The 62,606-nt window shown below is 37.8% G+C and overlaps 2 protein-coding genes and 1 long non-coding RNA gene across 5 annotated transcripts in view; 2 read left to right on the top strand and 1 right to left on the bottom strand.

The window, feature by feature from the left end:
* The window catches only part of LOC106873772 (lambda-crystallin), a 25,422-nt gene extending 13,574 nt beyond the window's left edge, over window positions 1–11,848 (top strand). The window contains exons 4-6 of one of the 2 annotated variants that reach the window (XM_089347103.1): window positions 1,072–1,266; window positions 9,309–9,414; window positions 11,245–11,848. In XM_089347103.1, the coding sequence (XP_089203229.1) occupies window positions 1,072–1,266; window positions 9,309–9,414; window positions 11,245–11,471 (528 nt within the window). In that variant the 3' untranslated portion in view covers window positions 11,472–11,848. The remainder of the gene's footprint in view (window positions 1–1,071; window positions 1,267–9,308; window positions 9,415–11,244) is intronic. The other variant, XM_089347104.1, reaches the window with a different exon arrangement.
* A 16,174-nt stretch (window positions 11,849–28,022) lies between these two features.
* Window positions 28,023–59,805, top strand: LOC106873768 (uncharacterized). 2 transcript variants are annotated; one of them, XM_014921268.3, is made up of 8 exons: window positions 28,023–28,149; window positions 29,763–29,820; window positions 43,107–43,151; window positions 47,799–47,849; window positions 51,013–51,081; window positions 53,690–53,764; window positions 57,184–57,267; window positions 59,742–59,805. In XM_014921268.3, exons 2-8 carry the CDS (start codon window positions 29,788–29,790, stop codon window positions 59,763–59,765), a joined length of 381 nt encoding a protein of 126 aa, XP_014776754.1. In that variant the 5' UTR covers window positions 28,023–28,149; window positions 29,763–29,787; the 3' UTR covers window positions 59,766–59,805. The 2 variants fall into 2 exon arrangements, with proteins under 2 accessions (XP_014776754.1, XP_014776755.1); XM_014921269.2 differs by having other exon boundaries at window positions 28,033–28,165.
* On the bottom strand, window positions 39,715–49,080 carry LOC149137140 (uncharacterized). The gene is made up of 3 exons (XR_016240654.1): window positions 47,980–49,080; window positions 40,841–40,911; window positions 39,715–40,732 (listed from the first exon to the last, which is right to left on the bottom strand). It is a non-coding gene; the product is annotated as an uncharacterized LOC149137140 (long non-coding RNA).
* Window positions 59,806–62,606: the final 2,801 nt, after the last annotated feature.

The following is a 62,606-nucleotide window of genomic DNA, read 5'->3' on the forward strand; positions in this document are numbered from 1 at the left end:
CTTTGCTATGACCTACCAATCACTTTAGCCTTACAACAAACATCAAGAAAACCAAGGTCCTTGCACAACCAGCCCCAAATACCACCTTACTAGTCATTTATCAAACAAGTGCATCTCAGAAAAGGATATGGAAACAGAATTGGAGCTGCACATGGGGCATTTGGAAAGCTAATCAAGCTCATCTTCAACAACAAAGATCTTAACTTAGCAACAAAAATTATAGTCTATGATGCTGTTGTCATTTCAACCTTACTCTACGGCTGCAAAATCTGGATATCATTGTGACATCCAAAAATAAGAACACTTTCGCCAACAAAAGTTTCATTCAATCTTGAGCATCAAATGGGAACACTATGTTACCAACAACAAAGTCATGGAAAGTGCCAATAGTCAAAGTATCGAATCACTGATAGTGAAACACTGTTTTCAATGGTCAGGACATGTAGTAAGAATGGAAAAGTCAAGGTTCCCATGCCAAGTCTTATTTGTCTTATTTGTCCTTGTATCTTCGAAGATACAAGGACAAATTCAAAGCAACACTGAAAGCCACTGGAATTGAGCCTAAATCATTTGAAACACAAGATCAAGACCATACCAAGTGGTAGTGTTCCATCACCATTGAAGCCAAAAACTTTGAAGTCACCAGAAGAGAAAAGGAAGAAATCAAATGACAGGTGAGAAAGGCTTAACAAAATCAACCTTGTCCTCCACCAACATAATTGACTTTTCTATGCAAGAATTGGTCTACAGTCATCAATGCCATCACCATAGGGGAAGCATTCAGCAAAGAAGAAACTAAATTCTCAAATATGAGATAAAGCCAATGATGAAGAGAGAAATAGATCTTTTGTGATCCTGTTAGTAAAATAATGTAATAATAATTACAACTTGTAAGTACAAGTTTGGAATAATATAAAATTCAAACTAAAATTACAACTGATTTATTGTGAAAATGTCTGAAAAGGATGGTGTAGTCTGATACAGTTTTTTGATGTTTGTGAAATTATGTTTATCCTAAATTTTTCATCTGTTAATCTTGGACTAATTTTTAAACTAAATTTCCTTTATCAGGTAAATCCACCTTTCTTTGCTCCTGCAGTTGAACTTGTTCCTGCTCCATGGACTGACAGTAAAATCATGAATAAGGCAGAGAAAATTATGAATGAAATTGGCCAGGTACCAATACAACTGAAAAAAGAGTGTGATGGCTTTCTTATCAACAGAATCCAGTATGCTATTTTGCAGGCATCATGGCAACTTATAAAAGTAAGAGATTTTACATTAAATATATGACATTAATTTGTCACCTTTTACTGGCAGAAATTTTACACACTAATCTTACTGAAATCACTATATATTTATTTGAGGGAATTTTTGTGATATTGATACAAAAACTGATTCCAGTTGAGGAGAGAATGCTTTCTGGTGCAACAGTTGAATTATGTTTTTTTTAGTCTCAGAACTGTAAAAATAAAAATACTGAGCTGGTTATTGGACCAGAAGAAACAGCTTTAAGCTTACAGCTGACCCAAAAAAAATTGATGTAGTCTTACTGTTGTGATTGATATTTGTAATAAATTACAACTATCACAACACAGACTGAAAAGTTCCTTAGTTGTTTGTGTAACAAAGCCAGAACACTATAAGAAATTGCTTATGGCTTGTAAATAATGTTTTACCCACTCATATAAAAATATGTAAACATGTGCAGCTACTATTCCAGTCAAAAAAAATGTCTGTTCAATTTGATAAATGTATTTAATCAGAAAGAAACAGCTCACCAATTGTAGGCCAATTCATTGTTCAGGGTCACCGACTGTAGAAAATTTTTAAAAATTGAATACAGGGAGGGTTATCAAGTGTAGGAAGAACAAGGAATTATTTTAAAGATTAATAACAACAACAATTTTTACTTTATTTTTCTACACATTGGTGCAGGTATGGCTGTGCAGTTAAAAAGTTATCTCATAACCTTATAATTTTAGCTTCAATTCCACTTTGTAGCACTTTGGACTTCTACTGTAGGCCTGAGATGACTCATGACTTGGGAGTGAATTTGGTTGATGGAAACTGGAAGTCTGTGTGTATGTGAACACATCTTTGTGTTGCACTACTACTTGACAACCGGTGTCAGTACCTCAACTTAGCTGTAAGTCAATGACTAAAACAAGTAAATGAATAAAAGTAAGGAATAAAAGTTAGAATAATGCAATAAAAATAGTTTCAAATTTTAGCACAAGGCTAGAAATTTTGAGAGAGGGGTTAAGTCAATTGTAGCAGTAGTGGTTAAAAATCATATCACTGTAAATACCACAGTGAACAATAATAAATTTGGTTACACTATTTCAATAAGATGTGTTGTGGAATGTATATTCTCATATTTTACAAAACTAATAAGATTTATCTAGAAAGTGATTATGTTTTCTTGTTTGAAGATTTAAATGTGTAGAAGCAAATAAATAACCATCATTGAAGAGAGAAAGCTAATGTACATTTATTTAAACTGAAAGAATTTAACAGCTGGCAAATGATTTCTCATTCAGTTTAATATAATTTTGTTTTTTTTAGGGCAAAACAATACTGTTGGTCATTTCTATACTGTCTAGGCAAAATGAAATCTTACCTCAGAGCTAAAGAGAGCAAAATAATATAGCTTGTTTATGCTGCCTAGTGGAAATCTCAAGTAGAAACTGGTAAAGGAGCTAAGAGAATGAATAAAAGGCTTTTTTCTCCCCCCATTTAAGGAGATAAAATAGCTAAAACAAATGCACATAACAAAATGGTAAAAATTAACATGCCAGAAGTGAAATGAGTCTCACTATCATCTCATCATTTAATGCCCACTCTCCATGCTGGCATGGGTTAGATGATTTGACTTGAGCTGATGAGCTGGAGAGCTGCACTAGGTTCCAGTCTGATTTGGGAAGGTTTTTATGGCTGGATGTCCTTCCTAATGCTAACCACTCCAGGAGTGTAATGGGTGCTTTTATGTGCCACTGGCATGGATGCCATTTACATTGTACCAGCAGTGACCATGACTACAATTTATAGCGCCATTTACATGACGCCAGCAACAATCACGATTCATGGGTACCCTTTACATGGTACCAGTAATGACCATGACTATGATTCATGGGTGCCATTTACATGGCACTGTCAACGACTACAACTATGATTCACGGGTGACATTTACAAGGCACTGACAATGGCCCGACTGATTTCATGGGCGTCATTTACATGGCACTGGCAATGGCCATGGATATGATTTCACAGATGCCATTTACATGACATTGGCACAGCCACAACTCTAATTTCACTTGGCCTGACAAGTCTTCCCATGCACAGTATCATCATCATCATCATTTAACATCCACTTTCCATGCTAGCATAGTTTGGCTGGCTTGACTGAGGATTGACAAGGCAGGAGGTTGTACCAGGTTCCAATCTGATCTGGCAAGGTTTCTACAGCTTCCTAATGTAAATCACTCCGAGAGTGTAGTGGGTGCTTTTTACATGCCCTTGGCATGGGGGCCAGTCAGGCAGCACTGGCATTGACCACACCTGAATGGTGCTTTTTATGTGCCACTGGCACAGGAGCCAGTCAGGTGACACTAGCATTGGCCATGCTCAAATGGTGCTTTTTATGTGCCACGGGCACAGGTGCCAGTCAGGTTTCTCAAGTACAGCATATTGCCCAATAATTGAAGGGTACTTTTAAACGGGCTGGTTATGGAACACTCGCACTGGCAGCTTGCTGGGTTTTCTCAAGCACAACATATCTCCAAAGGTCTTGGTCACTTGTCATTATCTCTGTGAGGCCCAATGTTTAAAGGTCATGCTTCACCACCTCATCCCATGTCTTCTTGGGTCTACCTCTTCCACAAGTTCCCTCCACTGTTAGGGTGTGACACTTCTTCACACATCTATCTTCATCCATATGCAACACATCACATCTGATGCTTACACTCTGTCATGTATGCACACTAACATTACACATCCAGCGGATCATACTAGCTTCATTTCTTTCAAGCCTAAACATGTCCTCAGCAGTCACAGCCCATGTTTCACTGCCATGTAGCTTGGTTGTTCACACACATGCATCATACAGTCTATCTTTCACTCTGAGTGAGAGGCCCTTGGTAGGAGCTCTCTGAACTTTGTCTAGACTATTCTTATTGTAGCAGCATCCACCCCTACTACTGACTTGGTCATCTAGGTAACGGAAGCCATCAACTACTTCTAGTTTTTCTGCCTGGTATGTGATGGAATCTGTTTTCTGTACATCTTCAGTGTTTATTGCCCCTGTGCATCTGCCACACACAAAAACTATCTTACCAGTTAACCTTCCTTTGATATTGCTGCACCTCTTTGTGTTCATTACTGGGTATATCTTATGAAGATTCTCCCTACACCTTTTCTACAGCTCGAGCAGGGTCATCTACCTGAAGAGATTTGTGATTTGTATGCCTTCCTACTTACTAAGACTTTGATTTTTGCTAGATTGACTCTAAGGCCCTTCGATCCTAGACCTTGCTTCCACACCTGAAATTTCTTCTCTAGTTCTGGTAGTGACTCAGCTATTTGAGCAAGGTCATCAGCATAGAAGAGCTCTTAGGGACATCCTGTCTTAAATTCCTCTGTTATTGCCTGGAAGACTATGATGAATAAGAGGGGACTGAGGACATTCCAGGTGAACGCTTACTTCTACCCAGAATTCACTATACTCATTCCCAACCCTTACCTTACCGACAGCATCCCTGTACATGACTTGTACAGCTCTCACCAACCTCTCATCTATCCGTAGATTCTGCATTGACCACCAGATAAAGGATGGGGGGACCCTGTCAAAGGGTCTCTCCATGTCAACGAAAGTTGTCTTACCAGAAATATAGCATCAGTGGTGCTTCTCCTTGGCTCAAACCAAAACAGCATCTCATGTAAGCTCTCTCCCTAATTAGTTGGGCTATGACCCTTTCTGTAACTTTCTTCACCTGATCCAACAATTTGATACCTCTGTAATTATTCCTATCTAATGTGTCACCTTTACCTTTGTAGCAGTTGACTATGGTGCTGCTACACCAGTCATTGAGTATGACTCCTTCATGTATCACCTGGCTGACTATACGGGTGACTAGACTATAGCCTACACTGTCAGATATCTTAAGCATCTCAGCAGTGATTCCTGATGGGCCAGGGGCTTTCCCTGTCTTCTTACCCTTAATTGCTTTATCTACCAAGGTACTGTCAATTCGAATAGCTGGTCCCTCTGTTGGATTGACATTTGGCAGACTCTCTTTCTCCCATTCAGCAACCTTTCATAGTGGCATCTCTAAGTCTCTCTCTTTGCAGCATCATTAAATGCAAGTGAGCCATCATCCATGTGAATTCATTTCTCTCCTACGACATCATGATTCTCTCTCACACACTATCTTGCACTTCAAGTCTCTGGTCCTCATGATGCAGAACACTGTCAAAGTTTTTCTACTTTCCCTCTGGCTAAGTAAACCTGTCTTCTAGCTTCCCTTCTGGCAATCTGATACAGTTCCCTGCTAACACCACACTTCCAGTCCTTCCATGCCTGTTTCTTTCCCTAATGGCCCTGTCAACTACATTGTTCCACCACCATGTTACCTTAGATCAAGAGGGGACTTTGCACCAGTCACAGATCTGGCCAATAACCCTCAACAGGTTGTCTTGTAGGAACCTCCAGTTTTCCTCCACATTATGTGATGCTATATCCTCCTCTTTTTTGTCAAAAACTTCAAGTAATATGTCTCTAAATCTCTGTCCATTTGGAAGATCTTTAAGCTTCCAGACCCTTCTTTTCGATGCTGGTATTCTTCTGGGCAGCCATTTAACCCTGATCCTGAAGTCGCTAACTACTAACCTATGTTGTGAGGTGCATTCTTCACCTGGGAAAGTTTTGGCATTTATAGGTAGCCATCTTTCCCATTTCCTGGTGAGAATGCAGTCAATCTGATTAGTTTGCCCACTAGACTGGTAGGTGAACAGGTGACTGGCAGATTTCCTGAAGTTAGTGTTACAGATCATAAGATGATTTGCATCACAGAACTCTAGCAGCCTGGTTCCCTCCTCATTGCAGGAACCAAATCCGTTGCCATCATGTACACCATGGAAGCTCCCTGGATGTTGTCCAACATGTCTGTTGAAGTCACCAGCCACAAAGAAAAGGTCCCTATCATTCATTGACAAGGTAGTCTGCAAGAGGGTGTCATAAAATTGGTCTTTCTGCCCATCCAGTAGCCCTGGCTGAGGAGCATAGCTGGGATAATGGTTGCTAATCCATGTTGCAGCACTAGTCTAAGCTTAAGTATTCTATCACAGACTCTGACTACCTCGATTACCTTATCAACACATTTCTCTGCAAGGAGCATACCCATGCCCCCAACCCCATCAGTGTTCTCCACCCAGAAAATCTTATACCTATGTTCTTTGCCTGTGAGGAACCTAGCAGAACTTCCTCTCCACCTTATTTCTTGACTTCTTGGATGCAGCACCAATTGACACATCTCCATTCAAGCATCTCAGCAATCTCACCAAACTTACCTTTCAATGTGCCGTTAAGTGTGCCAACTCTGAGGGTGTGGAAGGTGTGGGATGGGGGACAGCAACATTATGCATCTGAAAAGGAAGCTCGCATTTGGCAGATCTTGTAAATATATAAATAGCCTTCTACCCGCATTCACTACACCATCATTTTATTCACTACATTATCACTATGTTCAACAGGAAGTAAACACTAGGTAGGGATGGAGGGGGAAGGGAGGGGAAAGTGTTCCGTATACTAAGCCATTAGAAGTGTTCAAGAGAAAGACATCTGGTAGAGGTCAGAGGATAAAGACTTCTGGTAAAGGTGGCGGGGTGGAATGGGAGAGCGCATTGTGAACGGCAAAGCACTGTGGTTACCTGGTGGGATGGAAGGGCGTACTGCAAACAGTAAAGCACTGTGGCTGCTCTATTCCTTAGCTGAAGCTGATGTGGCAGAGCCAGAGATAAAGTGAGATACTAATTAACAATTAACATGGGAAAAGCAAGTGGTTAATGAAACAGAGAGAGAGAGAGAGGGAGAGTGGTGAAATTTTCCAGAATTAAGGCTAGTCGAAAACAAAATATGAAGAGATGGAATTTTCAAGTGATGTTTCTCTGTCCGTTATGTTTTTATGTTCGCTAACTCCTCCTAGACTGTTGGAGCGAGGACAACGAAACTCAAACCAGCAACTCCCTTAATCCCAGGAGGTGTCCTAAGAGAGTCTATTTTTTTAAGGGCCACCTGATTGGGGCCTCACTGAACCCCCTATTCTTACTGCCTTTTAAACTAAATACATAGCATTGGTGACTGAATCGGAGCAATGACAATGAATTTCGTACCATGACTGGGGGGGGGGGGGGCAATTTCTGAAGGGCTGCTTAAATGGGGTCTCACTGACCCCCACTATTTTTACTGCATTTACCTTGCTCCTATGCTTATTGATTAAACTATGGTCAGCATCAGTACTTAGCAGGAGCTAGCCAGAGTGTCATCCAAAGGGCAGCTTGAGCACTATAAAGTGAAACAGAAGTGAACATTTAAAACTATGAATGTTATAAGTGGTCTAATTTCTTCTAATAGAAATACTACCTATGCCCATGTAAGCAGCAGTACATTTTTCTCTTTTACTCTTTTACTTGTTTCAGTCATTTGACTGCAGCCATGCTGGAGCACTACCTTAAAGGGTTTTTAGTCAAAGAAATCGACCCCAGGACTTATTCTTTGTAAGCCTAGTGCTTATTCTATCAGTTTCTTTTGCCGAACTGCTAGGTTATAGGGATGTAAACACTAACATTGCTTGTCAAGCGAGAAGGTGGGGCAAACACAGACTCACACACACACACACACATATATATATATATATATATAACAGGCTTCTTTCAGTTTCCCTATACCAAATCCACTCACAAGGCTTTGGTTGGCCTGAGGCTATAGTAAAAGACACTTGCCCAAGGTGTCACACAGTGGGACTGAACCCATATGGTTGGGAAGCAAGCTTCTTAACACACAGACATACCTGCGCCTCTGTTTACTTTATTAAGAAGACGAAATTTTTACCAAAACATATAAAACTATTTTAATTCAAGCCCCAAAACACTCCTTGAATGCAAATTGTTTCAGTTTATGAGATCAAGATATCAGAGTTGTGGATAAACCAAGTTTGATGGCCTACTGACTAATCATTTATTAATTTTAGTTAATCATTTTCCTGTTGTTTGTGGGACATACTCCAATATTTTCTGTACTTGACATGTTGAGTCTCACACCAAATGTTCTCTTTCTGCTAAATCAGTTTATGTACTATACTAAGTTGTCTTTGGACATCTAAGTTTCCACTTTTAAGTGGTTTTCGTGCATTGTATTGTGGATCATTGCAAAATGGGTTAAGATTTCTTTTCTGTAATTGTTATACTGTCTCTCAAAAAGCCATTTACCTTGGACAGAACAAATTGCAATTTGTTCCATATCTTTTTATATGTATATACAGCTACTAGAGCATTGACAAGTGTCTATTATTTCATATTTTTAAAACTTATTTATCGTTGCATAAATAGTGTGAGAAATGCAGAAAAAGCATGCTATAGAAATAAATATAAACAAAATTTAAAGATAAGAAAAATTATTACTGTTACTACATACAGAAAAAAAACAAAGAATGTGACTTTCTATAGTTGCAATGCTAAGCTCAGACCCTCTTCATCATCATCATCATCATCGTTTAACGTCCGCTTTCCATGCTAGCATGGGTTGGACGATTTGACTGAGGACTGGTGAAACCGGATGGCAACACCAGGCTCCAATCTAATTTGGCAGAGTTTCTACAGCTGGATGCCCTTCCTAACGCCAACCACTCAGAGAGTGTAGTGGGTGCTTTTACGTGTCACCCGCACGAAAACGGCCACGAAAACGGCCTCTTACAGGTATATATAACCTTAGAGAGACATGAGCTCTGTTAGAATGACAAAATCATGTTGGTGTTGTAATGAGCCTTTGTGTACAGGTTGTCTACTTCATCAGTCCTTATTAACTATGTGAACTTTTTTTTTTCTTTAATTATCAATTGCAGTTTTCATAGTAAATCAAATTTTCTGAGAAAATAGCATCTTACTGGTAATTTATCATTATCTTTACTTTTTCCTACTTTATTCAATAAGTCTTACTTTATTTCAATAACTTTGAATAAACCTACCCTCTATTATTTATCTATATATAAACTATTTAACTTGTGAACTTCTGCTTTAATTTCTCTTAATTGCAGGAAGATATTGTTTCTGTTGAGAGTCTTGACAAAGTTATGTCTGAAGGTCTAGGTTTTCGCTATGCTTTCATTGGTCCATGGGAAACTGCTTACTTAAATGCTAATGGTAAGAACACATTAATCAAAATGTATCAATTTCTATGGTTTCTTTCACATTTGGATTTTCATCACTTCTTTTAGTTTCAATCTTCATTTCTTCAAAATCTAAAATAACTGATTAATTTAAAACTTCATTAGTTTATTCTAAGTGAATACAATTAATGTTTTCCTGCATAGATTTAGGCTGTTAAATTCCAGTAAACAAGATTTTATGGATTATGTATAAAGATATTACGTTCATGTTCTCTCATTTGATAATGTAATTCTAGAAAATGTTAAAATAGTGCCTGTGTGGTAAGAAGTTTGCTTCCCAACCACATTGTTCCAGGTTCAGTCTACTTCATGACACCTTGGGCAAATGTCTTCTTTTATAGCTTTGGGCCGACCAAAACCTTGTGAGTGGATTTGGTAGATGGAAACTGAAAGAAGCCTATTGTGTGTGCTTTTGTGCCTGTGTTTGTCTCCCATCACCACTTGACAAGCAGTATTGGTGTGGTTACATCCCTGTAACTTAGTAGTTTGGCAAAAGAGAATGATAGAATAAGTACCAGGCACAAAAAAAGTATGGGGTTTGATTCATTCTTCAAAGCATGGCCACAGTCTAATGACTAAAACATGTAAAATGATAATAATAATAATAATTGTAAAGAATAAAAAGTTTTGAATGGTACAACAATGCACTATAATATTTAAAAAATGGACTGTATACCTGTTGTAATTTAGTTATCTATAGTCTGATGATATTTTGGAATACAATTCCTTCTTCAGATCTTAAACTCCCTAGCAATTGTGAACTCGGCCTGGCCCAGGCTTAGAGATAAGAGAGTATTGTAGTTCACTTGAAACATTGTGTAATGTTTGTAAAGAATAAAAAGTTTTGTTTATATTATAGTGCATTGTTGTACCATTCAAAACATTTTATTCTTTACAAACATTACACAATGTTTCAAGCGAACTACAATACTCTCTTATCTCTATGCTGGGCCAGGCCGAGTTCACAATTGCTAGGGAGTTGAAGATCTGAAGAAGGAATTGTATTCCGAAATATCATTGGACTATAGATAACTAAATTACAACAAATATATAGTCCATTTTTTTAATATTATAGTGCATTGTTGTACCATTCAAAACTTTTTATTCTTTACAATAATAATAATGTATAATCATCATTTTAAAAATCTCTAAAAATCTTTTTACTGTGATTATGCTGGGGCACCACCTTGAATTTTTTGTTGAATGAAGTGACCCCCAGTTCTTTTTTTTAATTTTTTAAAGTCTGGTACTTATTTTATCTTTCTCTTTTGATGAACAGCTAAATTACAGGGGACATAAACACACCAACACTGATTGTCAAGCGGTAGTGGGGGACAAACAGACACAGACACACACATAGATATATATATGTATACAACAGGCTTCTTTCAGTTTCTGTCTACCAAATTCACTCATGAGGCTTTGGTCATCCTGAGGCTATAGTAGAAGACACTTGCCCAAGGTACCATGCAGTGAGATCTGGAACCATGTGGTTGGGAAGCAAATTTCTTACCCACAGCTATGCCTATCTAATAATAATATTAATTCATGTGCATTGGCTTGATCACTTGTTGCATCTTCAGCTTACCTCTCTTACTACAATGTCAATACTACTTATTACAAAGAAATGTGCCTAGTTGAACTGGCTCATTGAAAGTTAACATTCTTGTCGGGTAAACATCACAGCATCATTTCACTCATATCTGTAAAAATGCTAGTGTTTTTTACAGTTTTTATGTTAGTTGCATTATGAATCAAATTATTTTTCTAAAATTCATGTAATGTATTGGATTTTATTTTTCAGGGATGCTGGATTATGCTGAACGATATGCTGATACAATTTACTGTGTGCAAAAAACCTTTTCTCCACCAGAAAAAATTGAAGGGCCTATTCTGGAACGTATTCAGAGGGAGCTCTCAGCCAAAGTGCCAATGTCAGATTTGGATAAACGCCGTAAATGGAGAGACAGTCATATGGCAGGCTTAGCCAAACTGAAGAAAAATATGAGTTCTGAATTTTCAACTATATAGTTCTTGTTTAAACTATCAACACCTCTTTAACAGAGTTTTCTACACTACACAGTACAAAGAAACATTCTCTTTTTTCTTTTTTCTATTTTTTCTATTTTTAATTGATAAATTATCTTTTTAATCACTTAACTTGCCATAATGGAAACATTTAGCAAAGAATTTCTTCTTTATTTTCCTTTGAAACAAATATTTTTCTATTATCCCTTACTTGGATGTCACACTTTCATGGAAGTAGGAAGTCAATCAAACATCCCAACGTATTACCATTACTTATTTTATCAATTCTCTAAGGTTATAAGACAAAGTTAACTTTGATAGTATCTGAAACTAGTACATAAAAGGATGTTACTGAATATAATAAAGCAGTTTGCCTAGTATTCTACTTGTGTCAGTCCACTACCTTCAGAATATTGATAATTTTGGAAAAAGAAACAATACTTTTATAAACTTACATTAATATTATGTATTATTATGATGCACAAATTTTCTGTAAACTACAATTCTTTACACAATGCTTTTTTCTTTTTATCATGAAATGCTATTAGCCTTTATAATTTACCACAGAATTAATCATGCCATATATTTCAAACTGTCTTACTTGTTTAATGCTCTCAAACTGACAGTTTTCAAATTAAAACTATTTTTTGATATGTGATTTCTGACAGAAGAAATAGATGGTGCTTAAAGGTCATATTGTACAAACTGGCTGAGCCAAAAGTTGGGGGAACACCTAACCACCTTTGCACAAGTTACTGCACAATCTCTTGTTTGCCACCACTTGAGCCATGGCCAAATCATATAGCAAGAATGGTCATTGCAGTCTGGATATGATAACCATAACAGAAGTACCGTACTTTAAACATCCAAAGTAGCTGACTTTCATCAACTGCCTGAGCTAGTTGTTTAGTTGAGTCTTGGTGTTGTCCTTAAAGATAGTCATAATTCTTCCCAAGGCATCAGGTTCCTTTTGCTTTGATTGCTGGAATCTTAGACATCTGAATGCTGAAGATGTTATTTATCAGCCTTCGTTTATGGATACTCAGGTTCTGAGATTTTGCTGGATTGGATTTCATATGTGACCATGTGGCTATCTTTTGTAGTGAGCTCAAGTTCTGCTATAGCCCTTGGAGTGATAGTGTCATGATTATTATGTCATTCATGAAGGCCTTGCTGCTTGTTAGTTTTACCTTCATTCATGCCAGAGGCATCTTGGCATACCTGGTCTATTGCTTGTACCAAGATTTTTATCTTTCTGGTTGCATCACCTATAAGAATATCATCCAGAATGATGTCCATCTTCTTGAATCCCTTTGGATTTTCAGATTCACCAACTCTTCTTATTCTCTGAGCAGGTTGAGCAGAGAGATCCTGGGTACTATAGTTTGCCACCTGTCAGTCAAAAGACTGACAAACAGTTCTAATGCTCCTAAAAATAGGCCTCTGGGTAGTATCAGATGCTTTTCATTACTGTCGTTGCTCTCCACATTTCTATCTACCTTGGTGAATCTTCATACCATGTCTACTTTTAAATACTTCACTACAAATGCTGGATGTTAACTTAGATGAGTATGGCTGTCTCTAATAAATCTTATTTCTGTTTTGTTTAGGGCATCCAGCTGTAGAAACTGCCAAATCAGATTGGAGCCTGGTGTAGCCATCTGGTTTCACCAGTCCTCAGTCAAATCGTCCAACCCATGCTAGCATGGAAAGCGGACGTTAAACGACGACGATGATGATGATGATGATAATGCTATTATTATGACATCTTTTCAGTCCTTTGGTACTTCACTGTCCCCCTGGATTTCCAAAATTAGGTTATGCATAATTTTCGCTAATCTTTCACCACCAAATTGAGAGATCTCTGCAAAAAAATCTGTCTTTTTCAGCAGCTTTTCTATGATTAAGTTTCTTGATGTCATTTTGTACTACTTCCTCTATGGTTGGTGGATCATTAAGAATGGATGGTCTTCACTGAATATTTTCAATGTCAGTAGGCCCTATTTGAGATTTAACACTGCCAACTCATTAAAATGTTCATTCCATTTATATCTTCCAAGATATGCTTTCTTTGTCAGAAAGATCTCTCCCATCTTTAGAATTTGTAGAATTTGGTCCAAAGGTTTGCTTTATCTAACTATAAATCACCTTTGTGATTTTTGCATTAGCTGCTGTTTGCATGTTGGTCACCAGTCTCAACCACCAGTTTTACTGCATAATTTGCAGAGTGTGTTGAGCTATGGCAATTACATGCTTGGAATTTTCTTCCAACTGAAGTCTCTTTTTCTTTAATATTCCTTGCAGCATTTTATTCTGTATCCCTTTTTTTTTTTTTTTTTTTTTTTTTTTTTTTTTTTGAAAGCATTGTTTTATAGCTTGGTGATTTTCATCAAACCAGTCTCTACTCTTTGCTGGAGGTTTCCCAAGAATTTCATTAGCTGCATCATGAAGTTCATCTCTGACAACATCCTATGATGATGTGTTGTTTATTGATGCAATATATTCTTGTTGAGCATCTTGTACAGTGCTATTCTTGAAAAGGGCCGCTCAGATACCAGTTGAACATCAAAGTCTCACCATTGCCTAATTTGATGACAAATGACTTTATATCTACCAAATTCCACTTTATGTACAAGTCAGCAACTACATGCTTCCAGTTTGTCAGGCCTGTACATGTCACTGCTTTCCATTGCCAAAGGACTTCAAAATCCACCCAGTTATCAAAGGTAATGTCAGTCAGCAATACTGTGCTGAAATTTAAAGTCAGTAACCGCTTAACACCATTGAGACTCTCCTATAAAGCTATGTAGTCTAGAAGCAAGCAAGAGTAAAGTTTCTGGCTTTGCAATGAGATAGGTGTTTTAGAATTTTCTCCTCCTTGACATTTGCTCCAACAGAAACTTGGGGAATGACACTCTCACTGGCTAATCATGCTCATTTGATATTTCTATGTCTTCACAGAGGAGTGGACATAGAGATGTAAACATATATGTTGGGTAAAAATAAGAAGTAAAATAAGAATTATCTGTTAATAAACTATTTACAAGATATGAGCATATAAAAAAAGAATAGTAATTAAGAATATATTCTACAGAGTTAACACATGGTACAAAGCTGATAAATATCAAGGAGTGATGTTTGTAGAGGCCACACCTCATTGGGAGTTAGCCTGTAGGTTTAAGAAGGCTCTAAAGGACACCAGACTCAACATTACGGTTGTTGAGAAACCTGGGAGCTCCATCAGATCATAATTATGTTGGATGTACCCCTTTGAAAATACCACATGCACAAATGAAAACTGTGTGGCATGTAACTTTAATCCCAGTATTAACTGTAAGATTGGGAATGTAGTCTACAGCATAAGGTACATGTAAGGAATTCATAAGGATAGAAACATGGCATACATTGGGGAAACTTCTAGGTGTTTAGCAGAGAGGCTAAATGACACACAGGAGAGTGTATAACAACAAAAACAGTTGTCCATAAACTATCAACATGCCAAAGACCAACTTGGCAATACACTGGATCAAACTGACATCCACATTTTTTCCAATCACCCAAAGGACTCACTTAGACAAATACAAGAGTATGTCCTCAGAAATGAAACATTATACCCATACTAAATAGGAAGTACGCATAGGAGGTAGAGATAGCTCAATGCCACAGATACCACCCATGCAATATACATACATAGGTACACTCATAAGTAAGCAGTCAAGTAGGTAGATAAATTAGTAGGTTTTTAGGTGGTTAGGTTAGTTATATAGATTGTTAGTTACTTAATTATGTAGGTAGGTAGGTAAATAGGCAATACGAACAGACATGCACATACACTCAAGGAGACAGAAACACATGGCCACATACACACACACTCAGGCATACATGCATACCATGTATACACACATATACAAACATATGTGAGCATACATGCATACATACACAAACTCACACAAAATCAGAAGTACACACACACACACAGAAGAATATATACATACATATATAAATACATAAGCACATGTGCACACTGGCATGCACATACACGTATGCAACAAGGTCTCAGACAGACAAACATGAAAAAAAAGTCATTGAAAACCTTGCAAAGAGCAACAAAAGAACTTTGACAAAAAACAAACAAAAATGAAACAAACAACCTACTGTTTAACCAAGTTAAACAAACATTCGATTAGTTGAATATTTTACCAATTAAAGGAATGGAATTGAACCAGTGCATGTGTTAATAATACTGGCATAATGACTCTCACTAGACACAACAAAATTAAGAACATAGATTCAATTAAAATATTGACAAACACACACACACATACAGTGCCAATCCCACTATCTAAACAACACATGCATTTGCCCAAAAAGAAGAGCCAATCTAAATCATTAGATGTGGATGAAGTTGCAGGTGTTATATCAGAGTTTTCCTTCCTCATGAAAGATGTCTAAACAATGACCAAAGTTCTTTTGCTCTTAGCTGTTAGATGGCTGTTGACCTTACATAGCTCTATCCTTTGAAAGGTTTTGGTTTTTGTCCTATAGGCTATCCAATGTATACTGCCCTCCTTACCAAGCATGTTTGGCAGGGTTGCTGGTTTAGTTGCTGCTAGCCCAATCATACAGTTGTACTAGGTTACATGTTACCAGTAGTACAAGGAGTAACCTGATACACACAAACACACATGCTTTGGTCTTCATATTTAAGTTGGTATCTGTTTTGGTGCAATAAAAAAGACTGATGATCCTTCTATCAGCTAAATCATCATCATCATCATCATCATCGTCATTTAACGTCCACTTTCCATGCTAGCATGGGTTGGACGATTTGACTGAGGACTGGTGAAACCAGATGGCTACACTAGGCTCCAATCTGGCTACACCAGGTGCCATCACGATTTCGCTTGCCCCAATAAGTCTTCGCAAGCTGAGCTTCGTGTCCAATGAAGGAGATGACGTTGGCATGGGTGCCAGTCGTCGAATTTAACTCGATTTCGATTTCACTTGCCTCAACAGGTCTTCGCAAGTGGAGTTTAGTGTCCAATGAAGGAAGGTACGCATAAGTGGACTGGCTGAGGCCTTAGATTTAGGTCTCACTTGGCTTGTCGGGTCTTCTCACGCACAGTATATTTCCAATTGGCAAAGTTGCTACAGATGGATGCCCTTCCAAAACACCAACCACTCAGAGAGTGTAGTGGGTGCTTTTACGTGCCACCGGCACGAAGGCCAGTCAGGCGGTGTATATATATATGAATATGTATATACATACATATATATATATGTACTAGCAGTATAACCCGACCTTGTCCGGGTGTGACTTATTATGCCATCTACGATAAGTCTTGCTAGCTGAAAATGAACTAAAAAAGAAAGCCTTACAACGAAAAAACCCTTATGATGTAAATATGTTCATAATTCAAAAGACGATGAAATTAATAGGGAAAGTCTGAAGGCTGTTTTGCGTAAAATTATTAAGCATACGTAAATTTCATCCGTGTAATTAGCTATAGAAATGCTTGTGCAAAACAACTTTTTGCACTGCCCTGATTATACATAGCAGAGTAATCCCTTTTCACAGGAGCTAGGATGGCAATTTGTGATGAAGCAATTGCTGGTGATCTGTTGCTAAACAGTTTTGCCAGAATTCTATCAGATTGGGCAGAAGGTGTTGATGCACCATTTTGCATTATGTTCAAAGTAGCTACTGGAATGTAGTGAATTGCTGCAGTCTGTGGTTGTGATTTTAAACCGGTTGCTGTCTTTCCCCAGCAAACTCTCTTCTTTAGAGGCATAATCTATGTATATATTAAACAGAACAACAAAAGTTATAATAGATGGCAGGGTCGGTACTTTTCACATATCTAATTTTTCAGATTAACACCCGCACGATTACCCAACCCTAATCCTAAACCTAATCCTAACACTAACCCTAAACCCTAACCCTAAACCCTAACCCTGACCTTAAAAAACGTAACCGTAACATTAATCCTAAACCCTAACCCTGACCCTAAAACCCTAACCCTAACCCTAACACCCTAGTGAAAATCGTGGTAAATTTACAAAACATTGACGAACATGAGTTATATTTTACTGAATGATTGTGTACTTGCACGTGTATGCTTTTGAGAGAGCGAGAGAGGAAGCGGTAGAGAGGGGGAGAGAAAGGAATAGGGGTAGTTAAAAGTTTTCTTATGACTGCTTCTCTTCACTGCCTATTACTTCATTAGAAATCTAAGGATGCACATAAGCACATAATAGAGAAAAATGAAACAAATATGGATGACTTGCTCCGAAACACCACCGAGTGGGGAACACTTCTCAAAAATAACTTGCAGTTGTTTCCTTCAAAATTCTTACATGCTTGAAATGTACATACATCAAGGTACATTTGTACAAAATTTCATGAAAAAATATTCATTTTCCTGGAAGTTAAGAGGAATTTAAGTGGAATTTCCGAATATTGTACCCCACCCCCTTCCAAAACACTTTCACCGAAAATTTTTGTATATTTGGAATCTACATAATAAATAATATATGCATAGAAAATTTCATAAAAATATATTCATTTTTATGAAAGTTATGACCTTGCAAAGTTGGGGGATACAACTCTGAAGTTATGCCATCAATGTTTTGTAAATATACCACGATGTGAATGATTGTGTTTACTTGCACGTGTATACGTTTGAGAGAGCGAGAGAGGAAGAGGGGGAGAAATGACTAGAGATTGAGAGCAATGTGTATGTTGTTGTCACAGGTCGTGTATGTGTGGTTGTGTGTGTTTTTACGTATCTATGTTATGAAAAATAGGTAAAGAATACTGAGATGAAAGTTTAATCTATGACGTTGTATGTATCACTTTCTCTCTCTCTCCCTCTCTCTCTATATTTTTATGTTGAGCGCGTGTGTAAGAATGGCGTTCCAGGTAGCAGGGATGAAATATAAAAGTTGCTAGAAACAACAGCCAAATCTCCCTTAAATCACACAAAGTAAACGGAATTTTAAAAATCTAATTACTGCACTGGAAAGTTCAGATCGAGAAAATTCCATTGATGTAAAAATTTTTACGAAAAAGTGGAAAATGTGGATTTCTATAAACATTCAAAAAGGCTTCACACAAACACACAATTTCAGATTTATATATTAAGATATACATATATATATACATACATATATATATACATATACATGCATATATATACATATATATATGTATGTATATATATATATATATATATATATATATATATCATCATCATCATCATCGTTTAACGTCCGCTTTCCATGCTAACATGGGTTGGACGATTTGACTGAGGACTGGTGAAACCAGATGGCTACACCAGGCTCCAATCTGATTTGACAGAGTTTCTACAGCTGGATGGCCTTCCTAACGCCAACCACTCAGAGAGTGTAGAGGGTGCTTTTACATGCCACCGGCACGAAGGCCAGCCAGGCGGTACTGGCAATGGCCACGCTCAAAATGGTGTATTTTATGTGCCAGTCCAGGGGCATTGGCAACGATCTCGCTCAAAGTCCTTACACATGCCGCGGGCACAAGTGCCAGAAAGGCGTCGCTGGGCACAGATGCCATCACAATTTCGCTTTCGCTTGCCCCAATAAGTCTTCGCAAGCTGAGTTTCGTGTCCAGTCAAGGAGACGACGTTGGCATAGGTGCCAGTCGTCAAATTTAGCTCGATTTCGATTTCACCTGCCTCAACAGGTCTTTGCAAGTGGAAGTTTAGTGTCCAATTTAACTTGATTTCGATTTTACTTGCCTCAACAGGTCTTTGCAAGTGGAGTTTAGTGTCCAATGAAGGAAGGAAGTTACGTATAAGTGGACTGGCTGAGGCCTTAGATTTAGGTCTCACTTGGCTTGCCGGGTCTTCTCACGCACAGCATATTTCCAATTGGCAGAGTTTCTACAGCTGGATACCCTTCCTAACTCCAACCGCTCAGAGAGTGTAGTGGGTGCTTTTACGTGCCACCGGCATGAAGGCCAGTCAGGTGGTACTGGCAACGGCCACGCTCAAAATGGTGTATTTTATGTGTCACCCACACAAGAGCCAGTCCAGGGGCACTGGAAACGATCTCTCTCGAATGTCCTTACACATGCTGCCGGCACAAGTGCCAGAAAGGCGATGCTGGGCACAGGTGCCATCACGATTTCGCTTTCCTCAATAAGTCTTCGCAAGCTGAGTTTCGTGTCCAATGAAGGAGACGACGTTGGCATGGTTGCCAGTCGTCGAATTTAACTCTATTTCACTTGCCTCAACAGGTCTTCGCAAGTGGAGTTTAGTGTCCAATTTACCCGATTTCAATTTCATTTGAGACGACGTTGGCATGGGTGCCAGTCGTCGAATTTAACTCAATTTTGATTTCACTTGCCTCAACAGGTCTTTGCAAGTGGAGTTTAGTGTCCAATGAAGGAAGGGACGCATAAGTGGACTGGCTGAGGCATTAGATTTAGGTCTCACTTGGCTTGCTTGGTCTTCTCACGCACAGCATTTGGCAGAATTTCTACAGCTGGATGCCCTTCCTAACGCCAACCACTCAGAGAGTGTGGTGGGTGCTTTTACGTGCCATCGGCACGAAGGCCAGTCAGGCGGTACTGGCAACAGCCATGCTCAAAATGGTGTATTTTATGTGCCACCCACACAAGAGCCAGTCCAGGGGCACTGGCAATGATCTCGCTCAAAAGTCCTTACACATGTCGCGGGCACAAGTGTCAGAAAGGCGATGCTGGGCACAGGTGCCATCAGAATTTCGATTTCGCTTGCCCCAATAAGTCTTCGCAAGCTGAGTTTCTTGTCCAATGAAGGAGACAACGTTGGCATGGGTGCCAGTCGTCGAATTTAACTCGATTTCGATATCACTTGCCTCAACAGGTCTTCGCAAGTGGAGTTTAGTGTCCAATGAAGGAAGGTACGCATAAGTGGACTGGCTGAGGCCTTCGATTTAGGTCTCACTTGGCTTGCCGGGTCTTCTCATGCACAGCATATTTCCAAAGGTCTCGGTCAGAAGTCATAGCCTTGGTGAGGCCCAATGTTCGAAGGTCGTGCCTCACCACCTCATCCCAGGTCTTCCTGGGCCTATCTCTTCCACAGGTTCCCTCAACTGCTAAGGTGTGGCACTTTTTCACACACCTATCCTCATCCATTCTCGCTACATGACCATACCGGCGCAATCGTTTCTCTTGCACACCACAACTGATGCTTCGTAAGTTCAACTTTTCTCTCAAGGTACTGATTCTCTGTCTAGTATGCACACTGATATTGCACATCCATCGGAGCATACTGGCTTCATTCCTTGCGAACCTACGCATGTCCTCAGCAGTCACGGCCCATGTTTCACTGCCATGAAGCATGGTTGTTCATACACTTGCGTCATAGTCTGCCTTTTACTCTGAGAGAGAGACCCTTTGTCGCCAGCAGAGATAAGAGCTCTCTGAACTTTGCCCAGGCTATTCTTATTCTAGCAGCTACGCTTTCAGCGCATCTACCCCAACTACTAGAAGACAGAGAAAGACTTATCTTATCATCTTTTTATGGTCGTATTAATTCAGCAAAGATTTTAGGAGCGAGTGAAGGAATCGATCGCGCATGCAAGTTTTATAGCCAAAACCATCCAAACCCGTGCGAAGCAAGGAGTTAATCGAGGGGGGAGGAGAAGAGATATAGAGAGGGAGTGGGATCGAGATAGACATAGTGAAATAGATATCGAGAGAGACAGATTATAAGAGAGAGGGTTATGCCAAAGCACAAGGTATTTTAGGGATTTCTATTGCCTGGACACAATTAATATTGAATAAGTGTTGATTGAATCATTCCTGTTCTCATGTTAGCCAATATCATCCCCACTAAAGACTTATTCTGTTAAGTGTCCTTTTCATCTAATTAGTTCTTCTTAAGTTTTAAATCTCTCAGGCTCTCTCAACTTCTGTTTCTCAGACAACATAGGGTTAAAATATTTTTTAAAATATTTTGAGTGATTAAATCATCCATTGCTGGCTTGAAAGTTATATTTATATCCCCTTCCCATCCATTCCTACTAAGTCTTGAAAATATTTTGCATCTTACTTTGAATTGTTAATTGGCTTAAGGGTACATATTTTTGTATCTGCTGTTTGATTCAGAACATTAACAATTTCTCCATTTCATGGACAAAACTATGTCATTTCTTTGTTATTGATGATGCTAAAATACAGTATAGCATCTTAGTGCATTTTAAGCACTTTGTCCCTAGCAATAGTGGAGCATGTTGAATGAGATAACTATTTTCTTCATTCTACCATGTCAATTAATTATGTGTGTATTAGTCTCTGAATTAAGTAATTTCCTCTGTTTCTTGCCTGAAGTATTATTAGATAGAAAAATCTTCCTTTTGTGCAATATCTTTGGTGTAGTAAATCTTTAGGAGATGATTTCTGGGAGTAAAATAAATGTGAAAATGGAGATATGTGAGACTGGATGTAGGAATATTTGAATGAGTTTTGAACTCTAACAACTGCTAAGAGAAATTATGCATATGCACACGGGAATATAAATAACCATAAATGTAGGTAATTGTAATATGATTATTAAATGCCAAGAGCTATTGCACTTGCTTGCACAGGAATATATATGATTGTAAATGCAAGAGCCAAATAGGTCATATGTTGGGTGTCTTTAACTTTATCTCTGATAACCTACTTATAAGTATTTATTTATTCACTTTAGTCATTCAGAATCGTCAAGTTATTTCACTATACAGTTCTATATTTAAGAGATGAGGAATTATATACATTATTTATGTTTGACTGACATTTGTCCTCATCTTGTTTGTTGTTAACACAACGTTTCAGCTGATATACCCTCCAGCCTTCATCAGGTGTCTTGGGGAAATTTTGAACTTGGGTTCTCATTCCTAAAGTATTTTTTTAATGTTATTATTATTAAGGTCACTGCCTGGAATCGAGCTCGGAATCTTGGGGTTAGTAGCCCACGCTCTTAACCACTACGCCATATGCCCACAGGCATATGGCTTAGTAGTTAAGAGCGCGGGCTACTAACCCCAAGATTCCGAGTTCGATTCCAGGCAGTGACCTTAATAATAATAATAATAATAATGATAACAGCATCAAAAAAATACCTTAGGAATAAGAACCCAGGTTCAAAATTTCCCCAAGACACCTGATGAAGGCCGGAGGGTATATCAGCTAAAACATTGTGTTAACAACAAACAAGATGAGGACAAATATTTGTCAAATATAAATAATGTAAATAATGTTATTTCACTATATTCCTTTAATATTTTGGGTTTAATTTTCAATCTTTCATTCTACTGTTCATCTTCTGACTACTATCACAAACTGCATCTCCTGGTTTATACATTAATCAGGAGAGGGTCGTGCTATAGCTCTTGATATATTCAAAGCCTTTTATAGAATTTGGCATGCTGGTTTGTTCCTTATGCTTTCTGCCTTTGGTGTATGTGAAGAGGTCTTTGACATTATCAAATCATTCTTTTCTGATTGTTTTGTGCATGTGACTCGGGATCAGTGGTGGCTCGTGTATAGGCACTGCGAAACTGCAGCACCCCCTATTTCCTCTCGATATTATTGATAACATTCAATATAATGAGTTCTTTTTTCTTTAATTCTTTCTTTATACTTATACATTATATAATCCTTAAGCTTAATGTCAGTAGCCATCCTCTAGTTTATGAAAAAAAGTACAAAAATTCTTGTATAGAACTGTGCATTTCACAGTTCCAGCGGCACAGTGCTTGGCTATTGTGTGCATGCTCACATGTCTGAGATAGGAAGCTATACAATAGGGAGAGAGAGAGAGAGCACTGTGGTTCATGCAGTGTTGACCCTGGTGTGATGGTGAAAGGTAGTGTTTTTTTTTTACTCCATGTGTGTCATGCTTAAAATCGTGTTTAAATTCTTGAATATGATAAAGTGTAGAATTAGATTATTATCCTGCTTCCAGCTACAGTGTTGCTGCCAGGATTTGAAAAATAGGGCAGATTTTCCCCCCTTATTTTGTGATTTAGGATAGATTTTTGAAAAATAAGGGGGAATTCATAGTGGTATTGAGTGAACAAATTAAACACATTACCTAGCAATGGCTAAAATGCGAACCAAACAAGTTTATGTATAAATTTTCTTTTTATATGTTTGGTTCCTTTTACACAATATTAAAACAATGGCTAAAAATTTTCTGAAGCAGCACCCCACTAATTTTATCTATGAGCTGCCACTGCTCTGGATGGTATTACTTCTTTTGAGTATTCTAGCAATGCCAGTGTTCCTTGAGGCTCTGTTCTTGATCCAATTGTATTTCTCCTCTACATCAATAATGTTCCTGGCAATCTTCTTCAATTAGTCAACGTTTCTACTTATGATACTACTCTGTATTTTGGTTTTCCTTTCAATCCCTCTCCCTTAAAATGATTGGAATTTGTTACTAAACTTCTTTTCTTTTCAAAGAGCATTTGAGTGTGTTTTTACAATTGCAAGTTTTAGTTGTAGATACTCCCCCAGCAGTAATGTTTGATATTTCTTTGGAGTTAGCTGTAGAAATACTTGTAGGAGATGTCAAGGAATTATTGCAGTTTAAGCAGCCAGCTGGGTTCAATTGATGGTCATTCTGCAGAGGTAGATAAGCGACAGGGCGTATACTATGGTGGGGGTCAAGACCAGAGGAATTTGGAAGTTGACTGGTTGGTATCAGATGTACAACTTCCCTATTATAGTTTAAAGTTATTAGTCTCAGTAATGGTATCAGCAAGGTTGGGGGTTGTAGAGTATGATAGCTTAATGGCATATTTGTTAAATATATTGGGTGATACACAAGTATTCAACTATGAGTGCATTGCATTTTATATCAGAAACAGCTGCAAGCTAATAAAATTTATAGCACGATTTCTTTTCCTTTGTCATTTCAATTTCTTATTACTGCTCTGTACTTGACTGAAAATTTATTCTAAAGCATATGTATACTGGGTTCTAACACAAGGTTATTAGTATCAATATGCCTAAGCAAAAGTGTATATATATATATATATATATATATATATATACATACACACACAAAGATAAGCAGAGTTAGCAGTTGTAGTAACTGACTAAGGGATAAAAATATCCGTATTTACTCTCAGTATCAATTAGCTGTGCTATCCCTGGGCATAGGTAGGCAGGCACACTATGCTCGTAGGGTACAGGTAACAACAGAATAAACAAAAGTTTATCAGGAATCAAATTTAAATAATCAGAAAATGGAGAAAACTTTTGATCAACAAACAAATGAATTGGACCACATCTGTAGATTATTTTTTAATACAAAACATGACATAACATTTCTTACGGCCGTTTCCGCTTCCAATGCCTGTCAGTGGTTATGAAAGAATTTCAAAAATAATATTCGTTATCTTCATAGGACACTCGATCTAGTACATGGAGCTTCATCAGAGTGAATACAAATGCATAAAATAAAATAAACAAAGCGAAGAGGGAATAGGAAAGAACAGGGCCTCAAGAAGAGGCCAGAAGGCTCAATATATTAAAATCATACCATCTTCCAGTGTGGAGCTTTAAAGTTGAGGCCCTGTTCATTCCTATTCCCTCTTCCCTTCGTTTATTTTATTTTACGCATTTGTATTCACACTAATGAAGCTCCATGTACTAGATCGAATGTCCTATGAAGATAATGAATATTATTTTCGAAATGCTTTTGCAAGCACCGACTAGCATTGGAAGCAGAAATGGGTATAAGAAATATGTCATGTTTTGTATTAAAAAATAATCTACAGATGTGGTCCAATTTGTTTGTTTGTTGTTCTGAAGTTTTCTCCATTTTCTGATTATTTATACATATATATATATATATATATATATATATATATATACTCTTTTACTTGTTTCAGTCATTTGACTGTGGCCATGCTGGAGCACCACCTTTAGTCGAGCAAATCGACCCCAGGACTTATTCTTTGTAAGCCTAGTACTTATTCTATCGCTCTTTTGCCGAACTGCTAAGTTACGGGGACGTAAACACACCAGAATCGGTTGTCAAGCGATGTTGGGGGGACAAACACAGACACGCAAACATATACACACACATACATATATACACATATATACGACAGGCTTCTTTCAGTTTCCGTCTACCAAATCCACTCACAAGGCTTTGGTCGGCCCTAGGCTATAGTAGAAGACACTTGCCCAAGGTGCCACGCAGTGGGACTGAACCCGGAACCATGTGGTTGGTAAGCAAGCTACTTACCACACAGCCACTCCTACGCCTATATATATATATATATAATCATTATCATCATCATTTAATGTCCATTTACTCTACTGACATAGGTTGAATGGCTTGACAGGAGCTGGTAAGTCAGAAGATTGTACCGAGCTCTACTGTCTGCTTTGGTATGATTTCTACGACTGCATGCCCTTCCTGATGTCATCAACTTTAGAGTGTAGTAAGTACTTTATTGATGAAGCATTTTTATTATTATTGATATCATTAATAGAATAATCTTGATTATGCTACCTCCCAATGGAGTCTCAGTGTAGTTGTTTGACCTACTAGAAATTGCACTCAAGCTTTTTTGTAGTTACACTATCTTGATTTAAACAAAAGCAAAGCTAACAACTAAATGATCTGATACAATAACACACACACCTATATTAAAAAAAACATAAACATGAACAATAAAAAAAATGAAAATTATAAATAACATAGGAAACAATGCTAAAGATTGGGAAGCATGAATGTTTAAAACAGAAGCTTAAAAAGTTTTAGACAAAAAACACAGTTGGTAATGCTTATTCTGAAATTTTGCCAAATTAACAGAGAAAAATAAAGCTTTATAACATGGAAATTTGCAAGTGTTGTTTTTTGCAAAATAGAAGTGAGTGGACCACAATGTATATATTATCATATGTATACTGAAATAGAGTGACAGCCACATCAAAGCCCTCAAAATAGACAAAATTAAAATTTTTATGAAGATATATTCAAATTGGGATTAAGATATGAGCGAATAGGACAGTTTTGGAGTTTTAGCAACATAGAAATACAAGCTTGTACACCTTTCTCTATTAGTATTAGATATGTAATACTTTTGTACATAACGTCGTACATCACTTCCTTGGTTAGAATCACTGGTCCTTTTATATTCAGAAGAGTGACTGACTTCAGTATCATTTACTTCTATAAAATCTAGTGTAAAGAGTAGATATTGTCAAAAGTGCTTATTCTTTGAATTACAATGTATGTAGACTAGGGACTGATTATGAATAGATAAAAGTATTTGTCTTAATCTGTTTTGAATCATCATCATAATCTTTTCTACTCTAGGCACATGACCTGAAATTTTGGGATGAGGGGGCTACTCAACTACATTGATCCAAATGCTTCGGGTGTGGTCGCCGCTGGCCAGACAAATGTTCCCCGAGTTCAAAAGTTTTTGCGAACAGGAAGCCTGGTGTTCTCGTAGACCGAGGTCGAGTGAATGGCATAAAGAGTGTCGTAAGGCCCTCTTGCTTTTCCGGCGCTTGGGCAACGCCAGCGGTGGGGGTTCCACACGGATTTTATATAGTGGGTTGGTAGAGTCTGAATGCGACGATGGCCTGGGGGCAACTCTAGGTCTCAGGTTTATTCAACTGGACAGCCTGTTTCACAGTACATTCGGGTTGAGAACGTTAGACAACTTCCAAAAGTCCTTAACCTGGCAATGCTACAGAGGTGCCTTGCCCGTTTGGGATAAGCTTGCAAGACACGGTAAGCGTCAGTCGCCGACCTGTCCAAGATGCGGGGGAGATAGGGAAACCGTCCCTCACGCTATTGTTCAGTGTCCGGAGATATCTGAAATGTGGGCTTATGCTGAACACCAGTTGTCCGGCAAAGGAAGAGTACAGCTGTCGACTGAGTCAATTATAAAAATTGACCCACTGGGAGTTTTAACAAACGAAGGTAAGAATTGTTTTCTCACGGTTGTAGCAATAGCGAAAGAGGCAGTATGGAAGACGAGGATAAAAGGAATTAAGATAGGCAACTTTATCTCTGGCCACAGTTTACGTTCATTTTTTACTTTTCATTTGAAAAGGAAAGTGTGGCTGGAGAGGAGATGTCTGTCGGAGTGTACGTTCCAAAAGAGATGGAAGAATGTTGCACGAGTGTTGTGCATGCAAGGAACCATGTGAATAGTCAGGAAAAAAAGGAAAAACAAAAAGGTGCCAGCGAGAGATCGGGGCTTGTGGGGTCGGAGCGTGGCCTGATCATCGCTTTATTTGTGTTGTCTAACGTTCTGTTAATATCATTCGATTTTTATATTTTATATAATTTTTAAAGTCATGTTTTATGTAAACCATTCGCATTACTGATCCCAATCAGTTGTTTTGTACCATTTTATGTTTGGCCCCCTGTGGGCAATAAAGAAATTGGTACTTATTTCATCAACCCTGAAAGGATGAAAAGCAAAGTTGACTATTTAAAAAAAAGCCTATTATGATGTCATACTTTGTAAGACATATATATATATATATATATATATATATATATATATATATGATGTCATAAGAGAAAAGCTATTCAGATTTAAATGTCCAGAGTCAAAGCTACAGTTTATTTCTGAAGTGATCATTATATGAGTTTCTGACTGAATATTAATTTAGATATAAGTCAATTATTATCAGGTAACTATGGATGGAGGTATGGGATAAACATGCACATTAATACCTGTCTGCATAATTTTATATATGCACATCTGTGTATATACACATGTACATGAACGTTTTTGCATGCATGCCTCAATGTGCACATGTCTACACATATATGTGGCCATATAAATACATCTGCAAGTGTACATACATGCATGTGAACATATGTTGTACACAGATGCATATTTACATTAATATGCTTTCTGTATACAGCTACTTGAATGTATATTTTCGTGTATGTTGCAAATATAGATGTGTACATGTTTTTGGTTATCTGCATGTATATACATGTATCCACATGTGTACAAAAGGGGGTTGACACTCATTCAAGTGTTTATGCAGGTATGGATGCATAAATGGGTAACCATACTCAAGCAAATGACTTCACACAAGTGTAAATGTGTATATATGTGAATATACATTCTGCCATGTGTAATTGAGTATATGTGTATATGCACATGCATGTGGCTAAATACATGTGCACATACAAGTATATTCACATACTTATATGCATGCACACACTTATACACAGACGCAGACTTATGCACAAGTTTATACACACATATACATATATACACATAAGCATTCATAGACTCAAATATAGATATATACTTATACATCAATCCCCATACACACACCAGCATGTGGTTTCCCGTTCATTCTCACTGCATGGTACCTTGAGCAAATGACTTCTACTATAGCCCCAGTCTTGTGAATGAATATGATGGATAGAACTGAAAGAAGCCTGCCGTATTAAAAGTGTATGTGTGTGTTGCATGTGTTGCCTTGTATGATAATTGTAAATGAGTGTCACCATCGTATAAGCAGTGTTTTTTATTTCTAATCTTCTGTGGAAACACATCTTGTCATGAGGATATATTACACTGCTGTGTAACAAGTGACAGTTGGTGACAGAAAAGGCATCTGACTAGAAAATCTACCTTGTCAAATTCTGTCTGACCCATGCAAACATGGGAAAAATTAACGTTAAAATTATGGTGGTGGTGATATAATATGTACAGAAATTGTAATAACAATTGTAATAAAAAGCCGGCAATTTTAAGGGAGGAGGTAAGTCGATTACATTGACCCATGTGCAGCTGGGACTTATTTTGTTCACTCTGATAGGACAAAAGGCAAATGCGATCTTGACAGAATTTGAACTCGGGATGTAAAGAGGTGGAACAAATGCCGTTATGCAATTTTTTCAATGTGCTAATGATTTTGCCAGCAAACCTTTATCAACGCATACATAATATGAAAACATCTGTGCTTGCATTCACATACAGAAGTAATGTAAGAACAATATTGTACTCCCTAACATCTCTCTTATTTTTAGTCTATCCAAATATTGCTAACCTTCTCTCTTTTATTATGTGTATCTCTTACGTTCATCATGTTCATGTTCTTTCTTGATGTGTGTATGCATGTGTGAGTGTATTTAAGAAAATAATTGAACTGATTGTTATCTGAATGGTATAACACTTTCACTAAATTTTTATTCACTTATATGCTTAAACATTTTTGTGTATATATGCCTATCTAATATGTGTCCATATATCTCCTTTTTTCATTTTTCTATTTCACAGAAGTAAATTCACTGGAGCTAAAATAATGTGGTTGTGTAGCACTATGAATAGAAAACAGGTAAGTCAAGTCATTGAAATCCATCAATTTCAAAGGATTTCTTTAAATTCATTAAGCTGTAAATGCATGTGATCCAACTCACTTTAAAATATTTCATTTTGAATATTATATCTATCACTAACACTACAAAAAGGCATGACCATTGTGGGATTGTGTTAAATCACTTTTGGTTATATAAAAATACATACTTAATGCCAAGAACTGAAGCAAAAAAGGTAGTTATCTCCTAAGAAGGGCCTCATTGTAGAACAGGGATGCAACATTGAAAATCTCTTTATTTGAAGACAGGTTACAGATTATTCTGCTGACCCCTTTAACCAAGTTCCTGAAAACTAGGCTGGATAACAGGAAGCTGCATTAATATATGTCAGCCTCTCCTTCAGTTTTCTGAAGAACTTATGAGCACCAGCTCCTAAGTTTAACCCATTAGCATTTAAACAGGCCATATCCGGCCAAAATATGCCTCCAGTTTTATGTTCAAACTGGCCTGATCTAACCTCTCACACCTACAATGCCATTCTAAAAATAGACAATAATGTCAAAATCTCACAGCAATGAGACAATGCATAATAAATTCAAAGCAATATGAATAAATAAGCTTTACATTTGGCAGAGTAATTTAGATGCTAAATGGTTAAGGTCATGTCAAAGAAATCATCCTCCTTCAGGGTGGTTTCTTTAGTGACCTTGAGCCCAAGAGAATTCAGGTTATGGGTTAGGTCTTTCCTAAGCCAATCAAGTGTGTGGCAGTTCACTCCTCTTGATATTGCCAAAGTATTATCTCTGTAGAGGCCAAAGGTAGCTGAGGGGAATTTTCTAAGTAAATCCATGATAAAAATGGCAATGAGGACACACACATCAGTACTGTTGAAAACATTCATCAGTACATCAATGGAGCCCTCTAGGTTAGTTTGCTTGACCTAAACCAATCCCTTATTGAAGAATAGGGTTTTTTCTGGCATGCATGATGATGCTTCTGTTCTCATTGCTGATCACAGTGTAGTCCCTAGTGAAATTCACTGCCCTAAATAAATTCATTATATCAAACTGGGTAAACCTTACACTACTTCTGCCACTATATTTTTTTATACCACATGATCTCACTGACATGGCAACAAAGGGTGAGATTCTTCTAATGTCATTATTGATTCTCCTTAGCGGCTGTTTACTCACCAAACTGATCTCAGACATTGTAGGGTTGTTCAACTGACACTTGAAATTGGAGGTAAAGTCTGGTTTGTGATCTTTAATCATTATAAAGGCTTCTTTTTCCCCAAGACTTATACCCTATCCTTGATGTCTAGTCTAAAAGCTATCTCTTTGTCCTCATTGTTAATGTTATCCAAAGATTGAAGGAGACCGTCTTCCTGTGTTTGTGTGATGCAGTGGCTGTGCATAAGTATTACTTTTCTACAATACATAAATTCTAAGTCTTCTCTAAAAAAGTAAGGCCTTATCTGAAGTTTAGGAATGTCTGTCCTAAGTTCACTATGTAAAAGATTAGAGGACTTGTGGAATTTTAGCCAATGTGTGACATCCACAATGTCATTTTCAAAGGTTTCCAGTTCCTTGAACTAAGTAGGAATTTCCTGGTTCTAAGACTTAACTGATGAAATTCTGCAGGTAGGTGTGTGTGTGTGTGTGTATATACATGCATATTTACATATATATATATATATATATATATATATATATATATATATATATATATATATATATTGCAGGAGGTTTTGCTTGTATGTATGTGTGTGTATATATATATAGGACTCTGCAGGCGTGAAGTGGATTCGATCCACTTTACCCATATTTGAATAGCTAGGCCGAAGCGGTCTCCACCACTTGACCCTTTTCTGACCTCTTCTGCTCCATCTAGAATTGAGGTAAACAAGCTAAATCCTTTGCACTCACTTCCCTGCTTCATGGCTATAAAAACAGGACACTCCGAGAAAACTTCCTGTTTCTCTCTTTAGTCACCAGCGGTGACGCCTCGACAGCTTGGTCGCTGGTCGGCGGCGACTGGACATCTGAAGCCATGGACACAAGCAGGCATACGAGCTAGTAATTCCTTTTCTCTATAACACTACCATCTCTCTCTATACAATTACTGCTATAAAAGAAGGTACATACAGATACAGGCCTAAATCCTTAACCTTGCATGTTTTATATACTATTACACTGGCCTACCCGTCGTGGTATGGCAACATAGAATGTAACGGCAAAAATAAATATTTTCTTATAAAAAATGATCTTCATCGTTCAATCATATAACTGTTACATATATGTATAACACTAATAACACAAATGTGTATGCAACCTACCCCACAAATGCTATACATCTAATATAATAAATGCGAATGTCAGTGTGCCACACTTTTTCAACTTTAGTAGCCCAACATATTTGGGAATCAGGCCAGCTCCATGAGTAAATTAAAAACATTCTGGGCTGAATCTGGACCCACAATCCTGAAATTTGGGATTCCCATATTTTTATTACTGAAATTGTTTCCAGTGATTTTTTGACATGATTTTTTGCAATGAATATTTTTGTATGATAACAATTTTTACAACTTGGAAATAAATTTTGGGAACAATTGAAATTAATTTCAAAATCCAGTGATTATTTTCTGCAATGTTTTTACTTGATTTTTTGTGATGAATATGATCATCATATTCTGACTCTGGAGGAAGCAATTTCAACAAATTCTCTAAAACAAGTCAGAGATCTGTTTTCAGATCTTCCCATTTAAGGTCAGTAGCTTAAAAGCCGCTTGATAAGGCAGCCCTTAAGCTAGTATAGTATATATGTAGGTTTCAGGAATCATCAAGAAGGAATAAGCATCACTTCAAGGCCTCCCTCTCAATAACTCCATAGCACACTGGACCCTGATTACTGATGTGAGGCCACACCCACTGGATCAACTGACAAGTATTTAACCACCAACATTCAATCCTATGTCCTTCATCTCAGAATTATCAGCATCGTTCAGGAATAAAATCTGAGTTCAGCAATTTCCTTCAGTAAGTTGATGCCTGCACTCTTTCAAGGTCCACTACTGAATTGACTTTAATTTTATCAATTGCAGCAACGTCTACAGGACTGAAAGTTATGTCATGGAAAATGTCAAAATTTACTTCATTAATACTGCCTAAGTCAACTATACCAGGTATAATCGAAGACAGAATAGCATTGCTTCTGTAAAATCTTCACCTTGTCTTAGGCATCATTATGAAGGATATTGTGTTCATCAGTCAAGGTGCCAATGGATGAAAAAGTAGTCCTGTGCATTTCTGAAAAGGAACAGAAGAGTCTGGGATTGTATCTAATTTTACCAAAAGCCCAGTCTTCCTCAGTGGCTGTTTGATTATTAATGAGAGACTTCATGCCATTCTGACTGTGTTGTTTTTTTTTTCATTATAACACAGTTATTGCTCTTGAGAGAGTTTCTACTGCTGGCAATATTTTAAATAATTTATTGGATAATGTTAGGAAGGAATGAAGGGTTGTGTCATCTGTGTAAAAGCAGATCATTAGCGTACAGAAGGAAGAAAAAAGATAAATGCAAACCCTAAGGTACTTTGAAGTTGATAGAACACACATAGCAATAGTATAGTATGATAGGGAGCTTCCAATCCAAGGGATGAGAAAAAGGGATAAAGCCTCTGGGAGGAAGTTTTGATATGGAATTAAAATGCCAGACATGATCAGAAGCTTTGCTGATGTTGATCACAACATTACTTTCATCAAATTGCTCCAAGGCAAAAGCCAAGTGGTGACTGTGAATCAAGTTTGTGGAAACCATATCATAGCCATTTAGAAGAGAGAAATTCAAGGTTTTGGTGAGATTTATCTAAATCTAGGAGAAATAATGCACTTTTTCTTATCCAGAATGTCAGGCTTCATAAGACAGTGTATAAATTCAATTCCACTTTACTGCTGTATGTAATGATTTTATCACTCTCACAAAGACAAAAAGAAACGTCAGCTTAATTGAAATTTGAATACATTACATTGAAATACCAAAAGAATATTTACTATTTCCAAAAGCACATGACATTCCTGATATCTGAGAGAGATAATGTGAATTTTTATTTATAAATGTTTCTATACCAATGAGGCCTAGGACTCTGACATTTGTTACTCTACTATATTACAATAATTAAGAGTAATTATAGTTTCCTATCTGTAAAGAGTTACCATTCCCAAATTTATAGAATAAATTTCTCAACAGTGTCTGCACCTTTTCTATGTGTATTCATATAGACCTTTCTATCCTACTAAGATAATTAGAGCTCTCCTATGAATTGCTCTCTTATTTGCTCTCTTATGAATTGACATCTGTCTATACTATAATGAAGAAAGCTGCTGATAAATTAGTTGGAATTATGAAACTTTTACTGAAAGTAAGCAATCATGAAAGTCTCCATTGTCTAGAAAATTCTTTAAAATTCCAGTTTTGATACATTTAAAAAAAAGTCCAAATGTGTTTTTCAAGTTTCTTTAAGTTAAATGATTAATTTAGAGATCACATCATCACCGTTGTTTAATGTCCACTTTCCATGCTAGCATGGGTTGGATGATTTGACTGAGGACTGGTGGACCAAGAGGCGACACCAGGCTCCAATCTGATTTGGCAGAGTTTCTACAGCTGGATGCCCTTCCTAACACCAACTACTCCGAGAGTGTAGTGGGTGCTTTTACGTGCCACCGGCATGAGGGCCAGTCAGGCAGCACTGATGACGGCCACGCTCGAAATGGTGTATTTTACGTGCCACCTGCACAGGAGCCAGTCCATCGGCACTGGCAACGATCTCGCTCAAATGTCTTTTCACATGCCACTAGCACAAGTGCCAGGGAGGCGACGTTGGTAACTATAAACGGTCACGCTCGAAATGGTGTATTTTACATGTCACCTGCACAGGGGCCAGTCCATCGGCACTGGCAACGATCTTGCTCGAATGTCTTTTCATGTGTCACTGGCACAAGTGTCTGGAAAGGCGACGTTGGTAACGATCATGCTGCTCTGGCAACGATTGCGCTCAGACGGTGCTCTTAGTGCTCCACTGGTACAGGTGTCATCATGATTTCGCTTTCACTTGCCCCAATAGGTCTTCGCAAGCCGAGTTTAATTTTCCTACAAATTTTGTTCAATTTCGATTTCACTTGCCTCACCATGTCTTCGCAAGCAGAGTTTAGTGTCCAATGAAGGAATGTTATGCGTAAGTGGGCTGGCTACATCCCTGGCAGAGGCCTTGGATTTTGGTCTCACTTGGCTTGCAGGGTCTTCTCACCCACAGCCTATTTCCAAAGGTCTTGGTCACAAGTCATTGCCTCGGTTAGGCCTAAAGTCCGGAGGTCGTGCTTCACCACCTCATCCCAGGTCTTCCTGGGCCTGCCTCTTCCATGGGTTCCGTCAACCGCTAGGGTGTGGCACTTTTTCACACAGCTATCCTCATCCATTCTCACCACATGTCCATACCAGCGCAATCGTCTCTCTTGCACACCACAACTGATGCTTCTTATGTTCAACTTTTCTCTCAAGATACTTACACTCTGTCGGGTATGCACACTGACATTACTCATCCATCGGAGCATACTGGCTTCATTCCTTGCGAGCTTACACATGTCCTCAGCAGTCACGGCCCATGTTTCACTGCCATGTAGCATGGCTGTTTGAACACTTGCGTCATACAGTCTGCCTTTTACTCTGAGTGAGAGGCCTTTTGGCGCCAGCAGAGGTAAGAGCTCTCTGAACTTTGCCCAGACTATTCTTATTCTAGCAGCTACACTTTCAGCGCACCCACCTCCACTACTAACTTGGTCACCCAGATAGCGGAAGCTATCAACTACGTCTATTTTTTCTCCCTAGAATGAGACAGAAGTTGTTTTCTGCGTATTTACAGTGTTTATTGCACCTGAACATCTGCCACATGCAAAAACTAACTTCTTTTGATATTGCTGCACTTCTTATGTGTCCATAGCTTGCACTGGGTACATCTTATAGAGTTTCTACCTACACCTTTTCTACAGATCGAGCAGGGCCATCTACTTGAAAGGGTTTGTGTTTTATCTACCTTCCTACTTATTAGGACTTTGGTTTTAGCTAGGTTGACTCTAAGGTCCTTCAATTCTAGTCCCTGCTTCCACAGCTGAAACTTCTCCTCTAGTTCTGATAGTGACTCAGCAATTAGTGCAAGGTCATCAGCATAGAGGAGCTCCCAGGGGCATCCTATCTTGAATTCTTCTGTTTTCGCCTGGAGGACTATGATAAAAAAAGGAGGGGGCTGAAGACAGAACCTTGGTGGACCCCTACCTCTACCTGGAATTCATCACTGTACTCATTGCCAACCCCCACCTTACTGACAGCATCTCTGTACATAGCTCACACAGCTCTCACTAACCATTCTTCTATCCCAAGTTTCCTCATTGACCACCAGATAAGGGATCTGGGGACTCTGTCAAAGGCTTTCTCTATGTCAACAAAAGCCAGGTACAGAGGTTTATCCTTGGCTAGGTATTTCTCCTGCAGCTGTCTTGCCAGAAATATAGCATCAGTGGTGCATTTCCATGGAATGAACCCAAACTGCATCTCATCTAAACTGACTCGCTCCCTAATTAGTTGGGTTATGTCCCTCTCCGTGACTTTCATTACTTGATCTAACAGCTTGATACCTCTGTACTTATTTGTATCTAAAGCGTCACCTTTACCTTTGTAGCAGTTGACTATGGTGCTGCTACACCAGTCATTGGGTATGACTCCTTCGTGTATCACTTGGTTAGCAATACAGGTGACTAGACTATAGCCGACACTGCCAGATATTTTGAGCATCTCTGCAGTGATTCCTGATGGGCCGGGGGCTTTCCCTGTCTTCATACTCTTAATTGCTTTATCTACCAAGGTACTGTCAACTCGGATAGCTGGACCCTCTGTTGGGTCAATATTTGGCAGACTCTCTTTCTCCCAGTCATTCTCTTTATTGAGCAATCTTTTGTAGTGGCATCTCCAAACCTCTTTCTTTGCAGCCTCGTTTAGTGCAAGCATAGCATCATCAATGCGAACGCATTTCTCTCCCACGACATGACGATTATCTCTCACACACTGTCTTGCAACACGAAATACTTCAAGTCTTTGGACCTCACGGCGCAGAACATTGGCAAATTTCTTCTTATCTGCTTCCCCTCTGGCTAAATAAACCTGTCGCCTAGCTTCCCTTCTGGCAGTCTGATACAATTCCCTGCTACCACCGTTCTTCCAGTCCTTCCAAGCCTGTTTCTTTTGTCTAATAGCCCTGTCTACCTCCTTGTTCCACCACCACCACCACCACCACGTTACTTTGGGTCGAGAGGGGACTTTACACCAGCCACAGATCTGATCGGTGGCTCTCAGCAGGTTGTCCTGCAGAAACCTCCAATTGACTTCCATGTTGTATGATGCTCACTGTGATAGCCTTTATGCCAGCTATCTCCATTTTTTCTTTGTTTATTAATATTTGATGGTTAGTTCCTTTGTTGAAACCTACAATTTTCATATTACATATTATGAACAGAAAGAAAAATATATCATTTTTCAGCTCTGAACGTCTGTAGTTGTGTGTTTATATAGGTTATTAATACTAAAATATACAAATATACAAGGTACATTCCAGAAATTTTTCATGGGAGACATTTAATAATTTCAAAGAAATACAAAACTCTAATCATCTTCAAAGTAGGATTCTCTGAGTTCAGTGCATTGTAGCACTCCAGCTATTTCATGAAGGCTACAAAGAAGTCCTCTGAAGTGAAGGTGTACAGGACCCTTGTCACAGCCTCATTCATCTTTTCGATGTATTCAATTCGATTGTCCCTGAGTATGGGGAACAACCAAAAGTCACAGGCAGCAAGGCCTGAATTGTAGGGAGGTTGGTGCATTGTCTTGGTGCAGATACCACTGACGCCAGTGGAAGAGCTCTGACGTTTGCAATGAAATCTCTTCCTGAACTCCCTCAAAACCTTCACAATGTGCTCTTTATTGACTGTCTGGCGAGAGGGAACCCAGTGGATGCAGATGATACCTTTGCTACTGAAAAAGCTTCCTGATGGGCTTGCTTTACCTGGCTTTCTTGAATCTGGAGGAGCCAGGATGCTTCCATAAAGCACACTGTTTCTTGGTTTCTGGATCATAACAGTTGATACATCTTTTATCACAAGTCACCAGAGACTCAAATATTCCTGGATTGGAGGTAATGAGCTTAATCATCTCCCTGCTGCCACCAATGCATCATTTCTTCTATTTGTCACTGAGCACTCTGGGAACAAATTCAGTGCAAATTTTGCACATGTCCAAATTTGCATGAAAAAGTGTGTGTATTGTTGCTACATCAACTCCAAACTGTACGTTTTAATCTTTATAGACACACAATGGTCTTCACTCAGAAAATTGTAAATTTTCTCAACCAGCTCTGATGCCCTTCTCCCTCCCATACCTTTCTACCATCTCTCACCTCTTATCTACTACCTCTGAACCTCTTGTGTCAGTGAAAATCAGATGCTTGGCCTATTCTGTAGCATTTTTGTCCAGTTTAACACAAAACTTTATTGCATGACAAGCTTCAAAATTGTTTCCTTGTCCCAACTATATTCTGCAAACTAGTCGTTTCTGACAAATAATGTTTAATAGAATGTGTTCAAAGTGCTGTTACTGCTGTCTCTTTCGATCTGGAATAGAGGAGTTGACAGGTCAGCTTATTAGATGTATATTAAAGTTACAACAATTTAGGACTGCATCTCCTAAAAATGTCTCAAAGCTTCTGGAATACACCTGGTATATGTCTATGGAAAAGAAATGTTAGAATTGCATGTGTTACAACCAACAGGTTTTCCAATTTGATTTTTTTTCAGTACATCCTCTAATATCTTTTATCTTTTATTAGTTGGAGCTTGAGAGCTGTGGCCATGTTGGGACACTTCCATTAGCTTTGTTATATCCACCCCATGCTGGTTTCTCAGGCTTTTTGGGAGGATATTGAAGAGCTGTGAGCCCTTGAAACTTAAGCTATTACAGTGTCTAGTTCTGTATCCTGATGGCAGTGTTGGGATCTTTGGCACTATGCTGTCTGTGTAACTTTCAATGCTAAAGTTTGGTACAGGTACCTCCAGGAGTTTCCAGATGTATATCCCTATACATCTTTCCCACCTTTGTTCTATGGAGTAGAGTCTTAACTTTCTCAGCCTTTCCCAATAGCTGGCCTGTCACACTGAGATGACCTTATTTGTGGAGATTCATTGGATTGCTTGAAGTTGTGTTGTCAATTTTACACATTGTGGTGATCATAGTCGGACGCTATAGTTTTAAGTGTCTGAGGATAAATGTTCTCCAGAGGGCTACCATGGTTTCCTGTTCTCTTGTTCTGAAAGTACTAAGGATCCATCCAGTCATCTGTATTTTATTGCCAAATTAGTAAAATGCTCCTGAAAAGATGCATCATTACTCATGTCACTGTCCAGGCTGTGCACAGATTTTAATTCAGGGATTGCAATCCCTCCTGGACCAATGTATCCTGCCTTCATTCAGCTTTGTATATTGGTAGTGCAGAGCTTAGAACTTTCCAGCATTAAACTGCATGTTATTTTCTTCAGCCCACCTATATATTGTGTCCAACTCTTGTTGCAGGTGTGCTATGTCTCCAGGTTTCTGTATCCTCTGAGATACTTTAAAATCATCTGCATAGCTAGCAAGGCTATCTGAGCAGCTGATGGCATGTCTGAGAGGGACAATTTGGATAGAAGTGGCCCTAAGACTGTGTCTCATAGAACATCATTCACTGCATGTGTTTCTTTAGCGGTAGGTCCATTGGCCACCTCTACTTGAATTCTAGCTTTTTAAAAAATCACATACCTATTCTCCAAGTTTTCCAACTATACCTAGATCACTTAGCTTTTTATAATGCCTTTAAAAACACTTTAAACTTATGGAAGCATTAGTTTGTTTTACTTTCTGATGATTTAAACTGTTATTTCAGTTCAAATTTATTATGGACAAAATAATTACAAAATCATTTATACATTTCAAATGCGATTGAAATATATATTATACAAAACAAAATATATTAGTACATATTGGTGCGGGTATGGCTGTATGGTAAGAAATTTGCTTCCCAAACACATGGTCCTGGGTTTAGTCCCACTGTGAGGCACCTTGGGCAAGAGTCATTTACTTTAACCTCAGGTGTGTATGTATGTGTGTGTACCAGGCTTAAAAAATAAGTATTAGGGATAATTCATTCAGCTAAAATTCTCTAAGTTGGTGCCCCAGCATGGCCACAGTCTAATGACTGAAACAAGTAAAAGGTAAAAGATATCTTAAAAGATATCTTTAAATGCAAACAAAATATATTTATAGGAAAAACAAAATATTTTCACAATTATTATACAAAAGAATATATTCATACACTTTAGATGAGACTTTTTCAATTTTAAACAACTAAGTGGATGCTCAAACTCTTTCTCTGTGATTTAGACACATGTACCTAATGCACGTGCGCGCACACACACACACACACACACACGCACGCACACACACACACACACACACGCACACTTTAGTTGCTACCAAGGCAATAAATATTTAATGATAGATTTGTTGGGGGTAATCTGAAATCCTAGCAGGTAGGATGAAATTGATTTCAAGTTACAACAAGAACTGAATAGTGGGTGATATGAAATTGCTACACCAGTATAATTTAAAAAAAAACAAGGCGGTGAACTGGCAGAAATGTTAGCACATGGTATTTTGTCTGTCTGAGTTCTGAGTTCAAATTCTGCCAAGATCAACTTTGCCTTTCATCCTTTTGGGGTTGATAAATTAAGTATCAGTTGCATACTGGGGTTGATCTAATCGACTGGCCACCTCCCCAAAAATGTTGGGCCTTGTGCCTAGAATAGAAAAGAATATAAGATTTATAACTATTCATTAAACATTTTTATCCATTCCACTCTATCTTTCTTAGCACTCATCTTCTTCATTCCTCTCCTTCCACTTACCCTTTCATAATCTTCTCTTTTTCTACTTCCTCTTCACTTTCACCACTGGGTCGACTTTGCTTTTCATCCTTCTGGGGTCAATACAAAAATTACCGGATTTAGCACTGGGATCAATGTAATTGCCATGGAGACACAAGAGCAATAAGAAGTAGAACTCCAGCAAGGATATTCAAAGACTCTCTGAAACCTGGATCACTGAACACTTGCCAGGAAATTTACATCCCCTGCATCCATTTCAAGCACTACCTGCTGCAAGCATGGATTCCTTGTTCTCTGATTAAATCCAGAAGGGTCCTTATGATCCAAAAGCAACCCAATGGATAAATCCCTTGTTCCCCTTCTTTTGGCCCACAAAAAACTGGTCTAAGGAAGACAACCCATCTCCACTGACCCCAGACTATTCTTTGATGACCAAATGACCAAATGACTGTAACAGATTCCTGCCTCCCAGAGGTGAAGAGTTACATTTGTCTTTGACTTTAGAATCTGACAAGACATTTACGAGTCTAAAGTCTTTGTGAATGCGAAACCATTGGTAACTCTATGACTGGACATAAGACTCAATTACTTTTAATACATTACTGTTCTATGCTTTAGAGTGTGCTTCTTTTCAGATATGCGATACATTGACAACACACACACACACACACATACATATATATATATATGAAAGTAAACAAACAAAAGTTTGTTCTTCTTTTTATATATTTTTTTAGAAGCATGTAATCACAGAGATGTGAGTTCGAGTCTCATGGCTGGCCAGTAACGTATTTTTCTGCAATAAATGGATAATTTATCCTGATCACACTATTTATAGCATTATCACGCATTTGAGAAATAAATTTATTTCTGTTCTTACAATACATCTCAACGCTTCTAAAAAAAAAAGAACAAACTTTGTTTACTTTCATCGTAAAGTTGAATTTAATGTTAGCATCTTATGAAGCTAAATTTATAAGTATTAAAAATTGCAGAAGAATTTGTTGCTGGGCAGTTTAGTTTAATGGTAAAACACTTGACGCGTAATCACAGAGATGTGAGTTCGAGTTTCATGGCTGGCCAGTAATGTATTTTTCTGCAATAAATGGATAATTTATCCTGATCACGCTATTTACAGCATTATCACGCATTTGAGAAATAAATTTATTTCTGTTCTTACTATATATATATATATATAGATGTAGGTAGGCAACAGGCAGGCAGGTAGGTAGTCTATCGTAATTTGAACATTCCTTGTGTTATATGTGCTATGATTCAAAGCAATTGTACTTTTGTTTTATGAAGTAAAGTTTGGTGATATCTATAAGAGGTATAATTGTTATACTGGGGCTATTTTTATGAAGTATGGTAGTTGGATGAAATAAAGCCACATGATTGAATTTAGAAACAACTAAAAAGGAACTGAATATTGCAGGATTATTTTTGATTTTTTAGATATTTTACTTTAGAACATTCAATATGATATGACAACATTATACTTTTCAATCATATGAAGCCTGATGATCCAGAAGTTGAAGCGCTACAGAAATATAATGAAGGCAGGACAAGCAATCTCAGAAACAACGAAATGCCAAAGAGACACAAGAGCAATAAGAAGTAAAACTTCAGTTTGAAACAACCAGGCAAGCTTACTTGAGGGAACAAAAGACACTAGAACAGAAATGATGGAGATTGGAATTTCAACCCAATGGACTAGCTTACTTGAGGAAAAACAAGACATCATAGCAGAAATGATGGAGGTTGAAGTTTCAAGCCAATAGAAAAGCCCACTTAAGAGAACAGGCATTAACAGAACAACTTCAAAGGAACACAGCCAGAAATGCCTACTCCAGAGAACAAGAAACCTAAGAACAACAAGTCAGGTTGGAATTTAGACCTTTTTCTCATGAAGAGTGATGACTAACAGCCTTTAACTACAAGGTGACACATAAGCATTACAAAAGATGCCTTATAAATACATTTGAGTACAGTACAGACTGGGGTGAAGGCTGGGCAACTCCTAGTTGTTATTGAAAAGGTTTTATCCAAAATGACCACAGCAAGTAGCTTTCACCGTAGTTGAATATATTGCATATTTTTATTGATATTTCTGTTACATTTGTATAAGAATCTGCACTACATCCACACAAATATTTGTATTTTATTCAACTTGACATTCTATTTTGTTCAAGATGTCATTATATGCAAAATGTATTGTTATATACATTTATGTAAATAGCAGATTTGATGCTATAATAGTAACTAAATTACTGAATATCTTCTACAGAATTCTGATAGCAGTACTAAAAGTCTTCCAGTTTCCTTCGAAAAGGTATGGCAAACTTCTACTGTAAAATTTGTGTGTGACTATTTTTTGTAAGTTGATTTCAAATTTTGACACAAGGCCAGCAAGTTGGGGGAGGCTGTAAGTTGATTACATCAACCCCAGTGTCCAACAGTTATTTATTTTATTATTTTATTGACACTGAAAGGATGAAAAGCAAAGTTGATCTTGGCAGAATTTGAACTTAGAACATGAAGATGGTTGAAATGTTGCTAAGCGTTTTGCCTGGCATGCTAACGACTCTGCCAGCTCACTGCCTTTGATAATGTTTTGAAAGTTGCTGATGATAAAATTGATACTCTTCCAATTGATTGGTTGAATAGATTACCTGTTGTCATTTTGTAATAGACAAATAACTTCCAGTTACCCACTCCTATTACTTGATAAGTATACTGATCCCTGTAAGCTGTACAGATACAGAATCATTAACAGGTGTTTTATTGGCAGAGCTTTTCATAATGGCCTAGCAAAAGTAATGAGAGATCATAACCGACAAAACTTCCCTTAAATTATTGCATGAAAATGAAGTCTTCAAGTTATCCAACATTCTGTGGAACATTTTTTTCACATTATTTAGTTTATTTCAAATGAGGAATATATAAAATAAGTATTAAGTCGGTCTATTACCAGTTTGTTCATAAAAAGTAACATTTATTTTAATACCAAATACCCACAAATCTCTGAATTAAGGCTTTAGTTTAATCAATCAAATAATTTCATAGCCTGATTGATATCCTCTTAATGAATTTGTATTTCATTGTGATTACTTTTCTTCTCCAATTTTTGCTCATATACCTTTGTATTCCAAACCAACAGCAATACATACAGTTATCCAAATTTACAGACCCATACAACCCATTCAGACACAGAGAAGTAAATATTAAAAAAAACAAAAACAGGAAAACTATTTAACAGAAATTGAAGGTTTTGTTCTTTAAGCTAAATAATTGGGAAGATCTGTAATTAAGAAATTATTAAAAACATATTGTAAATATAATGAAAGATAATCAACTGAAGTTAAAAAAAGAGCTGTTTTTAGCTTCTGTACATTAGTTACTTTATTTTCAGTAAATTAGCTAACATTCAACTTTTGTTTATTAAACAGCATAGAGGAAGCAAATGAAATATCATTTAGTTCATGATTGAAATTCTGTTTCACATTCTCCAAAGAAATAGAATCAAATCTTGCAAAATCATCCTAAAATTTCATGTTGATGATTGAATTGTGAGGGATACACACTACATCTAGTATTTGACGAACTAAATCAGTATTAATTTTGAATTATATGGTGATTCATGTGAAAAATCTGAGGAAAAAAAAAATAGTGTGCATGCATTCTTTCTTTATTCTTATACTTGTTTCAGTCATTAGGCTGTGGCCATGCTGGGGCACTGCCTTGGAAGATTCTTAGTTGATGGAATCAACTCCAGTTTTTATTTTTTAAGACTGATACTTATATTGGTGTCTGTTGGCGAACTGCTAAGTTATGGAGATGTAAACACACCAGCACCAATTGGTGGTAGGAGACAAACACAAATACAAAGACATAACCCAGACCCCACCCCACAGACACACATACAATTGGCTTCTTCAGTTTACATTTACCAAATCCACTTTGGCTGGCCTAGGTGTCACGCAGTGGGACTGAATCCCAAACCATGTGCTTCTTACTATGCAGTCAGTTTACTTTTGCATAAAAATATAGTGAAAGTGGATAAGATTCTGCATGTGCACGCGTCTACGTAAGCTTTAATCTGAATTGATACACATTTGGTTTACATACAAGTTCCATGAAGTGTTTATATACATATAACATATTATCATTATATTTTTGTGTCGACCGTGCGACGCGTTAAAAAAGGAGCCTGTTTTCCATTCGTCACCATTTCTCCTTTGGTTCGCACGGTTGTTCTTACAAACCGGTGACCCCGACGTGATGCCCACACGCAGCCCGACATGATTCTGTTCACACAGCATCACTTAAATGGTGACTAAGTGCCAGTATAGGACCAACCATTCTTTCAGTTTTTTTTCACTACAATTATTTCCTGTTTTCGTCTGTTTGTCTTTGACAAACCGACTATTGCGAGGCTAATGTAGTGAAACCACCTCTCTCACGGTTATATATTCTCAAATGCGAGCGTAGCAGAGAACAACTCTTTCCCGCCTGCTGTGTCATCACTTGACTGACTATTATTTGAGCGGCAATTGTCTCCAGTCTGTTTCGCGCCAGGACGCAAACCGACCAACCGTAGCCACTAATAAGGTCACGTGAGAGAGTGTTTTTCTGATGCTTTCTGGAGCCTCTATTTTCCTATAAATAGCCTAAATTATCCACGCCAGTTTGTCGTGGCTCAGATCCTCACAGATCTGGTCGTTGACCACACACATAACACAACCAGCCAGTTTCCAGCGACGACATCAACGGCATCGTTCAACTTCCCCAGCGTCAACATGACTCTACGTACACAAGCTACCAAACAGCCACCGCAGATTCTTAACCCTGTTTGTGTGATTTGCTCACCACGAAATAAACAGCCAGAACTCAACCTGTGAAGAACATCTGTATCAAGAATCCGGCCCGGCATTGAAACCTCAACTGCACGACAAGTGACTTAGCTCTGCCGCAACCATAACCTCTTATATACAGACCTACAAATCTACTGTGTACCTTAACAAAACTGGTATCTTATTATCCTGTGTTACAGACTCTTTCTATGCTTTGTATCTCTTGCATTCACATACATATATTTGTATACACACTCTTTTGTTTACATGACGACCTGTCTTATATTGTGTTTTATTAGGTCGCGTTCACACTCACACACAGACATACAGTTTAATGCTCCAATAAATCTTACTGTTATTCATCTTTATCGGTTGAGTCAATATCGTTTTCCTTACTGGCATTCCTTCGCATTGCACATGCGAATTCTCTATGTTATAGTATTATAAAATATCATTATATTTTGTGTCGACCGTGTGACACGTTAAAAAAGGATCCTGTTTTCCATTCGTCACCATTTCTCCTTTGGTTCGCACGGTCGTTCTTACATATATATATATATATATATATATATATATATATATCTCATCATCATCATCATCGTTTAACGTCCGCTTTCCATGCTAGCATGGGTTGGACGATTTGACTGAGGACTGGTGAAACCGGATGGCAACACCAGGCTCCAATCTAAATTTGGCAGAATTTCTACAGCTGGATGCCCTTGCTAACGCCAACCACTCAGAGAGTGTAGTAGGTGCTTTTACGTGTCACCTGCACGAAGGCCAGTCAGGCGATACTGGCAACGGCCAAGCTCGAAATGGTGTCTTTTATGTGCCACCCGCACAAGAGCCAGTCCAGGGGCACTGGCAACGATCTAACTTGGCTTGCCGGGTCTTCTCACGCACAGCACATTTCCAAAGGTCTCGGTCAGTAGTCATCGCCTCGGTGAGGCCCAATGTACGAAGGTCTTGCCTCACCACCTCAGCCCAGGTCTTCCACGGGTTCCCTCAACTGTTAGGGTGTGGCACTTTTTCAGGCGGCTATCCTCATCCATTCTCACCACATGTCCATACCAGCGCAATCGTCTCTCTTGCACACCACAACTGATGCTTCTAATGTTCAGCTTTTCTCTCAAGATACTTACACTCTGACGGGTATTCACATTGACATTACACATCCAACTGAGCATACTGGCTTCATTCCTTGCGAGCTTACGTATGTCCTCAGCAGTTACAGCCCATGTTTCACTGCCATGTAGCATGGCTGTTCATACACATGCGTCATACAGTCTGCCTTTTACTCTGAGTGAGAGTCCCTTTGTCGCCAGCAGGGGTAAGAGCTCTCTAAACTTTGCCCAGGCTATTCTATATATATATTCTATATATATATATATATATATATATATAAGTAATAAAGTTAATATCTAGTCATAGAGTGACCAATGGTTTCACATCTATGAAGGCTATAGTATCGCAGACATCTCATCAGACACTAGTCTGAAGACAAATATAACTCTACTCCTCTGGGAGGCAGAAATCCATTGTGGTCATTTCGTCATCTAAGAATAAATAGTCCAGTGTCAGTGAGGACGGGTTATCTCCCTTAGACCAGCTATGTGTGGGCTGGGAGAGGGCTAACAAGGGATTTACTCCTTGGGCATGGCTGTGTGTTAAGAAGTTTGCTTCTCAACCACATGGTTCTTGGCTCCTTGTTTGTGGAGCAGGTAAACAGAAACTGAAAGGAGCCTGTCATATACGTGTGTGTGTGCACACGTGCATGACTTTGTATCAGTGTTTGTTCCTACCGCTACCACTTGACAACTGAAGTTGGTGTGTTTACATCTCTGTAACTTAGCAGTTCAGCAAAGGAGTACCTGGCTTAAAAAAAAAAAAAGTACTGGGGATGATTTGTTTGACTATGATTCTTCAAAGCATGGCCTCAGTTTAATGACTGAATTAAATAAAAGATAAGATATATATATATATAACCTAGTTTTCATTCTTGTGAGCTTCATTACTCTAAGCCTTTCTTTGTTTAGTTATCATTAGCTAAGAAGAGGTTTATCACATTCCTATAGAGTCCAATATATGAAATATAACAAAACACTTTACTTCACTTTTTTTTATAGAAATCACTGCAGAAGGAAAAAGGTTCACCCTATTCTACTTTCACTGATTTTGTAAGTACTTAATTCCTCTTAGTTACATTGGTGCTATTTCAACATTGTTATAACTGATTATATTATCATTGCTTTACTGTTAATTTCTTTATATTTGCAGTAGTGGGGATGATCTACTCAAGTACAGTACCTTACGATTTGTTGCAGCCCTTAGTTTCATCTTTATGATGTTCAGTATCTTGAGATGAGTTTTCACTACTTCTTCCTTGGTCCTCCTTTTCAATATATTCCTTCTACTTGGATCAGTTGATAATTCTTCATTAATTGTCAGTCTTCATGTGCAGTGTATGTCCATACCAGCATAATTTTGCACACTGCCTTTAATGTTCCTTATATTCATTTTTCTTCCTTGGTTCACCTGTTTTCCATTGTTCATACATATTCATCTCATTTCTATCTAACCTTCACACATCCATTTTTCCTAACCTGCAATGGATTTCAACATAAGCATTGTAAAATCTGACTTTTATCAAAAGAGAGAATCACTATATTGCCAAAAGAGATATTAGTTCCTTAAGCTCTTTTTCTTCCCATCCTTACACTGTGCAATACCCACTTTCACAGATAATTAGGTCACATAAGTAATAGGATCTGCCAGCTATTTCTAGAATAGCATATAAAATAATGGGGTCTTTCTGATTTGGCAGACACCATTTTTTATTTAGTTTTTAGTTAGTGTGTTTTCTACCGAAACATTTTAAAACTTCGTATACTTGTATATTTTGTCTTATACAACAGAGAAAAATTTTTATATTCGAAGTTATTTCATGTTAAAAGTTGTCGTATTTCGGTAATTTCAACCCATCACTGACTGCTATTGAGGTGAAAACAATTATTGCTGTGGTTTATCAACAATATACTGTGGCGGTGTAATGGGATCTTTTCCCTTGAATAAAATTAGTGCCATTGTTTGTCAACAACAACTATCGGTGGTACTGTTATTTATGACATCGTTCATGTGTTTGTACTGGTTTTAGCTTTAGGGTTTTAGGGTTAGGGTTTTAGAGTTAGGGTTAGGGTTCGGGTTTTAGAGTTAGGGTTAGGGTTCGGGTTTTAGAGTTAGGGTTAGGTTTAGGTTAGGGCTATGAGTATTTTTGCCAAATTTGGTGAAAATCTGTTCAATACACCGCCACAAATTTTTCACCAAATTTGGCAAAAATACTCATAAGCCTAACCCAAACCCTAACCCTAAAACCAGTACAAACGCACGAATGATGTCATAAATAACAATACCGCCGATAGTTGTTGACAAACAACGGCACTAATTTTATTCAAGGGAAAAGATCCCACTACACCGCCACAACGTGTTAACGAAATACGACAACTTTAACATGAAATAACTTTAAAAATATAAACTTTTCTCAACAACACAAAGAGTAAACGATGTTTTATATGACACATTCTACCAGTGTCCCAAGTTTGAAAGTGTTTTGTTAGAAAACAAACGGTGTCCGCCAAATCAGAAAGACCCTAATAATGCAATTCATAGGTATTCTTAGTACTATCTACTTTGTGCTTCTGCTATATACAGTTTTTTTTCCCGTCATCTTGCCTGTGATTCCATAGCATTTTTCATGTACCTGTAATTTACATTGGGTACACAATATATAATTCTTACTAACTCTTTGTCTACATATCAAACATGACAATTGAATTTTGTCTTCTTTTCCACTAGCTAGGCATGCTTCTGTAATAAGAACTTTGCTTGCAATTTTTTGACTGACTCAGGCCTGATATCAGCAGTCAGAGACTGATCAAAGAAAATTTCAGTGGTTCCCCAGTGATGCAATAGTGTAAAAACAATGGATGGAAGGAATGATTTGACATAGTTTCAGAGCTGTGTAAATGAAAACACACTTTAATAATGAAATATGCTCCAAGAGTTCTTTGGTTTAAGTATGTAGGTGATTTATGAATAAGAAACTAGTAGTTATGAGGTTAGGTATATAATCCTCAATGTAATAGTCATTTCATATTTGAAGAAAGGATATGTAAGGGACGACCGTGCGAACTCATAAAAGGAGCAATGGTGACGAATGGAAAAAACAGAGGACTCCTTTTATTTAAACGTGTCACACGGTCGAACATACAATATTATATCGATGATGATATACATGATATGTTACGCGACGGTAACATAGATGACCAGTAATGAAAGACCACAACCGTATTAGATGAATAACAGAAATATTTATTGTAGCGTTAAAGATGTATGTCTGTGAGTGAGTGTGAATGCGACATATAAGAACATAATCAAAGACAGGCCGTCATGCAAAGAAAAGTGTGTATGTGAGTGATACATGTGTGTATGAGTGTTTACAGCAGATAGAAAGAGAGTCAATAACACGTGAGCAATTATACCAGATCGTTAGTACACTATAGGAAAAGTTCTGTATGTGAAAGTGAGTTGGCTGAGTATGGCAGAGCTTATCACAAGTTGTGTTTTGGCGTCGATGCCAGGGCCTTGATTCTTGTTATACAGATGTTCATCGCTGGCTGAGAATTTCTTGTCTGTTTAAGAACTCTTGTCTGTTTATTTACCGTGGTGAAGCTGAGTCACCTAACAGAATCGAAGAGAGAGATGTGCCGCGGAGGTTTGGTTTGGTGTACATAGTAATTCGTGTTGACGCTGGTTAGTAGTAATCGTAGATTCGTGTTGGTCATGATGATGATGCTGGATAGTAGTAGTAGACTCTTGTTGCTGATGTGGCGACGACGGAGGTCATCGTGGCTGGACGAAGCTGCTGAAGTGGTCGCTGGCTGTTGCTGCTGTCGTGTGGTACACGGAACAGTTCTCAAAGAGAAACTGGACCGAGACGAATTATTGGGTATGAGTTAAAGCTATTTATAACAAACTATGGGCTCCCGAAGGCTTCAGAATTTTACTCTATCACGTGACCTTATTAGGGGCCGTGATTGGTCAGTTTGCGTTCTGGCGGGAACGGTTCGAAGTTGCCGATTCGAATAATGATCAGTCACGTGATGGACAAGGAATGGATTCTCTACTACGCTCGCATTTATTTATATTTAAATGAGAAGATTGTATGTAATGGCGATAGTAGTTTGTATCTAATGGCGGGAGGTAGTTTCACTACAGATACATAAATATTTCTCTGTGATATATAATAATTCAATATTTAAAATATTCTTCTTATTCATACAGAATGAAATGGCACCAAATTTGGAAAGTCTGAGAGAAATAACCCAAAGCTCAAATTCTGTAACATCAGAGGTAAAATATTTCAGATATTTTACATGGAAAATGTAACTGTAAGGTTTAATGGCTTGATTTCTGATTATTTGAGCTCAAGTTCAAATCTTGAATCATTACTCACACATATCCGGTTTTATCAGGTGGTATAGGTTAGACAGATCTTCAGTTTAGCATATGGCTACTCTTCTCAGCTCAATCCTGTAAGCATTACTTAGTTCACCTGATCCAATATTTTGATATCTAATTTCACGTCTTCCTTTATCTTTTTCAGTCACTAATATATTCCACTGTCAGTCTACAACTTATATCAAGAAAACACCATAGCATCTTCTCTAAGCATGAGTAGCTCTTAACTAGAACTGGGTTTCACTATCATTGAGGACCTCTCCAGGCAAAAGCATGTTCTTACTATAGTTAGTACTATATCCTAGACACTGGTCCTACTGTTCAGGGTCAGAAAATATTTCAGAAATGGTGCTGTTGTTACACACAGACATCCTAGACTGCATCCAGATAAAAGCCACTTGACTGATTGACATAATCACATTTGTAGTAGGCTCCTGCCTTGGGATTACTAGTTTTATGTCTTCTTTTTCTGTCTTTTCTATTGTTGCTATAATGAACGCTGTTCCTCAGTATCTCTTCTGTACTTCCTCTGCCTCAGACATTCCCATCTCTCATCAAAAAGTTTTTCAAACAGCATTTATTTTCCATATTCATCATGTCATTTCTCCTGCTCCACCTGTCATCCAAGTTAATATTGCATATTCTGCAAGTTAAAGTGATAAATTGGCTAAGTTGTTAGAGCTTAGAATTAAATACTGTGTGGGTTTTTATTCTGTGCTCAGAATTCAAATCCTACAAAAAGCAACTTTGCCTTTCATCCTTTTGGAGTTAATGAATGGAATAACAATCCAGTGTGATAGGTATGCAGAACTATTAGAGCATTGGATATGGTGAGTCCCTTCATGTGACTTTACTAAGATGAATAATGCTGGCAAAATCTGCATTCCCAAAATTGTGTAACATCTTGAGAAACCATGCTATGAGTGTCATGACCAAGATCCATATATGGAGATGCTATGTCTACCCTGTGTTAATATATGGAAGTAAAACATGGTCTATAACATCAGAAATGAAAAGGTGCTTGGTGAGCTGTGAAATGTTCTTAAGGAGAATATTGAGGATAGCATGGACAAAATATCTAATGAACAAGAGATGACCTGGGCTGTGGTAAATAGGAAACTGCTTCATGAGATAAGGGCAAAACAACTGAAATTTCTTGGTCATGTGAGGAGGAAAGAAGTCCTGGAGAATTTTGGGATGACTGGAAAAATTGAAAGGAAAAAAAAAGCAGAGGAAATTAGGAGGATGATATGGATGTTAAGCTTGACAAACTGGTTAGAAAAAAGAGGCATCAAACATCAGGAATTGGAACTTACATAAAATAAAGAACAGAGAATTGTGGCAGGATATGATCGCACACCCTACATTCTGGACATGGCACCTAAAGAAAAAGAATATCTTTGAAGCTGATACAAGGAGACTAAAATTCTGGAAATCCAAGCATGTTCAATTTCTTATGTGAATTGGTAGATGTTACTTGTTCCATACTTGCAGAAAATTTGAACTCGCAACCTAACATTCGTTAAATATCATTCTTAAGAAGTGAGCTATATTATACCTATTTTAAGGTTTGGTGGACTGAACCAGCAAGAATAGGTGTCTTGAAAAGGAACACAACACAGTTCTCATAACAGAATAAGAATCATATGGCCCTTCAGAGAACTGAAGTATATCAATGCTTTGTACATTCTCCATGTAAATAACAAGCAAAAAGGACTCAAAACTAAAGTATACTCACTATCTATCAAGGATTTAATCTCACATTACTTTATCTTCTTTTGATATGAATCAGACAAACCCAGTGATAAATATGATCATTACACATTTTAGCTGAGAGTATATTTATATGGTCTGAGTTTTATTTTTTTCAAAGCCAGCATAAAATAGTAGCTGACACCTATTCTTGCTGGTTCAGTCCACCAAACCTTAAAATAGGTATAATATAGCTCACTTCTTAAGAATGATATTTAACGAATGTTAGGTTGCGAGTTCAAATTTTCTGCAAGTATGGAACAAGTAACATCTACCAATTCACATAAGAAATTGAACATGCTTGGATTTCCAGAATTTTAGTCTCCTTGTATCAGCTTCAAAGATATTCTTTTTCTTTAGGTGCCATGTCCAGAATGTAGGGTGTGTGATCATAAGTAGCAATAAACATCACACTGAAATACTATTGTGTTGTAATGTATTTATACAAACTTAAATGGTCAGCCCTTATTCATCAATTTAAAAAATCATCTATCATCATTATAATATCCTGTGCTCTTTTGATTTACAATGCTGCCCAGCACTCATAATATAATGTTTGCATCATCTCCAGTTATCTCACTCTTCAAAATCTCATATTTTGCTTAAATTGGCTACCTTGGAAGTAACCTTGCTTAAAAAGCAGAAAGATAATAATGATACATAATTCTCAAGTTAGAATGATATATTTGTAACATACTGCTTTTTCAAAATGTTTTTTTGATTTTGTTCATTATATAATATATTATAGCTTCCTGATCCTGAAGAAATACTACAAACATTTCAAGAAGGTCAGCGCCAAGGGAAGTGTACTCTTCCAAACAATGTAGGTATATTGATATTGTTACTCTTTGAATACTATTGACACTTTTGTGACTTTGTAAATATAAAAAATAAAAGTTCAAAGTATTTCTTTTGTAGCTCAGACATCATGCAAAAAGCATACTATCTGCAATATATGGCTAGCAGAAAGAACTTGCAGGAAATAAACTCTCCTGCCACTGGCCACAATATTTTAGGTAACCTACATGAGATATAGATTTGTGGCATATCATGCCACTGCTAACCTGCCATACATGCTTGTGTTTGTCTCTTGCTCACATACACTGTTAAGTATATAAACACATACATAAATAATACGAAAATTTTGGCTCCCATTCACTTTGGCCTTATCCAGTCATTACTCATCTGTTACATGTAATTCAATTGGTCAAGAATTACTGCAACAGCTGAAACTGTTTAACAGTATTCGTGTTAGCTACATCTACTCTGTGTATAAATTTGAGCCAAAATGTAAATTGATCTAACAGAAACTCAGTTTGAGTCTATTTTATTGGTTATAACTGGTCACTCAGCAACCATTGATCAGTTTCTCAATCTCTCATGCTGAACTTTAGAGTACTATAGTTTGAGAATTAGTATAGAGTAAAAGGTAATGCATATGAACACATATACATGATAGTGTTAGGAAGGGCATCCAGTCATAGAAACAGACTATTGGAACTTGGTGCAGCCCTCTTGCTTGCCAGCTCCTATCAAACTGTCCAATCTGTACCAGCATGGAAAATGGACGTTAAATGACGATGATACCACTGCTGGCTACATCACTGTTTCTCTCTCTTTCTTTCTCTCTCTCCCCATCCCTCTCCCTCTCCCTGCCTTTCACTATTTCTCTCTTGCAACACAAAATAGTGGATACACATACACACACATTCTTTCTACGTTTGAAAGTTTTCATGCTTTATCAATTGGTTAGAAATACTTTTCCATAGAGTCAACTCATCTAATCATTACCATTGAAATAAACTTTCCTGTAGCAACTTCTGTAGTATATTCTTTATTCCCAAAACTTTCTTGGTTTTGGCATTCAGAATAACTGGAGTAGTAAGTTGACATTGAAGAGAGACACAAGATGCTACAAGTGAGGGAAGAAGTGACATCAAAGCAGGTCTGCCTCTTTCTTCAAGTGGCTACCAGCAGCAACAGACATGCATAATGATTTCTGGTGTATTGTAGATTCTGGCCAGGAGGTTTTGGATTAGAGAAAGTGTGCAGGGTTGCACATTGAGTTGCAATCAAACTGTTGAGTAGATTTCCTTCTTCCAAAGTTTATTTTGCCAGCTCAAGCTAACAGTCTTTATTTTCCCATCCTTCATACAACGACAGGTACAACCTGACCACATAAATCTCTAAATGTTATCTGTCTATTTCAACTGCTTCATGCTGTTCACTGCCTCTTAGCGATGCACTATGACAATATTCACCAGCTACCATGCATATGTCTGCTTCAACCATGTTTTGCAATCCAGAGATGACAAAAGATACAAAATTTTCTTTGCTTCTTTTATTCAGTTAACTGACAAACATACAGCATTTTCTCACAAAAGAATGCTAACCTCTACCAAATGATTTTCAAACTGTCAATCAACTGCCATCTTTCAATTCAACACAGAATAACAGCCCTCTCACAGCAAATCTTGATGCTCAGTTCCCTACTGAATATATTACAAAAAATTTTAATTCACAATATATTAAGAGATATGATCAGCTTCCATCTCTTATCAAACAAAGACTTCATTCAGTATATCTCACAGAAATCACAACTGATTGGGAAGATGATGAACTTTCAGATCAATGGTTAAATTCATCTTCCCTTCATTTTCAGCTTCCACATATTTATTCAGACATCAGCTCTATAAGGTGTGACATTTCTACTGGGCACTTCTAGAGGTATAAATTCAGCATTGTTGAAAACATAATCAATCTATTGCCAAGTGATTCCAACAGCTAAAGTTATATGAATATCATCATAAGCATTTTCTCTCTCTTATTTTCTTGTTTCTCATTCATTTATGGCTTGACATTTCATTTATTTCTAAACTGTTTTACATAGATATTTTGTATTTCTTTCACTCTTGTTAAATTCCTGCTTTCCATGTTGATTTGTTCTGCATGTGTATATACACATTAATGAAAACATAATCACTCTTTATACAGTATACATTTTTAGAGTTACAGAGAAATTATGTTAGCTGTTTCTTCAGCTGCTTTCTTACATCAGCTTGTGAAAATGCTGAATCAGCTCAAATGTATTAAGACATCATTTAAGCTTCACCACTCATCTATATTTACTCAAAGACATACATGCATATTCATATTCAAATTTACTTCAAAATTTGCATCAGAAACATCTCTCTCTACCAACAATCATTGCACTCATAATTTGGTATATAAGTGACACTCTTCTGCACATTTCCATGATAGTTTTCCTTAACATGCAAAGCAACTAATACTTGTTCCTTTTTGTGTTTGGTTTGTTTCATCTCTCTCTCTCTCTCTCTCTCTCTCTCTCTCTCTCTCTCTCTCACACACACACACACACACACACACACACACAACATTTTCAACAATCTTCAGTGGTTGCTAGTGGGCGTGAAGTATATTTGACACTTCTATACTTGCTTCTTTTTGACACACATTCTCAAAATATGAAAATTTTGGTTCCTGTTCACTTTAGCCTTGCTCACCCATTACTCATCTGTTAAATATAATTCAACTGGTCATCAGTTACGGTAACAGCTGAAACTTTAAAATTACATTCAGATTAGCTGAACAAACCTAACAGAAACTCAGCGTGGCTCTATGTCCATCCATTGGAGCCTTTCATGCTGTATTTTAGGGAAATACAGTTATGGGAATCAGCACATTATTCTCATACTGACAGTTTTTGTTGTATCTTCATCATCATCATCATCATCATCCTTTAGCATCCATTTTCTATGTTAGCATAGGTAAGATGGATTGACTGGAGCTGCAGCAGCAGGCTCCAGTCTGTTTTGGCTTGGTTTCTATGGCTGGATGTTCTTCCTAATACCAACCACTCCACAGAGTGTATTGGGTGCCTTTTACATGTCACCTGCATGGGTATCTTTCATAAGTCACCAGCACTAGCTGCAACTACAATTTCACTTAACTTGACATGTCTTCCCAAGCACAGCAAACCACCAAAAGTATTGGTTCCTTGTTATCACCTCCATGAGACTCAACATCCAAAGATCATATTTCACCACCTTGTCCCACATCTTCCTGGGTCTACCTCTTCCACAGGTTCCTTTCATATAGATTGGCATTTCTTTATGCAACTGTCAATGTTGATAAATATTGTATGTTGATAAATATTATATGTTGATAAATATTGTAGCAGTTATATTAGTATGACCAGAATTATCAATGTTTTTAATACAGGTTGTATACCCACCAAATTGCTATGGCTACTATTCATTCAATGAAGTTGTTGAGCAGTTATGTGGATACAGAAAAATTTATAAAGTAAATAGCAATTTTTCTTTCTATAAACTTTTTACTTAATATTTCTACCAACAATATTCCAGGAGAAATTCCTATATATATGTCACCATTTGTAGAAAGTATTGTAATGTTAATATCTATACTTGCTGAAAAGATGGTAACTGCCACTTATTGTGAAAAATGTTAAATTGCATAATAGACTGGTCATTGAGGCAAATACCTTGTTATGCATTTAGGATTATTATCTAGCCTCATGCTAACCCTGATTACATACCATCTTTTATTCAGGCATTGTGTTATTTATGACTACATTATCTAATGTGTCATCCTTTATTTTAATGTGAGTAAGATTTTAGGGAGTTTTGAATTACATAGAGATTGCTTCATTGTATACATTAAGTTATCGAGATGGATCCCTTCTCTCTAGGGAAAAGCCAATAAGAGATACTGAGTTTGACTCTGCAAAAAAATAGATAAATAAAATAGAGAGAGAGAGAGAGAAAGCACCTTGGGAAAGTGTCTTTTACTATAACCCCAAACTGATCAATGCTGATCAATTGGGAGTGAATTTGAAACAGAAACTGTGTGGAAGTTCGCTATAATACACACATACATGCATAAATACACACACACACATGTGAACATGTGTGTGCATGTGTATGTATGTTCACCTTTATGTCTGTCTCCACCACTACTTGACAACTGAAGTTGATTTGTTTGATTAAACCTTTCAGACATTAAACTCCCGCATGGCTATAGTCTAATGATAGAAACAAGTAAAAGATATAAGAAGAATTAACAAAACAGTTCACAAATTTTGCTAGAATAAAAAACAAAATATAATCTTCAAACCTGCATGAAGACTGTCATTGATAATCAAAGAACAGCAGAGGAAAAGTGGACCATTGAGAAAATAAAACTCAATTCCAAAGTGTTCTTCTCAGCATAAGGTTGCTGTCTCATCTGCTGGGTTTTTAGTTAATGAAGATAGCATTCTCCATGGTGTTGCAGAAACATGGGTGAGATTCTGTTCTGCGTTCAGCAATCCTGTTATGGTTGATCTGTGAAGCAAACCCTCTGCACACCCTATCTGACACATCTTTTGGCACCTTGGCTATAAGCAAATTAAAGCCAATTCAGCTGTGGACCCTAATAGGTTTCCCCATGAGATTCCCGAAGGAGTGTTGACATCAACTCATATTTCCTTTAGCTATTCTCTGGAGAAAATTACTGGATGCTGATTATATTCCTGATAATTTTCCATCTCAGTCTCTTGTCCCAGTTTTCAAAAAAGTAAACAAGTCACTCAATGATTTACTGACTGGTCTTACTTGTCATATCATCCAATTATTTGAGAGAGTTATTGAGATCTTGAGTGACTCACTTCCTCAAAAATAATATTTTCTTCAATTCTAAACATGGTTTCTGCAATGGTAGGGACAGCCTAACACAACTCCTGACTTACTTTGATGACATTCCAAAGGCTCTGGGAAGGGCTCTAATGCAAGTAACATGTACCTTGACTTCAAGTATACTCCTTCCACTGTCAGCATGAATGCTATGTCATTTGTATACTGTAGAAAATATTTCAGCAACATTGGCCAATTGACATTAGCATCAACTTTAAAATTCATCCAAGGTTTGGTCCTTGTGCCATTTGTCCTCTACAAAAATCAACTCTCATGTCACATCACAACACTAAAAATTATTACATCTCAACTGGCTCTACACTCTTTAATATCATACAAAGACATAAGGAAAAGAAAAGATCTCATAACATTCAAATGGTTCTTGGGAAAATTCCTCCAATAAATCATAAATAAACCACCTTCATCCAGATATATCTCTGCAAGCAATAACTCTTTACTCAAATGGGTTATAATACCCAAAGGACAACTAACATGAAACATGATTAGCTATTTAAGTAACCACTAGGCAGCTGGCCTAGTGATTAGGTTGCTGCACTCGCAATCACCAGATCATGGGTTTAATTCCTGGACTGGGTGGCATGTTGTGTTCTTGAGCAAAGCACTTCATTTCATGTTACTCTAGAGCTATGTGGGGACCAGCATGCCATAGAAAAGACTCAACATTTTCTCTGAGTGTTGTAAAAGGCAATTAAAAGAAATTGAGATAAGATTTGCACTCTGACCCCATAAAACTCTCACCAGCAACAACTACCCAGACAGGCCCATGGATTGGCGGGTGCAAAGGTGTCATCCACCAACAAGTGGTGAATGCAGCAATATGCTGTTACAGAACATGCCCCCATACTACTACTAAGAATATATATCTTTAAAAAACTATTGTTGAAGCATTTCACAAAGCAGCATAAAAATATTCAATCCAAACTATACATCTAAAACGCACATTGCTTTTTATGCTATTCCTCAATCCCTAAGTAATAAACAAAGCACAAAAAAATTTAAGTATCATCAGAAAACAATGAGGCTGCATCCAAATCAAGAAATAATGTATATTTTAATTATTTTCAGCATTCCCAGAAGAAATTAAATTGAAAACTTCTTAACGGTAATAAAAATTTTAAAAACTAAAGAACTATTTTGTTTTAATTTCTTTTTATTTGAACTATCGAGTGATAAATCCTCCAAATTACATTCTGAAAACCAACAGGAAAAAGAAAGATGTGTCGAGTTGCACCCTTAAGTTGCAGGAAGGTGAACATAGAAGTGGTATGGGTGTGGAAATGCAAAGTAGGTGGCTGATATTCATGGATGGGGATAAGGGAAATGCAGTGAGTGGTGAACATGGTAGGAGTGTGGTCAATAGTGAATATCAGTTGAAGGCAGAGGAAGTAGGTTTGGGTCACAGAGGTAGCAGGAGGCAGTAAAGATATGAAGTTCAGGTAGGATGCAAAATGCAAGTCAGTGGTAGATAAGTGTGGAAATAGTGGGAGAAATTGAGGTAATGGAAGATTTGCCATTGACAAGATGAGAGGTGCACAGGGAAAAGGGGAAGTGGAAGGGGTGTTCAGTATTAAAAGAATGGTCTGGAATTAGACTGAGAATGCATAAGATGAAGGTGGTTCTAGGGAGGGAAATGGAATATGTTCAGTTCATTTCTCATAGCTACATCAGCTGAGTGAGTAGTGTCATAGTCAGATGAGTAATGGAGGGGAGGGTGTTAGGGAGATGAGTAGTGAAAGGAATGGGTGTTAGGAAGGTAACTTATGAGAGGAGAGATTCATCAGGAACAAATTGGATGCAAGGGAAGATATATGCAATATACGTTAAGGGCCTCATTTTTGCTTTACAAGTACAACAGACAGTCATTACAGTCCATTGTCATTTTTTCAGTGAGGCTCAACATCTAGAGGTCATTCTTCATGACTTTATCTCACATCTCTTCCTAGGTCTCCCTTTTATGTAGGTTCCCTCTTTAAGCAGCTGTCCTTATTCATACACATCACATGACCACACCAGTGCAGCTTTCTCTCTTGCATACTATATCTGACACTTTTTATGTTCAATTTTCCTCTTAAAGCCAATAAGCGATGAATATAATACATATGCAAGTTTCCATTGGTTTCCTGTAGGAAGCAGAGTGCATGTAGATCTGTGGATATCCTTAATTTTATTACGTTTGTCTGAATAACAATACTCATGCACAACATACACAGATCCAGCTGAAGGTTGCTTCTTACCAGTAGTAACCAGTATTGTTATAAACAGTACAAAGTGTATGTATATACATATACTTTATACATGTGCAGGTGTGTACATATACATGTAAATATATATATGTATGTATGTATATATATATATATATATATATATATATATATATATATATATATATATATATATATATATATATATATATATATATATATATATATAATATATATATATATATATATATATATATATATGTGTGTGTGTGTGTGTGTGGATATATATGTATGTATATATATATATATATATGGGAGATTATACAAAAAATAACAACAGACGAGGACAGGTGGTGTAAATAACAAAAGTATATATTAGTATGACGCTCGGGAATACGGAAAGTCTTTGACGTTTCGAGCTACGCTCTTCAACAGAAAGAATACGGAGACAAGGAGAAAAACACGGAGAAAAAAAATTGAATAGTGTTCAGTCAACGGTCAATCATAATAATGGCCGATCATAACAATGGCTGACTGACCGGAAGTTAGAAATTCTTATTTCAGGAGAGCTAAGAAAGGGGGAGATAACGAACGGTGATCGGGAACGAGGGGCTGTGTGTGGGAGGTAGACTGCTGGTGATCTTGACGTATGTAGTGTGAAAATGGGGGAAGGGAGAAAGGGAGAAAGTAGTTGGTCAGTTGTAGTGTGTGCGTGGTGTGATGCGAGGGTATTGGTGTGGTGTGCGTGGTGTGATGCAAGGGTATTGGTGTGGTGTGATGTGAGGGTGTTGGGAGGTGGGGAAGGCATGGGTGGAGTGTGGGGTAGAGGTAGGGGTAGGGTGGGGTATGTGGGTAGGGGTGGGTGGTGGGTGTAAGGAATTGGATGGGGTGGAGTGGGAAGGTAGAGTAGGAGTGTGTTGGGGTGTGGTGGGACGAGCTTATGAGGGAGTGTTGACGAGGAGGGAGAAGGGGAAGGTCGATGTAAGAGAGGGGGAAGATGGGTATGGGAGGGGAGAGGAAGAGAGGAGAGAGGGTGGGTATAAGAGAGGGAAGGGGGATTGAGAGAGGGGGAAGGTGGGTATGGGGGGAGAAAGAGGGGAAGGTGGGTATGGGGGGAGAAAGAGAGGAAGAGAAAGAGAGTGAGAGAGAGGGAAGAGGGGTATGGGGGGGAAGAAGAAAGGAAGAGAAAGAGAGTGAGAGAGAGGGGAAGAGAGTGAGAGAGTAAGGGTGAGAGAGTAAGAGAGTAAGAGTGTAGAGAGTAGGAGAGTAAGAGTGTAGAGAGTAAGAGTGAGAGAGGGGGGAGTACGGGAGAGGGGGGAGGGGGGAGTACGAGAGAAGAGAGTGAGAGAGAGTAAGAGAGAGGAGAGAAAGAGGAGTGAAAGAGTAGGAGAGTAAGAGTGTAGAGAGTAAGAGTGAGAGAGGGGGGAGTACGAGAGAAGAGAGTGAGAGAGAGTAAGAGAGGAGAGAAAGAGTAGGGGTGAAGAGAAGTGGGAGTGGAGAGAAGTATGAAGAGAGGTGAAGAGACGTACAAAGAAGTAGGAGTCGGAGCAGGAGGTGGGGGAGGGGAGAGATGGGTGGTAGGAGGGAGGGTGGGGGAGAGAGACAGGAGGAGGGGGTTAGATGAAGAGTGGAGGGGAGTTGAGCCCATGTGGCGCAAAGGAGCGAAGATAGAAGATTAATCCCTGTTCACGGCGCAAACGGGAGTCCGGATGGCCCCTGTGCATGGACA

Source organism: Octopus bimaculoides, chromosome 2 (assembly GCF_046866305.1).
Source record: "Octopus bimaculoides isolate indiv1 chromosome 2, ASM4686630v1, whole genome shotgun sequence".
Taxonomy (NCBI): Eukaryota; Metazoa; Mollusca; class Cephalopoda; order Octopoda; family Octopodidae; genus Octopus; species Octopus bimaculoides.

Coding starts and splice junctions, on each gene's coding strand:
- LOC106873768 (XM_014921268.3), top strand. CDS start 29,788: ATGTGGTTGTGTAGCACTATGAATAGAAAACAG. Junction 51,082..53,689: donor CAAATTCTGTAACATCAGAG/GTAAAATATTTC, acceptor AATATATTATAG/CTTCCTGATCCTGAAGAAAT. Junction 57,268..59,741: donor GATACAGAAAAATTTATAAA/GTAAATAGCAAT, acceptor AATTATTTTCAG/CATTCCCAGAAGAAATTAAA.